The sequence below is a fragment of the Benincasa hispida genome, chromosome 9 (assembly GCF_009727055.1).
Source record: "Benincasa hispida cultivar B227 chromosome 9, ASM972705v1, whole genome shotgun sequence".
Lineage (NCBI taxonomy): Eukaryota > Viridiplantae > Streptophyta > Magnoliopsida > Cucurbitales > Cucurbitaceae > Benincasa > Benincasa hispida.
The window spans coordinates 91,264,765-91,330,835 of NC_052357.1; the positions used below are offsets into that span (position 1 = coordinate 91,264,765).

General features: G+C 32.3%; 2 protein-coding genes across 7 annotated transcripts; both read right to left on the reverse strand.

Moving 5' to 3' along the window:
• Nucleotides 1-30,327: 30,327 nt before the first annotated feature.
• On the reverse strand, nt 30,328-40,012 carry LOC120085871 (uncharacterized oxidoreductase At1g06690, chloroplastic-like). Of its 3 annotated transcripts, none has more exons than XM_039042114.1 (10): nt 39,601-39,817; nt 38,736-38,827; nt 38,601-38,641; nt 38,063-38,227; nt 37,954-37,976; nt 37,759-37,830; nt 37,488-37,655; nt 37,112-37,194; nt 36,974-37,036; nt 30,425-30,610 (listed from the first exon to the last, which is right to left on the reverse strand). In XM_039042114.1, the coding sequence occupies exons 1-10, from the start codon at nt 39,815-39,817 to the stop codon at nt 30,425-30,427; spliced, it is 1,110 nt and encodes a 369-aa protein (XP_038898042.1). The 3 variants fall into 3 exon arrangements, with proteins under 3 accessions (XP_038898041.1, XP_038898042.1, XP_038898043.1); XM_039042115.1 differs by having other exon boundaries at nt 30,488-30,606; nt 39,601-40,012; XM_039042113.1 differs by having other exon boundaries at nt 30,328-30,610; nt 36,974-37,194.
• Nucleotides 40,013-41,609: 1,597 nt separating this feature from the next.
• On the reverse strand, nt 41,610-51,737 carry LOC120086727 (uncharacterized oxidoreductase At1g06690, chloroplastic-like). 4 transcript variants are annotated; one of them, XM_039043511.1, is made up of 10 exons: nt 51,438-51,737; nt 47,037-47,128; nt 46,553-46,593; nt 46,124-46,288; nt 46,015-46,037; nt 45,862-45,933; nt 45,260-45,427; nt 45,031-45,113; nt 44,875-44,937; nt 41,610-41,902 (listed from the first exon to the last, which is right to left on the reverse strand). In XM_039043511.1, the coding sequence occupies exons 1-10, from the start codon at nt 51,667-51,669 to the stop codon at nt 41,717-41,719; spliced, it is 1,125 nt and encodes a 374-aa protein (XP_038899439.1). In that variant the 5' UTR covers nt 51,670-51,737; the 3' UTR covers nt 41,610-41,716. The 4 variants fall into 4 exon arrangements, with proteins under 4 accessions (XP_038899439.1, XP_038899438.1, XP_038899440.1 ...); XM_039043510.1 differs by having other exon boundaries at nt 47,037-47,140; XM_039043512.1 differs by lacking the exon at nt 41,610-41,902 and adding an exon at nt 43,230-43,428 and having other exon boundaries at nt 47,037-47,140.
• Between the last annotated feature and the right edge of the window lie 14,334 nt (nt 51,738-66,071).

The window sequence follows — 66,071 nt, forward strand, 5'->3', positions numbered from 1 at the left end:
AATCCTTGCATAATGTTGTTTATTTCTCACGTGGCAAGTTTGGACATACAACTTATTCTTGTGACTTGTCTAAATCCAATGCCTTAAATGTCTATGCAAAAATGAAATGGATTCCCAAGTTTGTCAATGCTAACCATCTAGGACCCAAACAAGTGTGGGTACCAAAGAATCAAACTTGAACATTTGTGTTTGTAGGTTTGTTTGAAAGCCTCTAAGAAAAACAAGTGGTACTTGGATAGTGGTTGCTCGAGGCACACGGGAGACCCATCCAAGTTTGTCTCTCTCTCCAAAAAGGATGGAGGTCTTGTAATATTTGGTGACAACAAAAAAGGTAACATAATTGGTAAAGGTAGTATAGGTAATGAGTGAGCCTAGAGTCTTGCTAGTTAAGCTTGCATAGCCCGGAAAGGTTTCATAAGATCCTTATCCCGTTTTTCCCCTACATTGGTTTAGTTATCGACCTCGAACATACCAACTTGCATAAATAGGGCAACACTAAGACGAGGGTACTTAAACTCACACACACAAAACATAAAGGGAATTTCTTTTACCTATAGGGCTAGCTTTCACACCCTACCACAGGGAACCTATCACTCTTTTCTCGTGGGCCTTAACTAGACATGGCGGAGGTAGCTCTTTTCACCTCTATCCATGCATACACTTTTTTTTCTTTTTTCTTTTTTTTTTTGTAGGCACACCGGTTATGCCTCATTTTTTTTTTTATTTCTTTTTAGAATTGCAACTAATTTTCTTTTTCTTTATTTATTCTCTCTCTCTCTCTTTTTAATTCACAGTAGGCTTTATTTATCCACTTTGTCTAGTTTTGCTCTAAAACAAGCATAGTTACTCCTAAGTCCAAATTGCTTTAAATTAACTCCGTTCTTCACCAAATGATTAATTCTACCTCTTGGTTACTCGATACCTACAATATAGGGAAATAAACACATAAATTCACTAACGAACCCGAATTAAGCTAGGAATAATAGCTCTTTTTGAGAGCTAATAATGAGGCCAGTCAGGTTAGCTTCATCTTGGAATCTTTGCTTGAAAGTTTCCTATAGTTCTGTAGCAATATTGTTATGAACAGGATTGACTACAACCTGACCACTTTGCTCAATGAGCTATAGACTTTCCAGTCCTTGATGAAAAGTAAGGAATAAAAGGGAGAGGTAAATGTTGTCTTGTCCTCTAAGAAGTTCTATAGAGGATTGTCCTCTGGAACTAAGTCTATGCCTTCTTCTTCCAACATCAAAAAGTGTAAGAAGAAGAAAGCTGGAAAGGGGAAGCTAACTCACCAGCTGTTGTTTAGAAAGGCAAGAAAGCTAAGGCTGCAAAGGGAATCTGTTTGCATTGCAACCATGAGGGACACTGGAAGAGGACTTGTCCCAAGTACTTGGCAGAAAAGAAGAAGGTCAAGCAAGGTAAATATGATTTACTTATATTGGAGACTTGTTTAGTGGAGTATGATGATTCGATCTGGATAATTGATTTAGGCACCACTAACCATGTTTGTTCTTTATTATAGGGAATTAGTTCCTGACGGAAACTGATAGCTGGGGAGATGACGATGTGTGTTGGAACTGAACACATCATCCCATCTGTGGCGGTGGGAAGACTCCGAATTACTTTACAGAATAGATATATTTTGTTAGAAAATATATTTGTTGTTCCTAAATTAACGATGAACTTAATTTTTGTAAAGTGTTTATTGGAACATAATTATACCATTTTCTTTTATGTAAATAAAGCGTTCATTTGCAAAAATGTATCAATATTTGTTCTGCTAAGCTGGAAGATAATTTATATGTGCTAAGACCGTTAGCAATTAAAGTCCTCCTGAACACTGAAATATTTAAAACTGCAATAACTCAGAATAAAAGACTTAAAATTTCTCCTTAAAAAATGCCCGTCTTTTGCACCTAAGGTTAGGACACACCAATCACAATAAGATTGAGAGATTGGTTAAGAATGGACTTCTAAACGAGTTAGAAGAAAATTCTTTACTTGTGTATGAGTCATACCTTGGAGTCAAAATGACTAAAAGATCTTTTACTGGAAAAGGTCATAGGGCCAAAGAACCCTTAGAACTTGTACATTCAAACCTCTATGGTTCGATGAATGTTAGAGCAAGAGGAGAGTTTGAATATTGCATCATTTTTACAGATGATTATTCAAGATATGGGTATGTTTATTTAATGCAACAAAAGTTTGAAGTTTTTGAAAATTTCAAAGAGTTTATGGCCGAAGTTGAAAATGCATTAAATAAAACAATTAAGACATTTTGATCTGATTGAGGTGGAAAGTTTTTTTTATCTTACATTCCATAACTATTTGATTGAACATGAAATAGTATCCCGACTCTCAGCACCTGGTACATCTCAGCAGAATGATGTATCAGAAAGGAGAAATCAAATCCTATTGGATATGGTAAGGAGAAATCGAATCCTATTGGATATGGTTCGATCTATGATGAGTTATGCTTCCTTACTTGACTCATTTTGTAGTTATGTAGTACAGATTACAACTTATATTTTGAACTGTGTTCCATCTAAGGGTTTTACAAGAACACCTTTGGAATTATGGAATGGCAATTCAGAATTTGAGGTTGCCCAACACATATGCTTGAGGTAAATCCTGAAAAATTGGAATCTCGTTCAAAATTGTGTCTTTTTGTAGGCTACCTCAAAGGAACGAGAGGTGGTTACTTCTTCGATCCTAAAGAAAACAAAGTGTTTATATCGACAAATACTTGAAGAAGACCACATAAGGGAGCACAAGCCCCGAAGTAAGATTGTGTTAAATGAAATTTCCAAATAAACTATTGAATCTTCAACAAGAGTTGTTGAAGAACCCAACACCTCAACAAGAGTTGTTGTAGTTGGATCATCTAGTAGGTTAAATCCACCTCAAGTGTTGAGGGAGCTTCGACGTAATGGGAATGTTGCAAACCCATCTATCCGTTATATGAGTTTAACATAAATCCTAACTATGGTAGCTGACGGAGATGTTGAGGATCCATTGTCTTACAAGAAGGCAATGGAGGATGTTGACAAAGATGAGTGGATCAAAGTTATGAATCTCGAAATGGAGTTTATGTACTTCAATTCTGTTTGGGATCTTGTAGATCAACCTGATGTGGTAAAACCTATAAGTTGTAAATGGATCTACAAGAGAAAACGGGGTATGACGGGAAGGTGCAAACCTTCAAGGCTAGACTTGTGGCAAAGGGTTATACCCAAGTTGAGAGAGTCTACTATGAGGAGACTTTCTCACATGTTGCCATGTTGAAGTCTATCTGGATCCTCCTGTCCATTGCCTCATATTATGACTATGAGATTTGGCAAATGGATGTCAAAATTGCTTTTTTGAATGACAATTTTGAGGAGACCATTTATATAGAGCAGCCTGAGGGATTCATAGCCCAAGGTCAATAGCAAAAGGTTTGCAAGCTTAATTAATCCATCTATGGATTGAATCAAGCTTCTCGATCTTGGAATATAAAATTTGATATTGCGATCAAATCTTATGACTTTGATCAAAATATTAATGAGCCTTGTGTTCACAAGAGAATTATCAACAATTCAGTAGTCTTTCTAGTGTTGTGTGTAGATGATATTCAAACCACATTTAATTTAGACCATTGGATTTTGGAAAAGAAAAATCAATGATGGAGATTTTAAACTAAACTAACCGTTAGATACAAATAAAATATAATATTAAATTCTTTTTCTTTTGAAATTCTTTTTCTTTTTAAAATCAATCCAAAAATAAAAAAACATACCATGTGTCAAAAACTAGCCATTAGACACAAACTTAAAAAATAATATTAAATTCATTTTTTTAAAATTCATTTCTTTTTTTTAATTCATTTTCTTTTTTTTTATTTAACAAAACATTTTTTTTTTACAAAATCAATTTCTTTTAATTCTCTTTTCTTTCAATAAAAACTAAGATTCACCAATTGCAAGCCCCATATGTCACTTACCCTATAGCTCGAAGTGGTTTTCTTTAATTAGTCCAATTTGATGATTAATTTGCCACGTCACCATCTCGGGTATCTTCTTCATCCGAACTCCAATTTGAGTGATTCAAGATGTTTTTTTGGGAATGATGTAGGTTTACTAACTGAAATTAAGAATTGGCTAGCGATCCAATTCCAAATGAAAGATTTGGGAGAGACATAGTTTGTTCTGGACATTCAGATCTTTAGAGATCGAAAGAACAAAAAGCTAGCCTTGTCTCAGGCGTCATATATTGATAAGATGCTTGTCAAATTTTTTTATGCAGAACTCCAAAAAGGATTTACTCCCTTTCAAACATGGAGTTATATTGTTCAAGGAACAATATCCTAAAACACCTCAAGAGGTTGAAGAAATGAGACAAATCCCCTTATGCATCGACTGTCGGTAGCCTGATGTATGTGATGTTATGTACTAGACCTGACATTTGCTATGCAGTAGGGACAGTCAATAGATATCAGTCTAATCCAGGATTTGATCACTGGACTGCCGTTAAGAACATCCTCAAGTATTTATGGAGAACGAGGGACTAAATGCTCGTGTATGGTTCTAAGAATTTGATCTTTACAGGATACACAGACTCTGATTTCCAGACTGATAGGGATTCAAGGAAATCCACATCAGGATCAATGTTCACTCTTAACAAAGGAGCAGTAGCCTGAAGGATCACCAAGCAGGAGTGCATTACTGACTCTACCATGGAGGTTGAGTATGTAGCGACTTGTGAAGCTGCTAAGGAAGCTTTGTGGCTTAGAAAATTTCTTATTGATCTGGAAGTGGTTCCAAACATGTCAAAGCCCATCATCCTTTATTGTGATAATAGTGGTATTGTGGCTAATTCCCGAGAGCCTCGAAGTCACAAGCGTGGGAAGCATATAGAGCAGAAGTATCATCTCATTCGAGAGATTGTACATTAAGGGGACGTGATTGTCACGAAAATTGATTTGGAGCACAATATTGCTGATCCGTTTACAAAGGTCCTCACAGCTAAGGTGTTTGAGGGTCACCTGCAGAGTATGGGTCTACGAGACAGGTCACATTTAGACTAGAGCTAGTGGGAGATTTTGTACTGGGCGCATGTTATACCCTAGTTTATTGCTTTGTATACTTGTATATTAGTATGACTTTTATATTGTACATCCCACTAGCTTTAGGACAAGTGGAAAATTGTTGGGGTTGATGCTCTAAATCTCATAGGGTTTTATAGTTTGTAATTGTATTGTACAAATATTTTATTTATTTAATAAAATATGAGATATTTTATTTGACATTTAATAGTAATAAACTCATAAACCAATAAACTAACACCTAAGTTTTCATCTGTAGCTTACACATGTATGTAGAGACATACAAGTGGATCATGTTTAAGTGATAACCTAAATGGTCTATAGTAGATGGATAGGGCTAGATACCTTATCTTGGTGACACTACGAATATAACCCGCTTTGTAGATGTTGCAATTGTTGTAAAGTGCTACAAATGATCTAATTTTGATCATCATATGAAGACATGTGAGCGGGGGTATTCTATAGAAAAAAGTTTGTATAAGACTGAACCACAAAATGACTAGTCTCATTATATAACGCCATTCATAATAGAGACTTACATTTCACCAAGATGACCATAGGTGACATAACTTGAATCTTGAGTGAGTTGTGAACTCCTGCCTATGAGGGCGGTCCTTTAATTTGTATGGGTGAGAGCGGCCAGATCGCGGACTCAATAACCCTACCATTTTGGGGATTTGTCTGATTAGGGAGCTAGGAACATAGCTACATAAAACGGAATTCACTTATTCTCCGACGTTGGAGTAAGTAAATAAATTGCTCTCTAAGGTTTGATTCGGGGGCCTTGAACAATGTGGCACCACACCCCGAGAAGGGTTCGGTCATAGTTGGACTATGACTTATTGTTCATTAGAGGGATCAATGGTACTTAAGGAGTTAGATGTAACTACAAGGGCAAAACAATACTTTTGGCCTAGTTGTACTTACGAGCAATTTTTGAAGGATCAACGCACTGGAGTTTAATTAATTATTCAAGTACCATTGGAGCTTCAAGCTACAGGTCCATGGGGTCCTCTCTGTAGCTCAACGGGGATTAAATGAGAATCAATTTTGGATTAATTTGAATTGTTGAAATTAATTTAGGGAATTAATTATATATGATATAATTAATATAATGGATTTGATACATTATAATATATAGTTTATTTAAGAGGAAATAAATATTTGAATGTGATTCAAATATTAATTATGTGAATTGGATTCATATAAGTAATTTGAATATAAATGGGTTTATATTAATTATCATGTATTAATGAGAAAATGAAAACTATAGGTTATATTGTATTTGATACAATATTAAACTATATGTTATATTGTGATATAATATATAGTTTAATATATGATAAGGTGGTTATCATATATTAATTAATTTATTAAATAATTAGTTGAATTATTTTATTAATTTAGTTTTATTTTTAAATTAATGTTTGGAAATTAATTTATGGGAGGGGATTATAACTCTCTCTCCTTTTTCTTTCTAATGGAAGAACGTGAGGGTTAGTCTTTTCACGTCTTCATCTTCTTCACAGAAGACTAAAAAAAATGGAGTTCTCTGTTTTTTTTTTCCAGACTCCTTTGCCTCCCAAATTTCATCTCCCTCACTCTCAAAAAATTCTAAGAGCCCAACAACTCCTTGGATTCTCATTCCAGAAATACAAAAGACTCCAATTGGTCTAACTATCTTGGATCGAGGGTTTCAAGTTCGTTGCAGTACGTGAAGAAATTTGTTCTTCAAAGGTAAGGGTTTCTAAACCCTATTCTTCTTTTTCCTTTCTTTGAATTGCATGCTGTAAATTATTTTTTTATGCATATTTTCTTTTGTGAAATTTTGTTCCTGTAAAATAAAATTTGGGACTGATTCCACTTTTCCGCTTAGGGCCTTAACATGTTTCTTCAAAATTAATACAAATACAAAATTAAAATTCTACGAAACAAGTTTCTCTGAAAACTTTGTGTGAACAGTGTGTTTGGTTTAACTTTTCAACTATTTAATTTAGAAAATAAGGTGTTTTGGAAAAAATTGAAGTGTTTGACAACTACGTAAAATAAACTTTGAAATACTTTCGAAGTATATTTTAAATTGTTTTTATCAGAAGAGATTAAATAAAAATAACTTTTTAGAAAAAAAACATTTTTTTTCTCTAGTTAATCCAAATAGACCTTTAATATGTTGAAGTTAAGAAATGTATGTTTGTGGTACAAATTGTTTAGTATGGAATTAGTAAATATTAGAGGGAGGGAGAGAGAGAAAGAGGGAAAGATAAAGTTTCTCGATAAATATGCAAATAATGTTGAAATTGGTAGAATTAACACGACTTATCTTCAAGTGTTTTGGACAAATTGCAAAAACCACCCTTGAAATATGGTGGGTGATTGTAATTATACTCTAAAACTTATAAGTTTAAAATTGAACCCTAAACTTACTAAAGTGTAGAAATTTGACCCATAAACATTTAATTTGAATAATTAAACAATAAATTAGTTGCATAATTGTTAAAATTGGATTCATCATGTTTCTTGACATCTCCAACATCTATGGCCCATTGACCATCCCAATCCAAACATTAGATGAAGAAAATTTGCTTTTTTTAAACAAGAAGACACCCAAATTTCCATGTGGGTTTTTTTTCACCAAAAACTTTATTGAACGAACAAATTAACAAGAAAATCGCACAAGCATCCACAAGAACCATAAATAAGGATAACCAGCTCCTGTAATCCTGGAATGTTTTGAAATGGGTATGATTCTACTAAGAGTTTGAAGGCTGATGTTCGATCTAAAGTCAAAACCATGGCATAATCAGACTCGGAAGGCTTTGTTTGATAATTATTTGGATTATTTTTGTTTTTTGTTTCGAGAAATTAAGCAACACTCCCATTTTTTTAAAGGACTCATTTGGTAACCATTTTATTTTTTATTTTGAAACTTAAACTTATTTTTTCCTGTTTCTTACTATGATTTTCATATTTCTTAAGTATAATGGTTGAATTCTTAGCCAAATTCTAAAAATAAAAACAAGTTTATAAAAGCTACTTTTTTAGTTTTTCAAAATTTTGCTACGTTTTTTAAATCATTGGTAAAAATAAATGAAGAAATTTAGAGGTGAAATAGTGTTTGTAGCCTTAATTTTCAAAAATAAAAAACGAAAAATCAAATTGTTACTAAATAGAATCTAAAAGTTTTATTTTTATTTTTAAAATTTAACTAAGAATTCAACTACTGTACTTAAGAAATCTATATCTTAGACCCTGTTTCGTAACCATTTGGTTTTTTGTTTTTGTTTTTTAAAATTATACCTATTTTATCCATATTTCTTACAAAAATTTGTATTTTTCTTAAGCATAATGGTTGAATTCTTAGCCAAATTCCAAAAATGAAAATAACTTTTTAAAACTACTTTTTTTAATTTTCAAAATTTGGCTTAGTTTTTTAGACCATTAGTGAAAAGTAAATAACAAAAACGGGGTCTTTTTAATTATAAAAAATATTTACATTTTATAGCAAAAAGTTCCAAAAGTACAAAGCACTTTTGAAACATTTTGTTATAAAATGTAAATATTTTTTGGGTTTTTTTATTTATAAAAATTTTCTTACCAAAAAGAGAAATTTAGATGTAAAAGTAGTGTTTATAAGTTTAATTTTAAAATAAAAAACAAAAAATAAAATGATTATGAAAAAGTGTCTTAAATTTCCTAAGATAAGCCGAAGGAAGGGAAATTTACATTTTCTTTCTTTTGGAAAAAAAAGGGGAAATTTAGATTGGAAGAAGGAAATGGTTTTGAATGTTTTTGGAATTGGTGATAACTTAAAAGAGAAGAGGCTGGTCACAATGTAATCCGTTTGGAATCTAATTTTAATTAATTAGAAGTTTAAATTTTAAAATTAAATGTTTTAGGGGTCAAATTTTCATCCATTTGCAAGTTTTGAGGTCAATTTTACTGATGGTATAAGTTTGATAGTTTAATTTTGATTATTAAGATCTCATTGTGTAACCATTTCATTTTTTAAAATTAAACCTATTTTTTCTAAATTTCTTACAATTATTTTCATGAATTCTTGGATAAATTTCAAAAACGAAATAAAATTTTAAAAACTACAATTTTAGTTTTTAAAATTTAATTTGACTTTTGAAAATATTGGTAGTAAGTAGATAACTAAAGCAAGGAATTTAAAGATAAAATGGTATTTATAGGCTTAATTTTAGAAAACTAAAAAAAAAAAATCAAATAGTTGTCAAATCGGGCTTAAATGTTTGGGTTTCAATTTCTACAATTATGTAAGTTCGAAGGTCTAATTTTCACATTTATATAAGTTTGAGAATTCAATTTTTACGATTGAAAATTTGAGAGTGTAACTACCCCTTCTATTACTTAACACTAAAGAGTCAACTCAAACATATTTAGTCAACATGAGCATAATTCATTTGTTGAGGGTTCCTAACGCAAGGTTCAAAGTGTACCGGCGGACCCCAAGTCCATAGGATATTGAGAGGAGGGATAAGGGAACGCGTCTCCCAAAAGAGAAATGTCAACATCTCGAAGTTTGGGCTGATTAGAAAAACCAATGAATATATACCAATCAAGAAATAATAGAGTCAGACTCGGTCTAACACCCTGCAACCTCGAGTCCCATAAACATCTCTGACACCAATGACGTTACATATAACTAGAGGCATGTGTTAGAGGAAGGACCTATAAATCGTCTTATTCAACCATCCTAATAAGAGCGTAAGTAATCTCCAAAGGAGATACTAAACCTTACTTCTTTTGTGCTCAGATGAATAAAACACTCATTGTACTAACTTAAGCATCTAAATGCAGCTTGATACCACACTGATGTGAAGATCTTTTACGCAGGTCAACTTGGTGTATATGGAGAGTAGACCGGGGAGAAGCAGGTTAGAGGTCAAATCCATGAGAGGCTTGCAATGAAGCCCAATACAAACAAAATCTGAGCTTCAATACATTGTATTATCAATCTTAAAGTCTAGGTTCAATCCTCAATCTTACCTTTAAGTTGTAAAATTCTATTCTCTAAAAAAAAAATAAAAAAATAAAAAAAAAAAAAAAAAAAAAATTGCCAAGATAGCATGATTCAACTACATAATTGTATTTGGAGAATATGTTTGTAAAAAGTGGGAATATTAAAGAGAGAAAAAAAAACCCTTTGTAAAAAAAGTGGGAAAAATTATCTTTTTGGTCCTCAAGTTTTGGAGAATATGTTTGTTTGGTCCTTGAATTTTAAAAATGTATATTTTTAGTCTCATGTTTATACGAATAAACCATTTGGTCCCTGAGTTTTCAAAATATACCTTTTAATCCCTCAATTTTTAAAATAAGTTTAAAAAGTCCCCCAAATAACTTTATACTATTATTTTGAATAATTATATTACATTTTAAGTTAGAAGAGTAATTTTTAATAATCACATCCTTTCTAAAACTATTTTTTTTTAATTTTAAATAACATATAATATTTTTAAAAATCAAACAAAAATACTTCAAGGACCTTTTAAACCTATTTTTATAAATTTGGGGAGTAAAAATATATATTTTGAAAATTTATGAACTAAATAGACCTATTTTTATAAACTTAGGGACTAAAATATACATTTTTAAAACTCATGGACTAAATATACATATTCTTCAAAATTTGAAAACTATAAAAATAATTTTTCTAAAAAGGTGGTAAATAGAATATTGAATAAAAAAAATAGTAAGTTTCAATTATGGTTAGTGGCTTTATGCCCTTGACTTGAATAATAATTTTTTCCGCGTTTGTTTATTTATGTTGTTTTGTTCTTATTTTTTTAAGAATAGAAACAAACAAATGTTTGATTATTATTATTATTTTATCGGGTTATCAGTTTTTTAGATTAAAAAAAAAAAGACGGAAATGTGCTGGATAAGTATTTGGGAAAATTAAAAATATATTGTAGTTTTAAAAACAATTTAGAAAAATGGGGTACTTTTCAAACTATTTAGAAAATTATTTTTTTTAATAGGTCGAATTTTGAACCCTCGACCTTTTGATTATTATTTTTTTTAATAATTTAGACATTCGACCTTCTTCTTTCTTTTTTTTTTAAAAAAAAATTCATTTTATAAAAATAATTTCTAAAAATATTTTATTATTTTATTATTTTATTTAAACTCTAAAAAGAATAAATTAAAAAATAATATCTTATAAAAAAATAAAAAAGTTAAAATAAATATCAATTTTAATATAAAAATAATTACAAAAAATAAATGTGGTCCTACACAAGGCGGACATCATCGATTTCGAGTTGGTTGTCCGTTGTCGACTTTCGAACTTGAAGTTGCTTATGGGTTTGTTCTTGATGTTCTCTGGTACTTCTGCAGGCGCTTCAATAATAAATATTCATTAAATGCCTTCTCCACGACCCTGACAGTCCATGCACGTATGAAGACGAATGACCAGCCTCTTTTAAGTCATAATGACCTAAAATCAAAATGCTAGCATCAAACAATGCATCGGACTAACATAAATCAGTTTTGACTCCGCGTCTGCGATCATAGGAGGCAACTCTTCCAACATTATGGCAACCTCAATCAAACTCATCCTTTTCTCGAATAGGTCATCTACGTCTAGGAGCTGTGAGGAAAATAGAGTATATCGTACATAATAATGTATTTCCTCCATAAGCTTTGGTTGTCACTACGATATAGCAAAGAACTGTTTCGGACTTCGCAACCTCACGGAGTCTACTTTGTTCGATCTCTGTGAATTATAAAACCAATTAGATAATATTTTAAAATAAATTTAAATTAAAAATAATTAAAATAATATTCATTCAATTTAACCCATGACCACAGTTTGCTCTCGACGACTGACGTAGCGCCTTGTGATATTATTATACCAATGAATATATTTTCTTAAATGATCCCTGTCAAACCTGTTCAAGAGAAAACCCTCATTGTAATAGAACCTTGCATGATAGTGCCATTGCATGTGCAACTTTTTCGGACCAAATCTCCAGTCCTTAGTCAATATCATGTTACGTTCAGTAATTACAAGGCGATGGGAAATCCTGTGAAAACTCTAAAAATTGTCTCATCAACCCGTCAGGAAGTGTCCATTCACCAATGTGAAAACATATGAGAGGACTTCAATCAATCCTCCATATAGTCCTTCTCAATAGTGTTTTTGAAAACCATTCGTACAAAAAACTAGACAATGGTATGCATAATAATTTTGTACGGCTCCCCAAATAACCTAAAAACACCAAAAAATATTATATTAGAGAAATTAAAGACATACAATAAAAATTATATAAATAAGTCAATTAGGTTTCAGTGGTAATATACCTGAATCAGGTTTTGAAAGCAGATCAAACATGTATCTATTACTGGCTGACTACAATGTGTGCCTGTCCCAGTCATCAAATTTGTCTCTCCACCTAAATTTTTAAAATTGATAATTTAGAATCTAATTAATTAGATCAAGTGATATGAAATTAAATTGAATTAAACAACATACGAGAACCGAGGCTCGTCCAATTAACTAAGGCGTCATTTAAACATGGTTGAGCTGTGGAGCCATCTTGGAAAATCACTCCCAAAAGCTCCATAGTTGCAAAGTATGAAAGACCCAACTAATCTCTCGAACCTCAGGTCTGTTGCTTTGCATAGTTGTTCTATATAACCATGCCAAATATGCTCCAACCCTACGAATACCGCCCCACATTATGGAGGGTTAGCTAAATAGTGGGCAGGAACATCAAGTGAAACAAAATGATTGAATTTTATCTGAAAAACAGACTTCCACCCATCATTTGTAGTATATATGCTCGCGCATATCTTATGACGGTTTCCTCGTTTGCATCATCTGTGAGCTCACGAAATTGTGTTCCTAACCATATCAAACTTAACCTCGATCCTTTAATCTTGTCGGCAGGTGGGGTCGCACCGAGGTACAGTTGACAAACTTGTGACCAATCATCGTACATCACTCCAGTGACCGGCTCACCGTCAACAGATAACCCCAACAACTCTACTATATCTTGTAATGTGATAGTGCACTCTCTAACAGACAGATGAAATGTATGCGTCTCAGGCCTCCATCTCTCGACCAAGGCTGTGATCAGATGCCAGTCCAACCGAATAAATCCCAATCTGACAACCCATAGAATCCAGATGTGCGCAGTAGCGATAGTATTTGAGGGTGAAGCGGGATAGTGCACTGAAGAACTGCCTCTCAACGCCTGCAAGATATTTCTCCAGTAGTACGATCTCACCATACAACAGATGATCGATGAATGGACTGGTCGTACAAAACATCAGGATCAACAGGTCTTGGGTTTAAAGCCATGATCTGAAAGGAAAAAAATAATTATGTCTCAATTAAAAAAATATTTGTTTCTCAATTAGAAGTATAATGTACAACTTAATTAACTTAATTAAATAATGTATAACTTAATTAAAAGAATAATGTACAACGTAATTAAAAGAATAATGTACAACTTTATAAATTATAATAAAAAATTGAATATACAATAAAAGTATCTACACTTAATTAAATAAACATGATAAAAGAATTATTTATTTCTCAATTAAAAGAATAATATATAACTTTATAGATTACAATAAAAAAAAATTGAATATACAATAAATTATTATAAAAAAATTGAATATACAATAAATTATAATAAAAAAATTGAATATACAATAAAATGAATATTTAATAAAAAAAATATTTATTTTTCAATCCCTAACTATCTGGAGCCCGTCTTAGTAATGAAGGACACTTCCTTCGATTATGGCCTAACTGATTACAAAATCCACATCGTTGTTGAGTGGCTGGTTCTGTCCAATCTATCTCGTTGTGATAATGTGAACTTTTCGGTCTACTAGGTTTTCTCAACAACGATGGATCAGGATGTAAGACGGGCATATTATGGTGCATGATCCAGTAATCTTCATGCAGTACAGGTTGAAATTGAGGAGAGTAACATTCAACATACGTTAACAATTTATAGTAGTCCTCAATAAAGTCTTCGTAGTTCAAGTTAAAATGTGAGCAAACGGCCATAAAATGCGAGCATGGAATGCCGAATGCTTGCCACTTGTTACCGCTCAGACCTGTTTAGCCTCAATATTTGAACGTTTCCTCCTTTGGCATTGAGATTATGACGTCCGGTCTTCACATAAAACACACTTTTATACCGATTGTATGATTGTACTTCATGTTTACTAGATCTTCAGCCCATGTATTTATTTTCTCGTGTGCGTACTTGGATTTTTACTTTATTTTCTCGTGTGCATACCTGGATTTTTACTCCATTTATTATTATAAAATATGTCTGAAATAAATTGTTAAGAACATATATATATATATAAAATAATATTACCGGGTGTATTTATCTTAACGCTCCAATTCATCCCTTATTTCTTCTCTTCTTTTCTTGAAATAATTCACGCATTTGAAGAATGTTATCTGAGCAAGAGCATTTATAGGCAACATTCGAGCTTCTTTGAGGACTCCATTTATGATAGATTTGTCGTCACCACCCTTATCTGAATCCTCCATCATGTGCTTGAGTCCATTACTCTAAATTAATGTTGTAAAAAAAACTCAGATAGCTCCGATTTATTCCTTTGATATCTTCAATTGCTTTTATTGAACTTTTGAATTTGAAACTTACACCCGACACGATAAACATAATTTTTCAATGAATTAATTTTATACTTTTTATTGAAGTTGCTGACGATATGTCGTAAGCAGAAACGATGGTGACATTTCGGTCCCGTCCAACCATTTGCTGGATTGTTCATTGCTGCGATTATACCAGTATGTTGATTTGAAATTAAACTTACCTCTTCGTGTATTACAATTTCTCTCAGGTGTTTCAGGAACCATCCCCATGAGTCTGCGGACTCTTCATTAACAACAGCAAACGCAAGTGGAAGAAGATGGTCGTTCGAGTCAACTGATGTAGCAATCAACAATTTTCCTCTATATTTGCCGTAGAAGTGTGTACCATCTATCTGAATTATAGGCCGAAATTTATTAAAAGCTTCTATACAAGGACCAAATGCCCAAAATACAGAAGTTAGGATAACATGACCTTCAGTAAGCATTTCTTTAACTCTCCACTCTACACGTGTTCCGGGTTTGGTCTGCTTAACCATATATAACCACCTGGGTAACAATTTGTAAGACTCATCCCAATCACCGAACACTTTAGCAAACGCTTTTCTTTTGCCCTCCCATACCCTATGGTAAGGAACATGATAGCCAAACTTTGATTTGATGTCGGACTGCAGTTGTGCCACATTGATAGATGGTTTTTCTCTAACGGCATCACAGAACTCTATGCAATCATTGATGAATCCAATTGCACATGACTTTGACTTAGTTCTGAATAAAAACATGTATGCTGTTCATCGTACTTAGTGATCTCGAACAAGCCATGCGATTTTTTCTTTATTGCACGAAGTCTCCACTTGCAACCTTCCTCCCACTTCTTATACTGAATTATCCAAATCGTCGGTGTAGATTCAATAACCTCATATGGTGCGTGACATTTTATTGCAAAACATTTAACCACGTGTTGTAGCATTTCCTTGTCTTGACAAATCATCTCTTTATACAATTGAGTATTGTCAACGTCCACAGGGGCTACAATTGGGTCATGTTCTTGAATGCTATCCAGTACATTCATATCCAAATCGTTGTATGTATCTGAAAGCATCTCATGTTCACGACCATCGAAATCCAACTCTTCAAATTCATCATCCGTTTCAGTTCTGAAGTCTCTGTACAGGTTGTTAGCTGCCATATCTTCATTATCACATCGCGATGCAACTGACTCAGGATCAGGATCAATACATTGAGTTGGATCTTCAAACTGGTTAAATGATGTATTCGAGTTTATATCCACCTCTATCCTATTTACATTTACATACAAATACACTAAATTCGGCAGTGGCATTAGCATTGAAAACATCAAGTTCATAGCTTGTGCATTCGAAATAGGGAATGGCATAAACCTTGAGCTGATGGTTCTATATTAGGATGTCTATATATTATTTCTATCTGATTTGTTCTCATATCTACACTAAGTAACATCCCAACCATTTCAATGAATTGTTTAAATATAATTCCACTGTTCACATTTATACTAAAACTCCCACTTGGTGGTTAGTCATATTCAACTTCATCAATACCATCAATCATATTACCATTTGTAAACAACAAAAATCTCAAGCATTTGCCGGTCATTTTCTAAAAAAAAAAAAAAAAAAAAAAAAACAAAAAGACAAACATCAACTTTATTAAAAAAAATAGCTAAACCTTTAATAAAATCACAATAATTTTACTTTTATAAGAAGTATATTTAAAAAAAATCACAATAATTTTGAATTAACTAAAAATTATTAAAACTTCTTAATATAAACATGAACTTTTTAAGTTTTATGAATATCAACTTTTTAAACATAACAATAAATTAAAACTTTTTATAACTATTTTAAACATAACAATAAAATTAAACTTTTTATTAACTATTTTTAAAATATAACAACAAATTAAACTTTTTCAAATTTCAATGAGGTAAACTTTTAAAACTAGTTTTTCAAATTTAATACAAAAATAAAAAATTTAAATTAAATTAAACTTTTCAAACTATTTTAAACTATATTTTCAAATAAATACTAAAAAAATATCAAATATCATAAAAAAATTATATTAAAAAAATCACAATAACTTATCACGAATTAATTTTGTATTAAACTATAAATATCAACTTTTTAAACATAACAATAAACTAAATATTTAACACTATAAACATCAAAGTTAATAATAAAGAAATCTAAATATCATATGAATAAACTAAACTTTTCAAACTATACTAAACTTTTTAAACTATACTAAAACTGTTAACTATCACAATAATTTTGTATTAAACTAATAAATATCAACTTTTAAACATAACAATAAACTAAACATTTTAACCACTATAAACATCAAAGTTAATACTAAAGAAATCAAATATCATAAGAATAAACTAAACTTTTCATATATCACAAGTTCAACTCACAGATTCGACGGTAGTTCTCTTTTTTTCTTCAAAGTGACAACTTTCACCTTTTTTCCTGTTATTTGTATATCTGATAACAACTAAAAAAAAATTAAAAAAAAAAATTAGAATCTATAAAAAATAATAATATAAGAACAAAGATAAAAATTTATAATTATTCTTAAAAAATAAAATTTAATGGAAAGTAACGTACCAATATAGTTTGTGATCAAGGGTTGTGTGAATAACAATTTGTATTAAACGAAATACAAGAGAGAAATAGAAATGGAGAAAGCAGTGAGTTAAAAAATGGGAGGAGAGGGATATTAAGAAGAAGAGAAATGGAAACGGAAAGCAAATGGGAGGAGAAGGGAGATGAGATTTGTTACAGCAAGGGCAGTGAGCAATTAGTAGAGGAAGAAGCAGATGATTTCAAGACAGTGAGCAAGAGATGATTTCGAAGGCAAGCAGTGAGCAAGAAATGATTTTTCAAAGGTAGTGATGGCAGTGAACAAGGGAATGGGAAAGAAATTGGGGTTTAAAAACACATAGGTGTCGAGTATTCAACACGCGACCCACGGGTTGCAAAATAAAGGTGGTGGTTGAGGGCAGGCAGGCAGGCATTGATTAAAGCTGCGGATTCCGTTGGTCTAACAACGGCCAAAGCAATTGTCAGGCGTCGGCCGTGTGGTGGGCGGTGTGGGAGCAGAGCGGGAGCCGGTGTGGGGCGGCAGAGGGTGGCAGCAATGGGACGGGTCATGGCGCTTGTCGAGGGTTGAACTTTCGACTTATGTAGGTCGAAAGTTCAACCTACGATAAATCTCCATGCAAACAGTTTCTCCACTTTCTTCGAGTTCTCAACCTTCGACCTCCATCTTCGTCGAATTCTCAACCTTCGACTTCTAGCCTTGAATAGACAAAACAACCATATTTCTCTAATTAGTTTCAAAACCACCCTATTTTCCTAATAACTTTTCAAAACTACAATGTTATAATAAAAGATCTTAAGTATTTCATATTTTCCATTTTTTATTGAGAAATTCTTATAAATAGAAAAATTCAAAAAAATATTTACCCTCATAAAATTCTTAAATTGCTTTGTACTTTTAGAACTTTTTATTATAAAGTGTAAATATTTTTAAATATTTTTTATATTTAAAAAGGTCTTTTTTTTTATTTTTACTAGTTAAAGAACACATGCATTAAATCTTTATAATGGAAATTATAAAATGGATATATTTTAAAGTTAAATAATAAATATAAAATATAAAGCAATGAAAGAGATAATAACTAAAATATTATATACGGTTTATTGGTTTACATTCATATGTGATAGTTGACAAAATGATTCAACAAATATAAATATCAAGAAAAGAGTGTCAACCTATAACTATGTTATTATGTTACTAACTCAACTAATTAAGTCTATGTTTGGAAGTAATTTTGGCATGACCAATATCACTTTTTTTTTTTATTTCTTTTTTAGATAGACCAAGATCACTTTTGTCATCGCTAAAATCACTTCACTCTAAAATAATTATGCTTGACAAATAAACAAAATTATTTTAGAAAAATAAAAATCATTTAATGGATTTTAAGAGTAAAAAAAATGGCGATTTTGGAATTTGATTGGCCGAAAATCAGCAACATAGCATAATAAATATTAATTTTTCAAATAAAAGTTCAAATCATGATTTTTCCTCAATTTTTCACGATTTTTCCTTGATTTTTCTCTAATATCAATAACTAGTAATTCAAAATCACTTCATATATGAAAGTCATAGGGCTGTTTTTAAATATAGAAAAATAAATCAAAATATGACAAAATATGACAAAAATTTAGAAGTATCAATAATAGACGCTGATAGACACTATCAATGATATTGATATACATTGATAGAAGTTTATTCTATTAACTTTTATCCTTGATAATTCGAAAAATTTGCTATATCTTGTAAATATTTTTAATAGTTTTACCATTTTAAATAATTTCCTAAAGCCATGTCATACTAACTACATTAAAATATATAACATTTCCTGTTGAATAAAATATTTTTTTTACCATAAAGAAAAAGTTAGAAAAATGATAAACCTTATGTAATGATTTTCTTTTCACAATAAAATCTTGAATAAACACCTAATGATTTAAAACAAGCATACAAAAAAAATGAAACTTGCATACTCAACTTAAATATCTCCAAATTCGAATTTAGTAGTAAAAATAAAATATTTGATTTGTCAAATTAAAGAAACGGACACAAAATAATACACAAATAAAAGAAAATAGTTTTCGAACTTCCAACCCAAACAAATGTATGTATCAAAATAAAATGAATTTGTAAAATTATTGGTTATTTCAAAATAAACTAAGAAACAAATCTAGACACATCTTGATGACAAACAATATTAGAAAAATAGATGACACTATCTTATTTAATAACACATTTTTCACAATCGATCTTAAAAAAAAAAAAAACTTGAGGATTAAAAATAAATGTATATCAAAATGAGATGGAACTATTTAGATATAAAACATAATAAATATATTAATATTATAGAGATGAGACACAATACTAAAAAAAAGAAAGAAAGAGAAAGAGAGAGCTTATTTAATAATCTTTAAAAACAAATCTTTTTTAAAGATTATCTAACGGATTTAAACAAAAATATATAAATTAGAAAAAATCTTATTAAAAATCTATATTTCAATTTGCATATCAAGGTGAATTGTTCATCATTTACTTTTAGAAAAAGAAAAAAAAATGTCACTCTTTCCTTTCTCCTATCTTTGTGAAAATTAACTATTTTTTCTCGATATAAATGAATTAATTTTTAAATGAAAACTTGAAAAGCAATACAAAATATAAACAATCCTCTAGTCGTAATATATTTAGCAACTTTATAAATAAACTTTTAATCATTGTATGTCCGGTAGAATTTCACTTAGCTTTCAATTCTCTCGTACCCATTATTAAATTTAAAAATATATATATATAGATAGATCTCATATATATAAATGATATCTTTGATGATACTTTTTTCTTTGTCAAACGTGCATAGATTGATTTGTAAATTGTCCTCCTTAAATAAGAGTTTAGGGTACATTTCAAAGTTATTCTCAAGAGATACTTGAGTAAGAACTGAAAAGGTGTGTTTTGATTCCCTGTTTTGCTCCATTTAATATATACTAGTTAGAAGACACGTGCAATGCACGTGACTAAAAATTTCCATGACATAAAGTTTGAAGATATAATTTAAATTTTGATTAAATATTCATTGAAATTGAATTGTTAAATATTTTGAATTTTAAAAAAGAGTGTCCAAAACTATATATTCTTATTTCAAGTTAATTTACAATAAATAAATATATAAAAATTAATGGAAGAATCAAATTAAAATATATAATGATGTAATCATAATGAAATTTGTGAAATAAAATTGATAAAAAAATGACATAATAACATAAATTATTACTTTAATTATAGGATAATTCTTTAGTGGTTGATTTTTGGACTAAAGAAAAAAAAGGAAGAAAATAATATGCTTTCTAAGAATTATATACCTCGATTTTTAAGGAAAATAAATTATGGGATAATTCTTTAGTGGTTGATTTTTGGAATGAAAAAAATAGAGAAAATAGTATATTTCATAAAAATTATATGCCTCAATTTTTTAAAGAAAATAAATTTAATAAATTAGACATTAATAAAGAAAAATCTTTTTGTAAACAACATATGTATGAATCTCCATATTAGAATTTTTTCGATAATATGAAATTTTTTTTGTAAATTTAGTATTGTTTTCTTATTATTATGATTCAATATCCCAAATCATTTTTTATTTTAAAAAAAGAAAACTACAACAATTCTTCTTTTAGCAAAATAGTGCTTTTAACAATTTTTTAGAACTACTATGGATTTACTATTGGTATTATAATTTTTTTTTAATTTGTTGATACATGATTTTGATGAGTCATTTTTTAGTATGCCAACAAGGTATGAATATTTGAAAATAAATCTAAAACCTTGAGGAAAATGCTTTTGTTTTTCTGAAAAAAAAACTACTTTCATATTTTAATTTATTTATTCTTAAAACATAAATCTTATAGAGCTTTTTAACATGTAAATACAGAATTATGTACCTTGATTATTTTAAAGAAAATAAATTTAATAAATTAGACATTAAATAAAAGAAAATCTCTTTGTAAACAATATATGTATGAATTCTCATATTAGAATATTTTTCAATAATATAAATTTTCTTTTTTTTGTAAATTTAGTAAAATTAATATTCTAACATGTAAATACAAAATTATATACCTTGATTATTTAAATAAAATAAATTAATAAATTAGACATTAAATAACGGAAAATCTCTTTGTAAACAACATATGTATGAATCTTCATATGATTTTTTTTTTTTTTTTTTTTTGTAAATTTAGTAAAATTAATGTTGTTTTTTCTTATTATTAGGATCCAAAATAGCAAATCATTTTTTTTTAAAAAAAGAAAACTATAATAAATCTTCTTTTTAAGATTTTGTTTAGAGCTACTATGATATTACAATTTTTTTTAATATGTTATACATGATTTTTGTTGACCAAGAGGGAAAAAACAATCTTCTAAAGCTTTTTAGCATGTAAATACAGAAATAATTTTTAAGTTTAATATTTCTTGAAAAAAAAATTATGCATTTAAATGAAAATGACAAACCAAAACTTCAAACAACTAAATCAAACAGATCAATTAAATAAAATTTAAAATTTTGAACTAATAAAAAAATGATAAAGTAAATCTATTGAACTAAAATATTTATGACGATGGTTTTGGAATTAAGAGTGAGAAGAATGTATGGTGCACATAGGAAATATACAATAACAATAATAGGGAAATAAATTTAAAAAATTGGTATCTACACATAAACAAAGAAATCATAATCACAAATGATTCAATTTCAAGTCACAAAAAAACAGACTACCCGGAAGTGTGTAAACAATTCATCATGGTCGGTTGAAGACAAAAGCAAGACCAACGTCACAAATTTGATGCTTCACCGTTTGAAGGAAAAGTCAAGAACTACTTACGTTGTAGATATTTAAGGGTTACCAATATTAATCAAACTTCCAAAAAATGTACGGTAAAAAAATCATAACCACCAAATGTAAAGGTAAAAGAGTTAATAAAATACAAATGTAACAATGAAAGGATGAGACTAAATAGAATCAAATTAAAGTAAGTGATAACTAACCCTAAGAAATAGTAGACAATAATTTAAAATTGAAGGATAATTTGGAAATGTAAAAATTCTTCATTATCTCCCCTTCTAATATAGTAGAGAAGAGATAGAGGAAGATAGATAGTTATTCAATGTACAAGGATAATTAATGGGCATACTAAAAAGATGATTATTTGGCTCGCTATTGTTATTTCAAAGATTTAGTTGTTTTTTAAAATAGATTTGTATAGGTTTTATATGTTAAAAGCACACCCAACAAATTAAATTATTGAAAAGAAAAAGAATATCTTGTCATTATCAAAATTTTAAAACAATTTTGATATTGTTTATATTGTGTAAAATAGATATTTCTTAAAAGAAGGTAAAATAGATTCTTAATTTATAATTTGTAAAGTAAAACATTAAACATATTTTTCTTTTCCAAAGAACCTCGTAATTCTAGTTTCACATTTATATCTCTCTAATTTTCTCAACTCCTCTCTCTCTTCCTTAGCTAATTTTCTCATGTTTGATATATCTCCATCTTTTTCATTTTTTTCTCCATCGTTACTCACCAACTTTTTCTATCTTCTTCACGTTAACTGCATTTGTAAAATTAGATAAAATAAATCTGATCGATGATATCTATGAATTAGATAATTTTTATTAGAGTGGGTCATCGTATCTAAATAGATTGCAAATAGATAAAAAAAATAATTAAAGAATGTAAACTCATAGCAATTAGAAACAAATTATAAATTCAAAAGAACAAAAATTGAGTAAAACAAATCATATAATCTAAGAAATCATGGAGAGAAAGAAAAGGCGCATTATTGAAAAACGAAAAGATAGAATTTAAAATCAAGAATTATAAAATTAAAATTAAAAGAATCAAATTAATTCATATATGATATTCTCTAAAATTTCTAATTTCTCTGACCATATCCATTATTCACTAAAAAATCTTTTATATTAAACGATCAAAATCCATTTTGCTCTCTGGTTTCAATTTTTCATTTCAAGCAAAATGTCTCAACCTTAGAATAATGTTTATTCGAGGTACTTATTTTGCTTCTTATTTTGTTGAATGATTTCACTTTGTTGTAAAATTTTACTTGATCCTCACTTTGGAAATGAACAAATAACTAATTAGGTTGTAAAATACTCGTTACAATTTATTTAGCAAGTATTTTTCATTCAAATTTAATCTTCATATCAAATATTCTATTTTTTCTTCTTCTAATGGAACAACATCTTGAAAGCAAACCATTCACTTCGGAACTTTCAACACAATTTAGGGGTGAAAACAAATTTATAAATAGAGAAAGAAAGAAAAATGATAGCAACAGTACCTCTTCATTAACTTGGTAAAATGTTTTCCTTTGAAAAACAAAAAAATGTTAGTCTCTATTATTATTATTATTATTTTAAAGATTTGCTTCTCAATGTTTAGCCGAATTTTAAAATTTGTTATGATAATGAATGCATTGATCATGGATTTCTTTATTTTTATAAGCATATCAAATATTCACACTTACAATGGAAGAATTATGTCTCATCATCAAATTCAAATAGTCATATCCCTTTAACATCAATAGGCACATGAGAACTAATTACTAGATGAGTCAAAGAGCCACCTAATTAAGGACGAGAAGAGAATTTTTAAAATATGTAAGGGTAAAAAAGGAAGGAGATAATTCTCCCGTTGTGGCCCATTTGAATATAGTATAGATTTTTAGTAAAAAGAAACCTTCTATTTTTAAAATGTACTTTTGTAACTGTCTTCTATAAAAGTTAAAAAATGATGCAAGAATGATGTTTCTCAAAATAAACAAATAAATGATGTAATGATAATTAAAAAAAAAAAAAAAAAAAAAAAACCCTTATAATCACACGTGAAGTAGTTATGAGATATATTTATATATTTTATCCTTTGAAAGCTGAAATTTAAAAATAAAAATAAAAAATTGTATAGAATTAATTCGTTAAAAACTTTTAGTTTTAATCTTGGACCAATTTAACATTTTTATTATTATTTCAAAATTTTTTAATTTTATTTTTGACAATATGTGGAGTGGAGAAATTGAACATCTGACTTCAGAGTTGATAATACAAAGCATTATGTCAGTTGAGTTATGTTCATTTTGACAATTTTCGAACTATTTAATTCATTCCTTATTAATATTAGTTTCACATTTTGACTTTATTTCCGTTATTTATTTATTTTTTATATTCATTTAATGCAGGATACTTCAAATTAACATTTTCTTCATTTTAGTAGATTTCGTTTATATACTATAGTTTATTTTATGGTGTGTTTACAAATATACTGACAAATATACTGAAGAACATAAATGATATTGCATATATTGTTGATATATAAGAAGATATATTATACAAGTTGTCTTGTTCATGCACATATCAAATATACCCTAGTTTATTTCTAGAAATTCAAATACAAATTGAATATATTGTGTTGTATAGATAAAATATATCTCGTTTTCTTCATCGGTGCTTCTTGCCCCAATTTCTTTTCTTTTGTTAACGAGAGAAACAATTTTTGAATTTTTAGAGAAACTTTCCTTATTTGTGTAGATTTTGAAAATATGACTATTTTGGAAATTTCATAACGGTTAGAAACTTCCCTTACACGTATTATTATTATTATTAAAAAAATTGAATGGTAAGGAGGGTTGAAAAGTAAACTAAGCTCGACTTTTGTGTAAAACTGAGCTCCATTACATCGAAGAAGGTAGGCGGAAATATTTTCCCCAACTTACAAAGTATGACTATGATGATTGCTTGTAGTCTATTCAAATTACTTACACGTATTGTTTTTGCACATAAGTTGCAAAAGAATGCACATAATTCAATAATAGCAGTTGATACGTTCTTCGGTAGGTATGCTCGAATACCAATAGGGAGTAGTCTATGAAATAATACATGTCAGTCGTGTGTTTTCAGCCCTGATATTTTTTTTATCTTTGTCATTCACATATCGTGATATGTTAGACACGAATCCATCAGGAAATTTCACTGATTTCAAATACTTACAAAACGAAATTCATTCACTATTAGTTAATGTGTACGCTGCATGTGGTTTTCAAATATGTTATCGACCTATATCAAGTATAGGTCCTTTCTTATCTTCAAATATTGTAAGTCTAATCAAGCGTTCGTTGTATCATTTGTCTTTCCTTCAATATTTAACAATGTGCCCATCAAATTTTAGCATATGTTTTTTCCAATATGCATTACATCCAATTTATGTTGTAACAATAGTTTGGACCAATATGAAAGTTGGAAAAAAAATATTTTTCTTAGTCCAGTATAGAATTCGTTTTTTTTTTTTTTTTTTATCTTGCTTTGATGGATGTTTTCTAGGCACATAAAAGTTCAACATATTTATTTGTTGTAAGATTTCTTCTCCATTCATTACGACTGGAGGAGATTTATGTTCAACTTTTCCATCATGTTGCCTACTTCAGCGCCAACTATAATTTCTGGAAGATAACGTCGATGTCCCATAAATAATATTTTCCCTCTTATCCTGAAGGACGAATTATCTTCTTTGTATATGGGACATGCTTGATAACTTTTTGTACTCCACCCAGATAGGTCACCATACACAGGGAAGTCACTAATAGTCCATAATAAGGTAGCATATAGTTGAAAAAACTCACCAGTAACAGAATCATAAGTTCGCACACCAATTGTCCATAACTCTTTTAACTCTTCAATCAACGGCTGCAAGTAAACGTCAATTTCCTTTCCCGGAGATTTTGGACCAAGTATGAGCAAAGACATGAAAAATTTTGTTTCCTTCATGCATTTTCAAGGGGGCAAATTATAAGGGATTATCACCACAGGCCACATACTATAAGAAGTACTCATATTTTCAAACAGATTGAATCCATCTGAAGCTAATCTCAAACGAACATTTCGGGGATCTAAAGCGAAATGAGAAAATTCACGATCAAAATGTTTCCACCCTTCTGCATCAGCTAGATGTCACAATACATCTTCCGTTTCAACTCGCTTATCTTTATGCCATCTCATGTCAGATTCACCTTCTTTTGATGCATACAATCGTTTTAATCTCGATATCAATGGAAAATAATGTAATACCTTATGTGGTATTTTCTTACCTTTTCCATCTTTAACTTTGTACCGAGACTCACCACAAACAGGGCATTCTTGCAAATTTGCAAATTCTTTCCGATACAATACACAATCATATTTGCATGGATGAATAGACTCATAACCTAGGCCTAAATCATGCAATTTTTGCTTAGCTTCATAAATGGAAGTAGGTATAGTAGTGCCAGTTGGAAACGCTGCTTTTAACAATTCCAGCAACATGTCAAACGATTTGTTATTTCAACCGTTGAGAACTTTGATATGCATCAACTTCACTAAAAAGTTCAAGGACGAAAATTGCGAATAACCAGGGTATAGTTCATTACGTGCTTCGGTCATTAAATCCTCGAATAAGTTCGTGGTATCTTCTTCTTGACCATTAGAGTACATTTCATTATCAACGAACTGTAGATTGTTTATAAGATTCAACATCTCATTTTCTTCGATAACATTACCCTTTATACTGTCTATTTCAACATTGTGTATTGAATGAGTTGTATAACTTGCAAAACCTCTAGATAAATTTACTGGTTCTCCATGATATACTTATTCATAGTATGAGGGAGATATTCCATATGTTAATAGATGTCGTTACACGATATCTAATTTTTCCCAAATTGAATTCACACAATTCTTGCATGGGCATCTTATTCGTTCGGAATTATTAACATGAAACTTCGCCACATCTAAAAACTGGGATACTTCTTCTCTATACTCTAGTGATAACTTATTCCTTATTTTAATCCATTCTTTATTCGATCTTAAAAATAAATCTTTTCTGACCAACTTGTAATCCAAAATGTATTATAGGACAAAGTACAAAGCCATTATTAAGCATGAATTTTGATTAATTTAATAAACAATTTCAAGATCGTTCGGAGAATTTAAAATTTTAAATAACCTCTAATAGGTGATTTGACTTGTGTATATACAACATCCGTGGAATATAATTTATATCAAATATAATCCATTTTCTCATAGGTATACCACTTGTCAACTACCTCACAATATTCAAGTCAAATAATAAACCTCATACTCTAGGCAAAATTAACTAAGCATTAATTCAACCACCTCAACACCCATTTCCACCCAAATAATGACATTGTGATCTCCAATAAAACACTTTATATGCCCTTAATTCATTAATTATTCCTACCCTTTAAGCTTTCCAAATCTCTAAACACTCCGTCTATGTCCTCTTTCTCATGAAAGATATATACACCCCCATTCCCTATGACCCTTGTACTCTAAGTTAAACTTGTTGTGATCAAAACGCATCATAACATTTTCCATTCAATTTCAAAGTTCAACAATGCACCATAATTTTTCCTCCAACCACTAGTGTTGCCTCTATCAACTACCTCCCACCATATTCAAATTCCCAAAACAATCAAATCAAACTTTCAATCATAATATGTATATTCAATAACAATAATAATAACAAAATTAATGTGTATATTCAAAACAATAACCAAACAAATATTAGATTTTGATTTTGATTATGCCACCAAAACAATGAAAGCAAACTTTCAATCACAATATGTATATTCAAGAACTAAAACTTGTTTTCTTGCTATTTTTTTTTATCTTGTATTTTCCAAAAAACAAAGATGAGAGAAATATTTTAAGAGAGAAAATTTTCAAATTAGCTTTTAGGGATCTTCTATCAACGACGAACAACGATGGCGAACGATGGGAGAGACAAACGATCAGGAGTGGTGAACAATGGGAGTGGCGATCGACTGCTAGGGTTTCATATGGGGAAGAAGAAAGGCAGTCGATTTGCCTTCTACCCAATCTGGGTTTTTTTTACCAAATCTTCTTATGGCTATCGAGGGCCATTGAGAGATCCGTCGGGAGTTCCAGGAACTCTCGATGAATAAATAACCCGTCAGGAGTTATAGTAACTCTCGACGGGTAATGTCCTACTGTTGGGAGATTGGAACTATCTCTCGACGAATAGTATACGTTGTCGAAAGTTCTTCATAACTCCCCACGAGTCCCTTATGTCGTCAGGAGAGACCCTATCTCCCAACGACTGATCTCCCGACGACAGATGTAAGTGTCGAGAGACCCTCTTTTTCTTGTAGTGTAATAACTCATTAGACTATTCATGTAGAAATAGAAAAGTTTAGACAATTATATAATTGTGCTCTTTATTTAAGCTATATGTATCAAAACACCCTGATAAAAAGTCGTAAGTGTTAACAAACTCTAGCTTTTACTTATTTTATTTTTTTAATTTATAATTTAGCAATATCTAAAGTGGGGATTCTAATCTATATCCTATTGGTCAATGACGCATTTTACATCTAAGTTGAGTTATACTCATATTGATAACAAACTTTAAATTTAGGGCTTGTTTTGAGTTACACTCATGTTGATAACAAACTCTAGACTTAGGGCTTGTTTGGATTGTTTAGAGAAAAAGAATATCTCTAAAAAAATGTAATTTTTATTAATTTTTTTATAAAAACTGTTTAAAGTGCACTATGAAAATGTCTAAATTATTTTGGAGTGGTTGCAAAAAAAAAATTATTTTTTTTTTCAAAATGACTTTTCTTTAAAATCAATCACTTGAAAAGTTAAATTAAACACACCCTTAATTTTTATTCCATTTTAATCCATAAACTTTTAATGTGTTTATTTTAATCCTTGTATATTCAAGAAACTATTATTTTGTTATTATCTTTATTTTGTACCTAACAAATTAATGACAGACTATTAGTACTTATAACATCAATCTTTAAGCATGATTTCAATCTACTTTAATTCTAGAATTAAAAAAATATATTAAAGCAAAATGCACTTTTTGTCTCCCCACGTTTAGATTTGATTTTGATGTGTATTTAGTACTTAGTTTCAAAAAATATATTTTGATTTGTAAAACAATTTTAAATGATTTCTGATTCTATCGGATGAAATGTCAATTATTTTTTATTACTTGAAAAATCATTTGAAAAAAATAAAATTAAAAGTATTGAATCATTTAACCCTAAATCTTCCCGGTTGCTTTTACTTTCAACAAACGATTTCTCGCCATCGCTGTCCATTTAATGTAGTTGGTTGTTCCAATTAATGTCACAGAAAAATTTTATAGCAAAAAACAAAAAATGATTCTTTTTTAAAGCTTGAAAACTAAAATTGATATCTTAGAATATAAGAATCAAAATGAAACAAACTTAAAAGTTCATAGATCAAAATAAATATCTTAGTGATAAATGATATATAATTAAATCTACCTAGACCTATCTGGATCAATTGATGATTTAAGATGGTATTAGAGTAAGTTGATTCATGATCAAGGTCTTGCATTTCAACCCTTGCACTTTTGGGCCAATTGGTCATTATTATTTCCTCACTATTTAATATTGATTTTCACTTATTGAGCTTTCTTCATATTTCAAACCCACGAAGGAGGAAAGTATTAGATGATATATAATTAAATCTACCTTCACCCATTATCCTAAGCTTTTGAGTCGTTCGATGATTTATGATTTAGAAATCCAATGACCAAAATAAAAAAGCTTAAAAGTTTGGAGACCAAAATCCTATTTAACACTTTGGTTTTACCAGTAAATTGACTTTGACATATGATATTAATAGTAAAACTCCTTGTAAGAAATTTTTTCATCACAAAACTTTGTTTTCTCGTCTGTTTTCCCATATTAGGACTGGTGGGAAGAAAATACCACAATTTTAAGAAATTAAAAAAAAAAATGCATGCTATCAATATGAAAAATAAGATATTTTTCCCCTTTGAAAAAGAAAGCAAGATAAACCACTTAAATGTGTTCTGATTGGCTACCACAAACAAAAATCATTTAAAAAAAATGAGAGATGAGAAGAAGAAGCACAACCCAACTAAACATCTTGCAAGAAAAGTGGAAAGTTGTGAAATAAAACTAAATTCCAGTACAAATTTTCATATCTATTCATCAATAATTTAGAGCTTCTCAACAGGGAAACCAATAACAGGCTTGATTTCTGATGCCAAGGAGCGAAGTTCATAGATTTCTTCATTGGATATTCTCCAACCTAATGCACCTGCAAATTCAATAGCTTGTTCTGCATTTTTTGCTCCCGGGATTGGCACAACGTTTTCTTGTGCTATTAACCAGTTCAACACTACCTGATCAGAAAGAGCATTTCAATTCTCACCAAGATTCAACATTGTCATGATAAGTGGGGGATTACGAAAACATATAAATTCTAAGTAGAGAAGAAGAAATCAACTAGAATGAAAATCCATTTTCCCCATGTAACTTGATTTTTCAGACTCTAAACTCCGCATGGCGAACTTTCCAGTTGTGTCATAAAGAATACGAATCACTCAGATTTGACAAACACGAATGAAGAAGGACAAGCTACATGCATATGCGTATATAGAAGAAACAAAATCTATAGTGGCTGGCTTGTGTTAATGGATGTGTGAGTGCTGTTTGTTTTTTCTTACAAGAAATAGAAGTTCAATAGAGATTTGATTTTGATGTTAGATTTGGTACAGATTTCAAATATGCATAATCAAAGAATTGCATGCTGCAATTCTTTAGAGGAAGACGATAGAATTGGTTTCTTCCACATTTCAAACTGCTTCCTCGTAGGACCCAAACAGTATAACAACCCACTAAGATCTCTTCCAAAACAATCAACTAAATAATTGTTCTCCAAAACACGACAAATATATCACCAAATAATCACCAAACAATCAACCAACAATAGACAGCAATAAACCACAAAATTGTAGAAGACTAAAAGTAAAGAGCGCACATGAATTATACGTGGAAAACCCCTTCGATGTGAAGAGAAAACCATGGGACTTATGAGAAGTCCACCTTTATCAACTTCTCATATTATGATAAAATTGAGGGAAAAAGAACTCAAATCAGTCATATAAAGGTTCACTACCCACCAATGCTTTCATACATAAAAGATCAATACTTGAGAGATAAAAAGAATGAAAATCACCCAATTTTACAGGTTCTGTTTGGCAGAAATTATGGAAACTAGAGCTCCAAACAACGATCCAACCGTTCAAAACGAGACTCTATGTGTCCCTAACAGGCTGACCAAATTTCAGCACGATCCAACAGTTCAAACTCTGACAATTGACAAATTTGTGGAAGCTGTCGCTATAAAACCGAATTGTTATTTTTCTCTCTGACTTTTTTTTACCTTTTTTCACTCTCTTTTTTCTTAGGTCATCTCCATATCACATAAAAGAAAACCTAAGGCTTTCAAGATGGGCCAACCTAAAAATTAGGCCCAATTGGGCTCAGAAAACACAAGTTCAAAATAAAGTCTTACTTGTGTAACAAGTGGGCTCACCCACAACAATCTCCCCCTCCAACCCAACATGGGGAAGACTCAATCACATCCATGATCACTTGAACCTCATCCCAGCAAGCTTACTACAAAGCTCAATCTTGCTTCCAGGAACTACCTTAGTTAACAATCTGCACTGTTCTTGACGGTGTGAATTTTCTTCAGATTCAATCTCTTCTCTTCAATTACATCTCGTAGCCAATGATATCTAATGTCAATGTGTTTAGTACAAGCATGATGCATTGAATTCTTGCTCAAATCCATAGCACTTTGACTATCAAAAAATATTACATACTCATCTTGCTTCAAACCCAACTCTTGAAGGAACCTTTTAAGCCATAATATCTCCTTGCTTGCTTCTACTACTGCAATATACTCTACCTCAGTTGTGGACAATGCTACGCATTTTTGTAGCTTGGATTACCATAAGATGGCTCCTCTTGAAAATGTACACACATAACCTGCGATAGACTTTCTGTTATCAAGATCACCTGCCATGTCTACATCAGTATAGTCTTCAAGCATAGGTTTGCCAGCTCCATAACACAAGCTCAATTTGGAGGTGCCTCACAAATATCTGAAGATCCACTTCACTGCTTCCCAGTGAGTCTTACCTGGGTTGGATAGAAAACGACTCACTGGACTGACTGCATGTATAATATCAGGTCTAGTACACACCATAGCATACATCAAAGAACCAACAACAGAAGAATAAGAAACGGGTGACATAACTTCTTTCTCTTTCTCTGTTGTAGGATAAGCTCTCTTACCTAACTGAAAGTGAGTTGCTAGCGGTGTACTAATAGGCTTAACATGCTTCATATTGAACCTTTCCATCACCCGTTCAATATACTTCTTCTGGGATAACCACAATTTCCCAGCTTTCCTATCGCGAGCAATCTCCATACCTAAGATTTGCTTTGCAGGCCCCAAATCTTTCATGTCAAATGACTTGGACAAGTCTTTCTTCAAATTTTGAGTCATATCTATATCTTGTCCAACTATCAACATATCATCTACATATAAAAGAAGAATGATGAAGTTGCCTGCAGGGAACTTTCTAAGATACACACAAGAATCAGCTATAGTTCGTTTATAATCATTGCTTATCATAAACAAATCAGATTTTTTGTACCACTGCCTTGGTGCCTATTTAAGCCCATAAACACTCTTTTTCAACTTGCAAACAAGTTATCTTTCCCCTTTTCTTCAATTCTTCAGGTTGTTCCATGTAGATCTCTTCATGCAAGTCACTATGTAAAAATGCGGTTTTTACATCAAGTTGCTTTATCTCAAAATCAAGACTTGCTGCTAATCCCAACACTGTTTTGATAGACGTCATTTTGACCACTGGAGAGAAGATCTCATCAAAGTCAATGCTCTTTTTCTGGGTGCATCTCTTAACCACTAATCTGACTTTGTACCTCACTATCTTCTCATCATCATTCTTGTACTTGAAAACCCATCTGTTTTTCAATACTTTCTTGCCCTTTGGAGGCTTCACCAACTCATAGGTTCCATTCTTTTCTAGGGAATTTATCTTCTCCTTCATTGCATCGAGCCACTAGTCTTTTTTATCATGAGACAAAACTTTTTGATAGTTCTTTGGCTCTCCATCTTCACTAACTAAAATGAACTTTGAGCTTGGATACCTTGTTGAAGGTTTACGCACTCTAGTGGGCTTTCGAGCCTGAGTATCCTCCGCTTTGGGAATAGATTGCTCCCTCTGCTCATGAATTTCTTCATCAGATGAAGACTCATCAAGATCATCATCATCAACATGATCTGGTACATTACCATCAGGTTGTATCTCACCAACATCATCATGTACATCATCAACATTCTCATTTGTCGATTAAATAACAGAAAGAGTATAAGTAGAATCATTAGTAGTATCCATACACAACCTAGAGTAGAAGTGTACCTTGTACTAAGAAGATATGCACCTTTCTTGTGCTCGAAGAATCTACATCTCTGCTTTTCACTATCTTCTCCTTTTCTGGATCGTACAGCCTATAACCATACTTTTCATCCCTATACCCAACAAAAACACATGGATTGGTCTTCGAATCCAACTTTGATATTTGTTCCTTAGGCACATGCATGTATGCCTTGCTGCCGAAGACTCTGAAATACAAATAAATGGGATCATGTCCCTTCCATGCTCTCTCTGGAATGTCTAAACCAAGTGGAATTGATGGAGATTGATTAATCAAATACACGGCACATTGCACTGCTTCACCTCAAAATGTCTTAGGAAGATCAGACATTCTAAGCATACTCCTCACTTTCTCCACAATGGTCATGTTCATCCTCTCAACAACTCCATTGTGTTGTGGTGTGTCAGGCTCTATCTTCTCATGTATAATGTCATTTTGTGAACTATAATACTTAAACTTATTCGAAGTATATTCACCACCATTGTTAGATAGAAGATACTTCAATTTTCTTTCGGTCTCCCTTTCTACCATTACATGAAACTTCCTAAAAATCTTGAACACTTGGCCTTTTGTCTTCAACATATATATCCAAGTTCTTCGAGTAGCATCATCAATAAAAATGACAAAATATTTATTGCCACCATGTGACTCCACCTCAATAGGCCCACAAATATCATAATGTATTAACTCCATTTTTCCTTGCCTTCTGGTGGACTTCCTAGAAAAAGAAAATTCTATGTTGCTTGCCTGTCAAGCAATGATCACAAGGGTCAAGAGAAAATGTTTTATCAACAGGGATAAGAGATTTACCTGTCAACAATTTAATCCCCTTATCACTCATATGCCCTAGCCTTTGATCTAGCCTTCGATGCCACAAATTTGGAGAATTTTTTTATTCTACTACATTCAACTCAGAAGAACATATGCTCAAGTTTGTTTTATACAAAGAGCAACACAACTCATCTTGAGCAACTATTATTAAACCCTTACACCATTTCCACTTACCATCATAAAAGGTATGTCGAAATCCTACTTAATCAAGGACATTTGTATACAACAAGTTAAGACGTAAATTAGGAATATGGCGCACATTCTTTAATGTAAGTGTGCACTCAACACTTGTCTTCACACGAATATCACCTAATCCAACTATGCTAGTTGAGCTCTCATTTCCCATCTTCACACTACCAAAATCACAAGATTGATAGTTCATGAAATACTCTCTTTTGGGAACACAATGGTATGAAGTACTTGAATCTACCACCCACCCTGTGTTTGAATTCTCTACATGATGACACTCACTGGTTGCACAAATCAAGGTGATAACATTATCACTCTAAGAAATAATTGATGCAGTAATTTTATCATCCTCCTCTTTTTGTGAGTCTTGCTTCTTACTTTGTTCTTTTTTCTAATGATAGCAAAACTTTCTTATATGGCCAGGCTTGTTACAGTAATGACATGTCCTAGTCTCTTTGTCTCTAAACTTGAACCTCCCTTTTGAGTTACCACGATCTTTAGGTCCCTTATTCTGGTTTCTTCCACGATTCTTAGCAACAAAAGCATGTGAATTATCAACTCCTATCTCCTTTCTTCTTATCTCTTCATTGAACATGCTTTGTTTGATAACATCCAAAGACAAAACACCTTCTGGAGCAGAGTTACTAATAGTCACAACCAACGTTTCCCTACTATCCAACAAAGAACTCAACAAGAACAAAGCCTGCAATTCATCATCAAAATCAATATTCATAGTAGTTAGCTTATTAATAATATCCTAAAGTCACTTAAATGCTCAGAAATAGAATTCCCGCCTTTCAATTTCAAATTAACAAGTTGTTTGATTAAAGAAGCTTTGTTATGTGCGGTTTTCCTTTCATAAAGACCTAATTTCTTCCACAACTCGTGTGGGTCCGACTCTTTAGACACATGGTTGAAAATGCTAATATCAACCCACTACCTAATAGTCGCTAAAGTTTTCTCTTTAACTTTTCCCAATCTTTTTCTTCCATTTTATCTGGTTTTGCAGGTTTAGAAATTGTGTTATCTGCTATTGTGGTTGTTTCAATTGAATCAAACAAATTTTTACAATATAATAAATCCTCCATTATTAGTCTCCAAATGGAATAATTGGTTGATGTCCATTTTATCATTGAACTACCTCCACCGTTACTAGTAGACTCCATAACAATGATTAAATTAAAACTCGTTCTGATACCAACTGATAGAACCCAAACAATATAATAACCATCCACTAGAATCTCTTCTAAAACAATCAACCAAATAATTGTTCTCCAATACACCACAAATAAATCACCAAACGATTAACCAACAATGGACAGCAATAAACCACAAAATTCTAGAAGACTAAAAGCAAAGAGCACACACAAATTATATGTGGAAAACCCCTTCAATGTGAAGAGTAAAAACCACGGGACTTGTGAGGAGTCCACCCTTGTCAACTTCTCTTATTATGATAAAATTGAGGGAAAAAGAACCCAAATCAGTCATACAAATGTTCATTACCCATCAATGCTTTCATACATAAAAGATCAACACTTGAGAGATAAAAAAATGAAAATCACCCAATTTTACAGGTTCTGTTCAGCAGTGATTACGGACAAACCAGAGCTCCAAACAACGATCCAACCGTTCAAAACAAGACTCTATGTGTCCCGAACAGGCTGACCAAATTTCAGCACGATCAATCGGTTCAAACTCTAGAGATCAACAACTTTGTGAAAGCTGTCGCTAAAAAACCGGACTGCTGTCTTTCTCTCTGATTTTTTTTTTTTTTCTTCATTTTCACTATCTGTTTTCTTAGGTCATCTCTATATCATATCAAAGAAAATCTACGACTTTCAAGATGGGCCAACCTAAAAATTAGGCCAATTGGACTCAGAAAACACAAGTTTAAAATAAAACCTTGTTTGTACAACAAGTGGGCTAGACACCCACACCACTTCCGACCTAGTAATTAATTTTCACATTGAGGATTCTAACTTGAAGTAACTAATGGCTCAAATTTCATTAACTGGAACACTGTTAAATATGTAAAATGATGCAAAACAAGCAAATGCAACGTATTTCAACATGAAACCGAGAGGAATAGAAAAGGAAGAAGAGGAAACAATCATCAGCAACCAAAACTGATCTCAAACGAACGTTCAAAATAAGAGCCAAAGACATGAACTTTAAAATTTTAACTCAAGGAAAGTAAAGGCACTAACCTGTGTGGGTGTTTTATTGTAGTTTTGTCCTATGTTGCGTATCCGGTTCAGAAGAGGTTGGAGCTGCATATTAAACAAATGCTTAAGAAATAGAGTGAAACATATTATGGATTTCTTCAAACTTTCAAGCATCTCAACCTTCGTTAAAAACTCTGGAGTATAGATTCGGCCTCGAGGACCAGTTGGAGGATTTGCAGGAGTGTACTTTCCCGTGAGAACGCCTGCACAAATTTACATAACATGTTATTCAATCTCCCCACTGAGAGTATCAATCTCAGAGAAGGAAGATGGAAAAAACAAACAAACAGCCAATTAATTTATTTTAAAGTTTCCATTGTAGCATTTGATGTAAAAGCATATCCCAGAACTTAAAATTTCATAGAGAAATGTATGCAATATGGAAGATTATTTCCTTTCAGCCAGATGCATAAATTGACAAGAATAAGGTTAAGTCAAGTCAGCTCAAAGTAGCAAGAGAATCATATGATATACGAAACAACCTGGACGGACTTACCTTGAGCAATAGGCGAATAAGCAATTAAGGTGATTCCAAGTTCGTCACAGGCAGCCTTCACACCGTTTTCTTCTGGTAATCTGTAGATGAGGCTATAATTCACCTGGTTTGAAGCTAGTGGAATACCTCTTTTCTTGAGCTTCTTATGAGCTTCTCGAAGTCGCTTCTCTGGAAAACCGTACAGAGTGTTTAATTTCAGGCATAAGGAAAAACCACTGAAGACTGCAATGTTGGCACTATCAGTTATTGGAAAGACAGACTTAGAACCTACCGCTGTAATTTGAAACACCAACAGCCTTCACAAGTCCCTGCTCAACAGCATCTCCAAGACCATCAATATACCCTGAAAAAGGATTTCTTAATGAACTAAGCTTCTTCTTAATCTGAATGACGACATAAAACATATGACCCCACAATCTTTACGGAGTCAAATGTTCAGAAAATTCAAGCTTCAGGTGTGAAGAACCTTCATTTCCCCATATTCCAGGCCTGAGAGCCAAAACCAATGAGTTAGGAACTATCTAGTCAAAGCTACTACTAAAAGAAGGTCATTAGAAGAGTCAACAAGTGCAGACCAATGAAGTTGATATAGGTCGACCGATGCAAGACCAAGGCGAGAGAGGGAATCCTTAAGGGCGCATATGACACTTTGACGACCAAACCTCCACGGCAAAGCAGCAAATTTTGTAGCAACTGCAACTTCTACTCCCGGATCCACTGCCTTCTTTTCTTTAATAAATCTGCAACAAGATTGGGAACTGGAAGTCTTAGAAGAATAACGATGAGTCTATATAAGTATAGTCATGTGCAGGGAGGGGTAAATAGGGGAAGTACAAGGGAGTTAGTTAGAAGAGGGAGAAAGTATATTTCATCATCTAAAAGCAATAGGTGAAGGGAGAGATCTCATTTTGAGACGTCATTAGTGAGAAGCATGAGGCCCTTCCAATGGCCTAGGCTGGAACATAAGCTGGGGTAGCTCGTATCAGCATTTCCTACCTTTTTCATTCGGATACTATTCTGGTTGGCTAGAAAATAATTTGAACACAATTTGTAATCGTGTTTAACATGTATAAAGTGGTTGTTTTTAAGACATTAAATCATATTCAAATGTACCTTCCTAGAAGAGTTTCTGAACTTATAGCACCTAAAGCATACTGTCAAAGAATAAGATTATTGCACTTCAATTAGCAAAGATCTTCTATGGAACGTAAAGACAGTAAGTGAACATAATATTGTATAATATCCCACCGAGGAGCCATATACTTCAGCAGTATCAATGAAGGTAATGCCGCGGTCAACGCTGGCATTAAACGCAGCCTTAGCAGCCTTCATCATCCTATCTGAATCACCCCAAAAAGAGCCATCAAACATGAATATACTCTACAACTATTGATAACATTAATTTTCATATAAAAAAAAAACTATTGAAAACATTAATTCAATCAAAATTAGGAAAAAAAAAACAATAAATAAACTGCTAACGAGTTGTTCAATAGTGATCTAAAGACTTTACAGAAACATTTTATGGAACTGATGTTCAGATCACTGGGAAGAAACTTATCCAAATGAGCTGTTCCATGAGGTTTATCCTTGGAAGGACTTTGAAGCACTTCTTCGAGCAGGAGTGCTAATTAAGTGTTCCTCTAAAAAAATATTTTAAAGAGATTTCAGGCATGTTTGAGTGATTTTGAACAGATATTCAAAATCATCCCAAACGTGCATCCAAATCATTTTTAATGTTTGGTTTTACACTTTTAAATGCGATTTTCATATATCAAAATTGTTTTTGAATTATATGATGCATGTTTAGGAATGAATATGAACATAACAAAAATGACTTCAACAATTTCAAAATCACTATTACTTCATGCACTAAGAAATATCTTGAAATACATTAGCTAAAAGTGGTTTTATTATTTCAAAAGTGAAGCCCAAAATACTTTTCACCACTCCAAAATCATGTCAAACTCATTTCTAGTCTTATCCTACAAATTTTAGGAAATAAGCAGCTCAAATGTTCATATACCATCAAACAACTGGCTCCTACTTTAGTGAAGAAACGAACAATCAATCTCAAAAGCAATAATCCCATATTCCAGTTTTCGAATCTTACCATTCCATCCAAAGTTATTCCAATAGCTGTTATCTCCCCAAGCCCAAGCTCCAATTCCAAGCCTACTGACTTTCAGTTCAGAACCACCCAATTTCACCTTATCTTCCTGTGATGTCAATGTGCCATAATCCTCAGAAGCCACAGCCCTAACTCTGTAAACTCTACTGCGATTCATTGGAGGAATTGATAAACAGACGGAACTTAAATGCACCGCCATAGCTCAGGCAGCGCAAAGCACAAAGAGAACTCAATAGAAGCTTTGAGAGAACCAATTAATGGCGGAAGTAACTCAGAATTCGACGTAAAAGCTGCCGATTCACAGAAGAAATTCGAGCCTAATATCAAATGAAGGAAAGTGGTTGGCCCAAAACCACTTGGTTTCTGTTGAAAAGCATTGAAATGGGTATTTGTCATTTCAAATTTGGTTAGATGACGAATTTTCTCTTCGTTTTGTGGCTTTAATCGTTCCGTGTTATTTTACATTTCTTTTCGGTAACGTTTGCGCACCCCAGGCTTTTTTTTTTTTTTTTTTTTTTTTCAGAAAAATTATTTTTACAAGTTTTTTAAAAAGATGTTAGTTTGGTAAGGTGATATTTTTCTTTTTTCTTCCCGGTAAAATTATATTTATAGCTCTCGAGATTTTAAGAATGTACGATTATACGATAGTTTATACCTTTTATTTTTTCTAATTTAAAATATTATATAATTATTTAAAATTATAATAGATTACTATAGGGACTTTTTAGAGGACGTTTAGGACGATGAATTAATTAGTATAGTTGGGTTATAATAGTTTATATTTTGAGTGTAGATTATTTTAATTTGGATTATAGTAGTATATTTTTAGGTGTAAACAATTTTAGTTGGAGAAGGAAATAATAAACACTCTACTCTCTAACAAAGAATAAAAAAATGATGAAGGTAAAATGGTAAAAACGATAGTAAATGGGGATTTTGATATAGTGTTGGTATTTACTGTAGCAATAGTGGTTATTATAGTCTTAAATAGTTCTTGTGCCAAACACACCCTTAGTTTATTTATAATTAATATAATATATATATATATATATATATATATATATATATATATTAGTGAATGTTCGAGCCAGTTTACATGCACCTCGATTAATTTTATCACATATTAAACCTACAACATCTGAATGTTAAGGAGACTCGTAAGATATTGAATTCATAGGTGACCATTGAATCCACGACATCTTAGCCTTTTATTAAGGTCATGCCCCTATTTACCACTAAGCCAATTCATGATAATTTATAATTAGAATTTAGTCTATTTATTTTGATAAAACTCTCATCAATAGTTTCTATGTCCAAAAAGTAGACTCATCAATAATAGGGTCCTTACTCAGTTTCTTTTTGTTAATTATATATACTCTAATTTTTAACCTCTCATATCTTTAGTAAGAAATTTTCAATAATGAGGTTTAAGAAAATTTTATTCTATAAAATCTAGGAGTGAACGTGATAGATCGAAAAACTGAGTCAACCAAATCAATTGGTTGATTAGAGAAGGAAAGGGGTCAGTTGATGTCAATTTGAAAAAATTTCAAAATTAAGAAAAAAATTTAAAGAATAAAACTAACCAAACCAGCGGATCGACGGACCGACGGTTACTCCTCAACGGTCGAGATCGTTTTGAATATTTATTAAATCGACCATAGTCGATTCAATGGCGGTTTGATCGAGAAACCGACTCCGATAGACTGATGCTCACCCCTAATGTAATCAAGATGGAAACAAAATAACAGGGGAATAATTTCTCCTATGGAACTCAATTACTGCCAATTATTCTCTACAAGAATTCTTCGGTATGTGAACATCTATACTTACTAGAGAAAATTTCTAGTACTACGAGAATATCATACTCTCTTTGTTCATACTATGAACCTACGATTAATATAAATAAGTCTCACCTTATTTTTAAAAGCATGTTGATATACGTAGAAGACATATAGAATGTGAAAAATAGTGAGGAATAGTAATGCAAATGCTACTAAAAAGGAGGAAAAAGCTATATTATAATGTAGTTCAGTAGTAGTTTCTTATGTGTCGATTTGATACACATTTTGGTTTCCTTGGGTTATGAATCCATAATTTAGAGTATCTCAAAAGGAAGACCAAAAACAGGTTGAAGTTTTGAAGCCAAGGAGCGAAGTTCATTTATTTCTTCGTTGGAGATTCTCCAACCCAATGCACCTACAAATTCAATAGCTTGTTCTGCATTTTTGGCTCCCGGGATCGGCACCACGTTTTCTTGTGCTATCAACCAGTTCAACACTACCTGATCAAAATAAAATATACACAAATAGAAAATAAAGAATATTACAATTGTGTATTTTATTGAACTATTTACCGTACCTTAGTGAATGGAAGAATAAATAATAGATATAAAAAATACAGGAAACAAAGATGGTTGAAAAGGAAAAACTCAACAAAAGTCCACAGATTACCTAATTGACACCAACTAGTAAAATCTCCTCCTTGTGCTTTACGACCCCATAGTAACAACAAAGAGTGGGCTAAACTATTAGCAGGAGTCAAGGTTAAGAAGTTGCACCATTCTAAATAGGAACTTGCCAATCCATGGGTATACCATGAAGTTACAAAGGTTGTACCTGTAAACCAACTTCCGATGGCAAAATATCACTCAAAGATCCAGATGTCCCCATGGGAATCCCCACCTCTGGGAAATTTTCCTCTATTTAATTTGGTTGTTTTGTTTTTTAAAATATTGAACTTAAATTGTTACGTTGAAAATGTTTTAATTATATAGTTAAGCTTCAAACTAATCTTTTTTTATGATTAATTCCATATGAAAATTTTAAATTAAAAAAAGTTTACTATATATAAAGATTGTTTTCAAATATAGTAAACTGAACTAAAATATTTATAAATATAGCAAAATGTCACAATCTATAAACTGTTTTTTATCACTAATAGATTGTGGCATTTCGCTATATTCAAAAATATTTTTGGCCGATTTTTATCTAAAACAATTTCCCTATATATAATCTAAATTTAACATTTAATTCAAACATATTCATTTTTTATACTAATTCAAACATATTCATTATCTTGACTATTAAATAATAAAACCTGAAATTTAAATATAATGTTCATATAATAATAAAAAAAACATAACATTAAATTGTTAGTTATAATGTATTAAAATAGGATAACAGGAATCCTCCTGTTTAACTTATGGAGTATTTATTCCCCCACTTTACTTTTTTCTTGAGTTTAAAAAGAGATCCAATCTCTGATCTTTTCGTCAAGAGTACATGATGAAAAACTTGTGAATCACAAGTGATTGAGTTATATGATTTACATTCTTGCTCATCGAGGTGTTTTTTTTTTCTTTTAAGGAAATTTTTTAATTTGTCAACATGAGTGTAGCTCAACTGTCACAATATTTGTAATATTGACTTCAAAGTCATACCCCTTTCCCCTTTTTTGGGGTCAAAAATCCCCATTTTTTATTTTTATTATTTAAATTTAACTAAATTTAGTATTTACATTAAAATTGTAAATATTATGTAAGAAATTAGTATTATTATTACATATNATATATAATAATTAAAATTAAAAAAAAAAACAATATCTAAAAAGCTACAGTTGTAGTGTGTGTATGTATACATATATATATATCAACAATTAAAAAAATTCAGGGTGGGGGCGGGGATCGGGTTCGAGGTCGGGGATCCCCTCCCGTTCCTGCCCTGTCCCCAACCGAGGACCTGATTTAAATCTCTGGTTTGACCCCGTACCCGGTCAAACCGATTTCTCCGCCCTGATTGAGTTGTGGACCTGCGGGGAATTTTGTCATCCCTACAGTTATGGATATGAAACATGGATATGATACGACACTTACACGGCGACACGTTATTTTTCTTAAATTTAGGACATGGGCACAACAAGGACACATTTATTAAAATATATATTTTTTTAAATATATCATTTCTAAACAAGTTGGACGTCTTTCACTCTCAAATTATATTATTTTTGTCATATATGTATTGACTTAGTATATGTAAGAAATGTTTGATGCATGTCTACCAAATGTTAGTCCTATTTTGGTTTTGTACAACTAATGTCTAACATGAAAAAATTGTATGGATGGTCCCTATTTAGGGGATCACTCGAAATTTGGCCTCACTTTAAAAAATGCTCGAAATTTGGATTTCTGCTTACGTTAGCCGCGTGTGAAAGTACTGTTTTAACCCCAAAATGAGACCAGACGCAACCCTAATTTCTCGCTCTTTCCACTCGTTCCTTCACTCGTTTCTTTTATTCCTTCATCTCGTTTCTCTCACTCCTTCATCTCGTTCCTCAATTCACGTTGCTCTCCTTCATTTTTTTCTTGATTCTTTTCCCCTTCTTTTGAATTCTTCCTTTTGCTTCTTCCTCTCGCTTCTTCCTCTCGTTTCTTGGTCTCACTCTCGATTCTTTCTCTCATTCTGATTCACGCTCCAACTTACATCTTTGATTCAAGAAGAAGAAGACGACGTCAACATAAATAGAAAAAATCATCGAAAAAGGAGAGCAACTGAAGAAACAAGGGTGGGAAGGAAATCTTGCAGGAAAAATGAAAAAAAAAGTGACATAAACATAAATTGCCGAAAAAGAAAAAAAAATGAAAAACGTTGGACAAACAAATGGCATCATAAATAGAAGAAATCACCTAAAGAAAAAAAAAAGAAGAAAGGTAGGAAAACGGAAAAAAAATCTATAAAAGAGGGAGGGAAGAAGGAAGAAGGAAGAAGGTTTAGAGTGGTAAATTCATAGGGTGATGATCAAATTAAAAAGTGAGGCCAAATTTTGAGATGATCCCTAAATCGGTACCAAATTTTTATCTAACACATCTATGACACTAATAAGTGTTTGATTCGTGTCCAACAAGTGTCAAGGTGTCCAAGTGTCCAATACGTGTCATACACAGATGGAAGCCAAACTAAGGTGTTCGTACTACTTAGCTCATAACTAAAAAACATCAATTATATGAATCATTTAACTCCTTGCACCATGAGTCCCATAACTAAACAATTTCACTCGTTACACCAAATATCTCCTTATATACCTCTTTCTTTTCCTAATCAATATGAAAATGCATAGAAAAGAAAAGAAAAGAAGAGAGAACACACATCAGCAAAAATAAGTAAACAAACAAATAAATAAACCAACATATTTGCAAGTTAAAGACGTTAAAAAAGTTGAACTTAATATTATAAACTATGTAAATTAAAGTATACTGACTTGCGTGGGGGATTTATTGTACTTCTCTCCTATGTCTCTTATCCGATTCAACAAAGGTTGAAGCTGCACATATAAAATAAAAGCTTTAGCCAGAAATAATAGAAAATGTCTTGTTTTATTTTATTTCGTTCTTCGTGGCTTTTCAAGAGTTTTAACCTTTGTTACAAACTCTGAAGAGTAAATTAGGGATCGAGGGCCAATTGGAGGATTTGTTGCTGTATACTTTCCCGTTAGAACGCCTGCAATGTTTTTATAAGAAACCCAGCTTTCATTAAGAAAAATATCAAAACCACCTGTTGCAATTTATCTGCAAAATTTGGATGCAACTCAACTCAGGATAATGCATGCAAAATATTTTTCTATGCATAATCCTAAGTGGACTCACCTTGAGCTAAAGGTGCATAAGCAATTAAGGTGACTCCAAGTTCATCACAAGCGTCCTTCACACCGTTTTCTTCTGGTGCTCTATATATGAGGCTGTAATTCACTTGGTTTGAAGCTAGTGGAATACCTCTTTTCTTGAGTTTCTCATAAGCATCTCGAAGTCGCTTCTCTACATCGTGGAAATAAAATGAAAGAAAACACAAGGTATAAGCAATTAAGGTGATCCTCAGTTCATCATACGCAGTCTTCACTCCATTCTCTTTTCATGCTCTATATATATGACGCTACAATTCACTCCTTTTTTTTCTTTTCTTTTTAAGATACCGAGCTTTCACGAATAAAAAAAAAAGCCTAAAAAGGGAGTCCCAATACTAATCATATGAAGACTTCAATTGAAAAGAATCAAACGAAACTCGTAACTACAAAAAGGTCGGGTAACATACAGATGAATGGTACAAGGGAGGCACTTAATTAGGTATAAAAATTTAGACATGGCATGACACGGACATGTTATATGCATGTTTAACACATTTGTTACATTAATGAGTGTCCCTATCGAACTAACCAAACCAAAGTGTCCGTATCTATTAGATTAGAACATACCATTGTAATTTGAAACACCAACAGCCTTCACAAGTCCCTGCTCAACAGCATCTCCAAGACCATCAATATACTCTGAAAAGGGATTTCTTAAAGAATTTAGGCCTCTTTTAATCTGAATAATGGACAGATATAAAATCTTCACAAAAAATTAACCTTCATTTCCCCATATTCCAGGCCTGAAATTCAAAATCAATGAGTCGAGTCACAATGTATCTACACAAGTTAGAAAAGAACACAAGAGAAGAGTTTAAGAAGCACAGACCAATGAAGTTGATACAGGTCAACTGATTCGAGACCGAGACGATAGAGCGAATCCTTGAGAACACTTATGACGCTCTGACGACCGAGCCTCCACGGCAAGACAGCAAATTTGGTAGCAACTGTAACCTCAAATCCAGGATCCTTACCCTTCTTTTCCTTAATGAATCTAATGCAAAACTTGGAAGTGTTTTTACAAAGATTTCCAGCAACTGGTTGCTACTATTCTCGTTTCTCATTTTTCAAAAACGAGTTTCAAATATGTGTCCATATTTTGGAAACAAACTCAAGCTTCTTTTTCAATTTTTTTTAAGCGTACAAAGTGGTTATCAACCATAGCTCTTTCTTTTTTATTAAAGAACTAGAAACGAGAAACGAGCAATCAGAAACAAAAAACGACATCAAAAGAAGCTCTTAGTGCTTCAAATTGTACCTTCCTACAAGAGTTTCTGAATTTATAGCACCTAATGTGTACTGCAAAAGGAAAAAGGTTACTGGATCCAATTAGCAAAGGTCTTTTTTTTTGTAATATAACAATGAGGTTTAAATATTATTTCACTTCATATACTTTTGATTTTAGTTCCTTTTAATCTCTATACTTTAAAAATGTTCATTATAATCTTTATACTTTCAATTTTGGTTCATTTTGCTTCATATATTTTCAAAATGTTCATTTTGGTTATTGTACTTTTAAAAAGTAATCATTTTGGTCCCTTCATTATTTTCAGTTTTACTTGATTTTTAAGAAGATCAAAATGGTCACTTTTTTAAAGTTATCAAAATGAACAAACAATGAAAATATAAGGACCAAAATAAACTAAAATTAAACGTGTAGGGATCAAATTGAACATTTAAAAAATATAGGGATCAAAATGAACTAAAACCAAAAGTATCAAACGAAAATAAATATATCTTACTGGGGCGCCATAAATTTCAGCAGTATCAATGAAGGTAATGCCATGGTCAATACTAGCATTAAATGCAGCTTTAGCAGCCTTCAGCTTCCTATCTGATGCCACACCTCAAAAAGAAAACTCTCAAAATAATCCATTTACAAACCACTAATTAAACGTCAATTCGAACATAATTTAGTGGATAAGACATTTCCGACCACAATGGTTGAACTCAAATAATCATTAAATACAAACAAACAACTAGACTCACTACTCGTGAAGAAAAATTAAGTTGAATATAGGTTTTTAGTTTCAGGTATTTTCTTTTATTATTACTTGTTCTCTTTTGTTTACAAATTTTCAATTTAGTCCCTTGCATTTCATTATACTATTTGCATTAGCAAATATTAAATTTAGTTAATGAAGTTAAGTTGACTTGAAAAAAAAAATTAGAAAGAAGAAAAATGTTAAGACATTTATTTTTAGTATAATAAATACAGAGTATGAAAATTAGAATCACTTACCTTAAAAAAAAATTATCTGTCAACTATAATTGAGTTAAATAAGAGTTAAATTGAAATTCAATTCAGATTATGGAGAAAAGATTGAAACAAAACTCGTAGTCTCATATTATAAAGACTAAATTGAAACTTTTAAAATTATGAGGACTAAATTTGGTAATTTAACCACATGTGAAACTTTTTTTTACCATAGTTACTAAATTGAAAACAAAGATTAAATTATTAACTATAAGGTTGGTTTCGTTTATAACCCAAACTTTGAAAAATTTCATTTTAACCCACAGAACTATGGGGTTAGTTTCACGTATACCTCAAAATTTTGAAAAGTTTCATTTTGAACCTTTGAAGAAGTTTAATTTTCTTTTTAAACAAACTCCAGAAGGTTTTTCGTTTATTTATGGACAGAAAAATTTGTGTTTGCTTATGTGTTGCTTAAGTGAACAAACCTAAACACATACAAGAAATAAACATGGGGTTAGGTTAAAAAATAACAAAAAATTGGAAACATGAAGTTGAAAGGAAGAAGACAAACTACATGTATGATTCACACATACGCCACATGTCTTTAATTTTCTTCCATATATATGTGTGAACAAACTACAAGTATGGTTCACAGATACGCCATGTATCTTTAATTTTCTTCCATATATGTGTTTCAATTTGTTCACATAAGCAGATACGGACCTTTTTGTTTATATAGGTTGTTTTGAAACAACTTTCAAACTTCAAGAATTAAAATGAATTTTTTCAAAATTCGAAATATAATTGAAACTATCTCTATAATCTATGGGTATCTTTGATAATTTAACCAAAAACAAGTCAATCCTAAAGACTAAAACATATACAATATATAGAGAGAACGACGTCATTATGGGGTGGATGGAACCATCGTTTTTTGGAATGACATCTAATTAGCATCCTTTGTACTAAATTTGTTGGATTTTGTCAAAATATTAGAAGAGCATTTGCCCCACATATGAAAGGTTTAAAAAAGTGATGGTCTCCGAGCATTAAAAAAGGTGTTGAGTTGAGATATGATGTCTGGATGTTTTTGGAGTTCATTTTAGAGTTTATATGTCTGTGTTTGAGGTGCAAAATTGAGTTAAATTGAGTTCATATGTCTAGGGTATCTGATGCAGTTTTTTGAACTTTAAATAATTTGCTTTTATGATTACTATTTTTGTTTTGAAATATTTTTATTTAATAATTTTACCAATCTTTGTGTTGAGTAAAATATGGATTGCTATTTTTGTTCTTTTCATTTTTAAAGCTTTTATGTCTTTCTTTATTTCTTTTATTGGGATAATGAACAACAATTAACATACTACATTTCTTCCAAGAATATAGTTAAATAAAATGGGAAAAGAGAAATAAAAACTTTTGATTCCTAATTTTTTCCACGAATTTCATCATCATCATCATCATCTTCTTCTTCCCATTGTTGTTTTATATTTTTACTTTGTCATGAATTTTCCAATTGAATCTCCCTCATCATCTTAGCAGCCAATGGAATGTCACCACATTTCTTCAACAATTGCACTTTCAATTCCTCCAAATTTGGAGGTTCATCATAGAACAAATCTCTATTTTTCACTATATCTTGCTAGAAAAAATTCTTCATTTTACGGTTCTTTTATGTGTTACATACTACATACATACTTTTCCAAACATTATTAACACTCATTTGATATGTGAATTCAATTACATAGAAATATATTTTACAAATTTTTACGTACAAATATTGCACTTATGGTAGACAAAATACTATTATTTATATAATCAACAACTCTATAATATACTTTAACATTCATCGATCTTATAACAGTAGAAAGTGGTTTTTGAAGTTGATAGTTAAAAATGGTTTTTTGCTGGAATTTATAGTTGAAGGTGGTTGTCAAAGCCTAAAGTTGGCCGCATGAAAGTGTTACTAGAGTTGGTCGCTAGAGTTTATCGTTAAAGGTGGTTTTCAGAGTCTGAAGTTGGTCGTGCGAAAGTGGTCGTCGAAGTTGATCATCAAAGATAATTTTCGTTAAAGTTTGTAGTCGAAGGTGGTTGTCAGGCTCGAAGTTGGTCGCATAAAGATGGTATTGGAATTAGTTGCTAGAGTTTTTGTTGTTAAAGGAGCTTATCGAAACAGAAGTTGGTTGTTGGAGTTGCTCGCTCGAAGGTGCCTATCGAAGGTGATTTTCGTCAGAGTTTGTAGTCAGAGGTGGTTTTCGGAGTCTACGAAGGTAGTTGTCGAAATTGGTCATCGAAATTTGTTGCTGAAGCCCAAAATTGGTTGTCGAAGTTGGTTGTTGAAGTTGGGTCACCGGAGTTGTGATTGGAGGTGGTTGCCGGAGCTCGAATTGGTCGTCGGATGTGGTTGTCAGAGCTCGAGTATGGCAGCAATAGTCATCGATAGTGGCCGATGAGTGGAGCCATTGAAAATATTAAAAGAAGGGAGAGTTGAGACCAACTCAACCCCACCAATATTTAAAATTTGGGGGTCAAACATTGAATTAGTATATTATACTAACTCAACTTAACTCATATTGGTGAGCCAAATACCCCATATGTCTTTAGTTTCAAATCATCTTAATTAGCTCAGTTGTATGAGTGGTATATTGCTTTGAGAGCACTCTTGTAATTTGGGATTGGGGAGAGATTTTTGTGGAATTGTAATAATTTTTCACATAGTGGAATTTTGGTTGTGGTTTTTTCTCTTGTTTGGAGTTTTATTGCTTTCTTTCAATTTCCGTGTTTGTTTGTTTTGGCTTATTTCAATGATAGGAATGAGAGGTTTTTTCCAACAAAGTTAGGATCAAATTGGCAACTAAAATTACACATATGTACTCCATAATCCGGTTATTTTCCATAATATTCTATTTTTTTAGATTTTTATATAAATGGCCCTATTCAGTGGCCTAAGACTAGGTTGGCATTGCATTACCTGTGTCAAAAAGCCATTTGGAAAAAATCTTCACCATTTTTTTTGGATAAAACATATTTAAATTAAGTCGGTTACAATCACTTTTAAAAACACACTAATTTCATGCACCTTGCAATATCCTAGTACCTTTTAGATTCTCCTAAAGCACGTAGAATTTTTAATTAATTATTTAGTTTTCAACTTTATACTTTAAAAAGAAGATTTATTTTATATATTTATCCATTTCTCACCTAATCAAATCTATTTTCTATTTTTCATGAGGTAAATGCATCATTTTTTTTAAAAAAAACCAAATTGATTTTTTTAAATAAAGCTATTTTCCTTAACATTTAAAAATTAATTTATAACAAAAAAAATTTATTACACTGACAATTATTTAAAATTTTGAATTACAATTTTAGTTATTAAATCTAAAATAAGATGTTTTTGTATTTATTTACCAAACACTGTAACCTACTTTTTCAAGTTAAACTAAAATTTACCCAGCACTATTTTAGTTCTTTTCACAGCTGATTTTTCTAAAAGAACAACTACTATCTATTATTTTAAAAGCTATCGCAATTCCAAACGAGACCTAAATGAAATTTGGGTCGACAGTTTAAAAATAAATGAATTTTAGTCTTTTTTCTTGCATCTACACGACTGAAATTACTACTTCGACTCTCTATCTTGTCCTGATTTTTTGAATGACCACCAATCCCACTCCCACCACTCTCGCTTCTCGACTCTTAAGATCAGTGATCATTCAAAAAATCAAAATGAGATCAAGAGTCAAAGAGTGAGAAGCAAGAATTGAGAGCAAGGATCAAACGTTAATTATCAAAGCAATAATTTCACGGGTACTAACATATATAAAAGGTCAAAATTCATTTGTTTTTGAACTTACTCAAATTCTAACCCCACTTCGAAAACAAAAATGGTCATCCGTACAAGAATGTCAAAACATAATTTGGAGGGATTAGCAAAACTTACCATCCCATTGAAAGCAATTATTCCAATTCCAGTAGATGTTATCTCCCCAAGACCAAGCTCCAATTCCAAGCCTACTGACCTTCACTTCAGAGCCCCCCAACTTCACTTTCTCTTCCAATTTGCCGTACTCCTCGGAATTAGCTGCCGCTACTGCCCTTCGCCTCACTCTCGAAACTCCGCCGCGGCCATTTATTGAAAAGAAGCAGCCGCCGTAATGGAAGAGCACCGCCATGGCTACGGCGGCGCTACCGCAAGGTTTAAAAGACCATAAAAAAAATATATATCAGCTTGAGCTTCTTGAAGAAAGAATTATTTCTTATATATATTCTGTTTTCGATTTTATTTTATTTTTTTTAATATTTGATTGAGACGAGTGGAAAATACAAAAAACGTGGAGGAAGGAGAATGGTTGGCCCGAAAAAGTAGAAGAATATAGAAGATTAATTTAAGACACAAAAATGTTTTGTGGCACTAATTAATGGGAAATATTTGTCATTTATTATTATTTTTTTATCACAAAAACCTTTCTCGTCATGAATTTTTAAAAGATAAGTTTAAAGGTTTATGCAATAATTCTTAAATCACAAAAACCTTTTGTTATGTGGTTTTAAAAATACCCTTTGTTTTAGTTTTTTTCCCTTTCTTATAAACATTGACTAATAATCTTTTATGTTATTGTAGTGTGATTGGTTGATATTATTACAAGATTGTAATATGGTTGACTGATTTTGTACAATATGTCAAAGACATTGTTACATGTCGTGCAACAAATTCTGCAGAATATCTTTTCTATATATGTCTGCGTGATTTTACAGATTTCCATGTCTGCCTTCCTCATTTTCCTGTAGAGAAAATTTATTTACTCCTAAAAAATATTCTCAAAGGTAGTCTTATTTATATTGTACTCTTATTCAATTTAGGATTAGCCGCCTTATTATAAAAGTGTGTATTGAGAGTTTTGATCTTAAGGTATATTTAAACCTTAACCTCCAAGTATTGTTATTGAAAATCTTTTTGTTTGTCGTTGAGAGTTTTGATTTGGCAGCCATTGTAGAACTCGGGAGGATTTTGTTTGATAGTGTATTTGGGGAGCCTAAGTAAGTTAAAAATTATGAAAATTCATATTTAGGGGAGCTTAAAAATGGTGAATATAAGGGGATCTCACTCTTAGGGGGAGCCTAAACATGTTGTATTGAGGGGATCTCATACAAAGCTTGAAGAAGCATTATTGTAGAAGTAAGGGGAGCTCAAACTTAAGGGGAACCTAAGTTGAAACTGAAGAGGAAGCTATATGTGATTTATCGAAGAGGGAGCCTATCAGATAAGTACTTTAGTTGTAATTGCTAAACTTTGTACATAGTGAAATTTCGTTCCACCGGACACAGAACACCCTAAACATAGGTGATTTTGCACCAAACTGGGGTATAAATCTTTGTGTCATTATTTGTTTGTTTGCTTTTGTGTTGGCCACTTGTCATACATATTGTTGTGACATTGTATTTGACATTGTATTATGTGTTAGATCTATACTCTATTTTTCATTTGGTAACAAAGCGGGTTAACTTTTGTTCATTGAGTATTCAATGGAATCGATCAGAGAAGGTGGATCAACTAATCGTTCCCCTGTGCTTGATGGAACTAACTATTCCTATTAGAAAGCAAGGATGATAGCTTTCCTTAAGTTCATTGATAGTAAGACTTGGAAGGTAGTTGTCACTGGATGGATACATCCTCAAATTGCTGACAGAGATGACAAGGTCTCTCTTAAGCCTGAAAAGGACTAGACTGAAGTTGAGATGTGGCCTCCCTTGGAAATTCTCGTGCTCTAAATGTTATTTTCAATAAAGTTGACAAGAACATTTTTCAACTTATCAATACACGTGTTTCTGCTAAAGAAATGTGAGAGATCTTTGTTGTAGCGCATGAAGGGACATCTAAGGCGAAGATGTCAAGACTGCAGCTCTTAACTACCAAATTTGAATCTTTGAAGATACTTGATGATGAAACTATTGCATAGTTTAACATACATCTTCTGGACAATGCCAATGAATCTTTTGCCCTCAGAGAGAAAATTTCAGAGGAGAAGCTTCTTCAAAAAGTTTTGCACTGCTTATTTAAAAGATTTGATATGAAGGTCACAGCTATTGAAGAGGCCCATGGTATTGCCAACATGAAAGTTGATGAACTGTTTGGATTCTTTCGAACATTTGAAATGTCCCTTGAAGATAAACTTGAGAAGAAGTCCAAGGGAATTGTATTATAATCCTCTATGAGAAATGAAAGTTCTAAGATCAAGAACAAAGAAATTGATCAAAATTTAGCTGAATCAATTTCCCTTATGGCAAATCAGTTTGGCAAAACTCTTAGATGATGAGATAAACATTCAGTATCACGTGAAAACTATGTGTCCTGTCAAAGACATTAGTAATGTCAGTAATAACCTTGATTCAAAACTCTCAAAAGTTCCTACAAAAAGGATATAAAGTGACAAAAAAAAAAAAAAAAAGCCAGTAGTAATCAAGGTGTCAAAGGAAAAAAATTTAGATGTCGAGGATGTAAGGGGTTTGGAAACTTTCAAATTGAATGTCCAAAATTTTTGAAAAGATAGAATAAAGGATATTCTGCTACCCTATCAGATGATGAAACTGAGTCAAATAGTGACTCTAATGAAGGAATTCGAGCTATTATGGGAAGCCTTTCTCTTGAACGTTCTAATATGATCGATCCTTCTAATGAATGTATTTCTTTAGCAGGAAAGGGAACAGAACAAACTATAGTTACCTCTGAAAACTTATCTTTTGTAGAAGTCCATCAACCGTGGATAGAGGACTCTAAATCCTTAACAATTCAAAAGGAGAGAATTGAAAAATTAATTGATGATAATCATTGTCTGTTAAGCACTATTTATGAACTGAAGAAAGAATTGAAGGCATCAAAAGTTGAACTTGAATCGATGTCAGTCTATTCGTATGTTGAACTCTAGTATTAATGATCTCAACAAAATATTTGAAGGATTTAAATCCTAAGTGGAAGCGAGTGATTGCCGTTGTGTCAGTGAATTCATTTTGGAAAGAAACTCAAAACAGAGATATTATAGAATAAGGATAAACATAAACATTGTTTAAGAATGCTTTCTAAAAACACAAAGAGGAAAGGAATAATGACTTATCCACCATTGATGAAAATCCCTTCTTCGCATTCTCCTCTCCCAAAAGATCAAGAACACTACTTTCCTCATGAACAGAACAAGATCAAATCTTCAACATAGGACGCCACCACCAAAGTCTTCCTTGCTATTCTCAAGATAAGAATTAAGGAGTTGTGGACTCTTCTTTGAATTTTGGTGAGGGAAAGAGATTTCTTTGAGAGGAAAAAGAATGTAGGAAAAAAATTCTTAGTCAGTTTCACCGATTTTGTGTTATAAGAGAGTGAGGGAAGTTATTTAAAATAACTCCCTTCAGCACGTAGAACAACCCCTTACACGTAGGGAGTTATTCTACATTTAGTTATATAAATTTAATATAATTAAATTAGAACTTTATATTATATCATATATAGTATAATCTTCTCATGTTTCAATCATGTTCAAACTATATTATCTTATATAACCTATAACTTCAATATGAATCATATTTATATCAATTTTAAGTTATAGTTTTATATGAATCTCATTCATATAATTAATATTTGAATCATATTCAAATATTTTTCTCTCTCATAAAACTAAATATTATAAAATATCTATATACATTATATTAAATGCATATTATACAATTAATTCCCTCGAATTAATTTGAACAATTCAAAATAATCCAAAATTAATTAATTTTTATTTGACTCTTATTGAGCAGCAAGGAGACCTTATGGACCTATAGATTAGAAGCTCCAATGATAAGAGGTTAATTAATTAAACTCTTTAATTAAATTAATCATCATTCCTTAACTGTCAGTCATAACATTAAAGACCGATAGCTACACTATTCGCACTATAGATATATTTCTGTGTCAATGGATATAACCAATCAACAGTAAGTTGACCCTTCATAAATTGTTGGTAAATACAACTAAGTAAAATTACCGTTTTACTCTTATAGTTACATCTAACTCCTTAAGTGCCACTGATCCCTCTAATGAACAATTAGTTATAGTCTAATTATATACTGGACCCCTCTCTAGCTAGTGAGATGGTGAGACACTGTTAGATTTTATGTCCTAAAACTCGTGGTTTTTAAACGATAAACTTATTCTGTTATCAACATAGATGTTATTGAGGTTTATTCAATAAAGTTGTTATTGAATGTATGAATTGTTCAATTCGTTTTAGAAAGAACCTAAATCCAATAAACTAAGATCTATGGTTATTACATGAGTACTTGAACTTTATGTGGAGATATAAGAGTGGATCAAGTTCGAGTAGATAGCCAAAACGGTCTATAGTATACGGATAAGATTATTGATCTTATCTTGGGGACACTATTGAATGCGACCCACTTTATAGTTGTTACAATTATTGTAAAGTGCTACAAATGATGTGATCCCGAATCGTTCATGTGGAAACATGCAAGTAGGGCATCCTATGCAAAAAGTTTGTATAAGACCAAACCAAGAAATAAGTCACTTTTACTTTATAACACTGTTTTCTATTTAAGACTGATAATTTCAAAGCAATGACCTAAGTAACTTGACCTTAATTCTGAACTAACTACGAACTCCTGTTTATTCGGGATTATCCATAGATTTGCATGGGTGAGGGTTGACTCATCAGCATCGGCTCAATAAGCCCCCCATTTCAGGGGTAAGACTGGATAAATAGCTGAGACATAAAGTCCAAGACGAAACTCACCCCTACTCATTTTTAGAGATAATAGAGAGGTCGTTCCCTTAAGTGCTGACTCAGGTCTTGAACAAGGGGCTCCACCCTCTCATTGGCCCAAGAGGGATACAGTTTGGTGATTGGATCACAAACTAATTGTTCGTTAGAGGATTAGTGAGACTTACGGAACGAGACGTAATCTCAGGGGTAAAACAACTTTTGACCCAACCGTTATTACGAACAACATGTGAAGGGTTGACTTACTGATTATGATTATATCAGATGAAAAAAATATATCTATAGTGAGAGGAACACAACTGTTGGGCTTTAATGGAGTGATCTGGTAGTTAATGAATGTTGGTTAATTGGGTTAAAGAGTTTAGCCCGTTAATCTCGGATCATTGGAGCCCATGATCTGTAGTTCCATGATGTCACACCCCTTCCTAAATTACCCTCTTAATCTGAAAGAAGAGGTGACGACAATAGTTACCAATCTTTTTGTTGGCACTTACTACCTACTAACCTGCTAAATCTATCTAAGAAACCCTAAATCAACCAACATACATTTACTGGATAACTAATTAACAGACATACATCGACGGGGTTTCATGGTAACCATCATATATAAGACATATGTACATACAAGATCCTATGGGCCCTTACTAGCTAAACTAGTCTCTGTATGAACAAAACATGTGTATGAATATTTTACAGAACAAACACCTAGTCTTTTCCAAATTAGAGTTTTTGAGTGGGAAAGCAACAATAGAGTTATCTTTTGGGGCTACCTGGAAAGGAAAACATTTAAAAATGGGGTGAGCTACTAGCCTAGTGAGTGACTAATAAAACATAAACAACATGCTATAAAACTGATAATTGCCAAGCAAAATCATACTTAAAACTTTCATCATAACATAGCTTAAAACATAGCTTTACATAATTATTGTGTTGAGAGAGAACCCTTTTGTTCAATCTCTCAATGTTAAACCTTAGTTGGTGTGGAGTCTTCTCAACACAACCAACATCAGATCTACCTACGTGCACGTGATAATCACTAAATACCGTCAAGCGGAGTCTTCTCAACACAACCAACATCAAATCTATCTACATACACATGATAATCACTAAATACCGTCATACTTTAGGTACTACGACCCAGATACCTTCTTAGAGTCCTTCAGTATCGGCCCGTTACTAAACATTCCCAGATATCTTCTCAAAGTCCTTCAGTATCAATTTGAAATAATAATCATCATAGAGCTCATATACTTAACATATTTATCACATAGCTTAAAAACTACTAATGCATGCTACTTGAGCATAAGGACTTGAATTTTTGAAATCATGCTTTTATAAAACATTAGCTAGGCATGCGTTAAAAACTAATTTACTGAACAAGTATGTTTGAAAAAATACTAATCATGAACATAAGCTTTTAGCATTGAAATCATAAGCTTCCAACGCATACTTTATGTAAACAAGCACCTTATTACTTTAAAACATGCTTTTGAAACTTTATTTAAACTAGCTTGCATTAATCAACTACTCTAAACTTACTTTGCTTGGGAAAACATACTTTAACATAAGCTAGCATGAGTAAAACCTTGAGTAACACATAAATTTTACTAAACATTTAGAAAACATTTGTTGTCACTCACTGTCTTGGCGTTATTCCTAGGATTGATAGGCTTCTCCTATTGGTGTTAACCCTGTGGACATAAATATCATGTTTAGCTACTAGCATAGATCTCTTTGTAAGATTAACTTATATACACAAGCTCACATTCAATCTTTATATAATATCCCTTCATCCCAACGCATACCTTAGGCGTCCAACACTTAGAAATTTCTTTGGACTTTAAGTCTTAGTTATGCGGCCAACTTGCTTCACCAACTCATATACCATGCCTTAACGCATATCCTTGGTGCTCCAAACAACCACACACCAACACATACTTTGCTCAGTTTTACGCTCACGGATTTAGCACATGCTCGCCTATTGCATAGCCTAACACATGCTTGCACTTAGCCAACATTGCACGTGCGTCAACCTCTTGAGCTGCCTGCTCGTTCCTCCCAAGTAGCTGCCTTCTTATTCAAAATTTCCAGACTCAACTTTAAGCTCAAATAACTTATTTTCCAGATCTTATCATGGAAAATTTTCTTCTACAAACGTTTTGTCTTAACTAGCTTACTTTAAAGTTTGAGCTTAGAATTCTTCGTGGTTTCTCCAGAATCCTTCAATCTTTACCATTGTCCTAGATTCACTTGAGAGCCTGACCTACTTGTAAAATCTTTAAATTTCAGCTTGATTTCTATAGAGACTTCTTCTGGTTATCCTAGGTCATCAATTAGACTCATAAAGATTTCAAATGGCTATAGAATCCCCTGATAGCACGAGTGTATCGCTCAAACCAAGCTTCTGAAGCTGGCCATCCTTTTTATATAACAGACTACATGATTTCTTTAAACTCGAAGCTGTCACCTCATCCCTTAAGTGGGATTAACTCATCTTATCATGACAGCTGGCTGTCTTAAACCATGATTTAACCGAGTGTCTTCCCTTAATCATCAAAGCATGGCTCTTGTCAATGGTACTCATCAACACAAGTCCTATTATCTTCACCATCGCATGCTACCCCTTCTTGGCCGCATGCCTTCTGTCCAATGCCATCCTTCTTTGTCGTGGCCTTGCTTTGAGCATCGCATAGCCTTAACCAATGCATAACCAACTTCATCGAACTACCCCTTGGGCTCTAGCCAACTTCAATACATATCATCGAGTAGCGCATGCCTCATGTGCCTTGCCAAACACTATTAACGCATACTCAAGCACACTCACAGCCTCCCAATGCCTAAGGCCTTCATGTCGCGCCCCCGCCTACCACTTGACGCATGTTCTGGCACATTTCCACTTTTCCTCGCATGGGCTCGTGGCCAGCGTGCAGTCTTCATAGCTTGCACACTAATCAGCAGCACGCCCAGCCTCAACGCCTAGGTAGCCTCGCTCATGTCGTGCGCTCAATGCCTTAACAGCCTAATGCCCACACACATTTGCCTTGCCGCATGCAACAATAACATCTCAAGGACTTGATCACCACATGCTTCTTACTAGCGCATGGCAAGCTCTCGGCCAACCATTAGCCTTGTGGCCTGCCCTCAATTTCCACAACCTTGGCTGTCGCACACCATACGCTTCATGCGCCCATGTTTCACAAGCCTCATCGCAAGGCTACACTTGGCTTCTACACTTAGCCAAATTTCTACTTGCTAAGCCAAACACCTTACTACTTGAGATCTCATTTCTCAATACTCAAGACTTTTCCTTTCTTATTTAATATTTTCATGCCCTTCCCTACAAACATAACATTAATTCATGCTTAACATACTTAACATATTAATGAACATACTTAAGTAGGGAAAATAGGTCAGGGTTTGCACATGAGGTCCCCCTACTAGCTCATAAATGGACTAAACCTTAGAATAGTGTGATGAGAGAATTTGAAATATTCAAATTTGTTTCAAGATAATTATTAATTATATATGATATAATTAATGTTTAATTATCGAAATAAACGAATTAGAGAAGTGAAAATATTTAAACATGATTTAAATATTAATTACATGAATATGGATTCATGTTTGGAATAGGTGTTTTATTAATTTAATATTTGATATTAAATTAGTTTAATTAATTAAATTTTTTAATTATGTATTCAATATTTTTTGTAAGTAATGAAGCGTTCAATTCAAAAAATGGGGTATATATTTGTTCTGCCAAATTAGAAACACTTGTATGTGTTAAAGACTGTTGGGGACGATAACCTAAACTCTCATGTCCTGTAGTTTGTAAACACAGTTTTGAATGAATGCTTGTGATGTATAATATATGATATTTTCTTCACTTATTGTCTATGAGCATTGGATGTTTTATTTGCTTTACCACAAACTAATAAACTAAAATTTCTAGTTGTCATTATGTATTTGTATGGATCATGTCTTAAGTGATAACCAAAATGGTCTGTAGTATATGGATATGGGGGGAAACCTTATCCTGGCAACGCTACAGATGCAGCCCGCTTTGTAGAATAGTTACAAGTGTTGTGACTTGCTACAGATGGTTTGATCCTGATCATTCATGTGAGGACATGCGAGCGAGGGCGTCCTATACAAAGAGAGTGTATAAGACCTGACCACGAAGTGTTAACATCTCGTTATATAACGTCATTCATGATAGAGACTTCACTTCACTAGGATGACCATAAGTAACATGACCTCAATCTTGAGTGAATTGGAAACTACTGCCTTTGAGGGCGGTCCTTTGATTTGCATGGGTACGAGTGGCCTGATCGCCGACCCAGACCTACCACTTTAAGGTTTCGTCTGATTTGGGAGCTGGGAACTCAGCTACACAATATGCAATTCACTCCTTTTCCAAAGCAGGGGTAGGTAGATAGATTGCTCCCTTAAGGGCTGATCTTGGGGCTTGAACAATGTGGCGCCACATACTTTCTCATAGTCCCAGAGGTGTCCACACATAGTAGGACTATGTTGTATTGTTCATTAGAGGGATCAGTGGTACTTAGAAGTTATATGTAACTATAGGGACAGAACGGTAAATTGGCTCAGTTGTACTTACGAGCATCTGTGAAGAGTTATCGTATTGTTGTTTGGTTATATCTGATGGACACAGAAATATATATGTGGTAAGAAGAGTTCAGCTGTTGGTCTTTAGTGGAATTCCTGGCAGTTAACAGATGGTGGATCCCGTGGCTAAAGAGTTTAGTCAACTATTCACGTTCCGTTGGAGCTTCGAGCCATAGGTTCATAAGGTCCCCTTGGTAGCTCAATGGATTCAAGTTGAGAATCAGTTTTTAGGTCAGTTTGAAATGTTCAAATTGATAAGAGGGAGTTCAATTATATATGATATGATGAACTGGTTAATTATATATTATATGATTGACTTTATGTATGAGATACTATATTGGAGGAAAATGGATATAAATGTGATTTATATCTAATGGAGGAGAAAACACTATGGTTTATATGTGATATTAAACTATAGGTTAATGAACATAATATGATTATATTTATTATTTTTTAATTGGATAATATAGGATAATTGGGCCGGCGTTTTCTCCGTAACCGTGTGTTAGTGGGAAGTTTTATTCAGTTTTTTATAACTGAAGAATAAAATGAAAATCGTCTTCATTTTGCAAGAGATCGGTCATTTCGCTTAAGTAAAATGTATACTGCCTATTGCTTAGCAAACCGAGAGCCTACATGATAGCTCATCTCTCTAAATGATCGCATAAATTTTTCTAAACAATTTTCTAGCGCCCGAGTGATTATTAAACGATCGTCTATATGATCGCTGCCTATTTACTACACGATCATGTACTTTCTTCTAAACAATCAAGCATTGTCTATACGATAGACCCAGTCTTCTCCTACTTACTTGGTCATTGTATACGATCTTCTTTCCTCTATCCCTCTACCAAATTCCAACAGAGCCCACACTTTGGATTCTCACACCGAGAATACCAAGGGTTCTAAGTGGTGGTGTCATCCCTATTTTTTGTGTTCATGTGGAGGCTGTTCGTGAGTAGACGACCGGGTGTTTTGATGGGCGATTTCTTGGACGTTCCAGCGAGAGCGAGAGGAGCATTCCTTGTTCAAGAGAATGAGTTCTAAGGCGAAGAAGGGTTATTCAACTGGTACGTATTTCTTGTTCTCTTGTTTTTTAGTTTGAAAGCATGTCGGTAATTTGTAGTATATTGCATATCTATTTTGTTTGAATGTAAATGTGGAAATTCTGTCACAATGTATTTGGAACGATCCGTTTCCACTCAGAAATACTCTTTTATAAGAGTTCCTTCAATTGGTATCAAAGCCATGTTTTAATATTCCAAATTCATTGATGCAAAGAATTGCATTTACTTTCTTGGTGGGTAAAGCATGTCTACTCTCTATTTAATCATTAAATAGTTATGTGGATTGAAGGATTGTATTAGCAACAACGGAAGTAACAAGGATCGTTAAGCATTCTAATTCATTAATTTTGACAAAATATAAAGCATGCTCTTGCAGAAAAAAGTGGGTTTCATGACATACCTTTGTAGAACTTCTTCAAGGTTCAATCTTCAGCTGCAAACTTCTCCAAATCTTATTGCAGACCATCTCAAGATCTTCCCCACTATTTTCTTGGTGCTCTAGATTGAGTTGTCGGACTCAAAAAAAGCTTGAATCAAGAGATTTTTTAGAAGAGCTCACGGCAACAATCTTGTTGAAGAACCCCTTATTCACTACGAACTTTCAACTAAAATTCTATCGATTGCCTCTCCCAAAATCACTCCAATCTCTTCAACATATTGTAGACCATCAGGCAAGAAAGATAGCCGCATGGGTTGCAGCTCATGCTTGGAGTAAATGAAGAGGAGGAAATGGTGTTTGTGTGAGCAAGTAGAAGATATATGATGGAAAAACTTGTTTTTCCATTTATGCATGTTACCAACTTTTCAATTTCCATCAAAACCGATTTCAAAATCAATTTTGATTTTAAAACTGAAAATTTTATTAATTTTTTAACTTAATTTCATAATTTAATTTTTAAATGATACTAATTAATTTAATATTAAATATTAAATCAATTTTTACACATATCCATCTTCATATATTTAAATCATATTTATATATAAATTCTCCTATTCCGTTTAATTCTAAAATTAAACACGTAATTATATCTCATATAATTACTAATTCTCTTAATTCTAATTTGAACGTTTCAAAATAACTTATCACGCTACTCTAGAGCTAATCCATTTATGAGCTAGTAGGGGGACCTCGCGGACCTATATATCATGGACTCCAATGATCCAAATTAATTGGCTAAATTCATTAGACCAAATAAACCCCCATTCATTAATTAATGGGTCACTCCAGTAAAGCCCATAATTGCACTCCCCTCACTGTAGATATATTATATCTACACGATTTAACTATAATTAGTAAGTTGACCCTTCACAGGTTGTTCATAATAACGGCTAGTTCAGATATCTGTTTTACCCTGAGATTACTTATTGTTCCTCAAGTTCCTACTGATTCTCTAATGAACAACTGGTTTATGATCCAATCACTAAATCAAAACTTTTTCAGCCCAGTGAGAGGGAATGACCCCTTATTCAAGACCTGGATTCAGTACTTGAGAGAACAACCTTTCTCCTATCCCTAAATCTGGTAGGTGTAAATTCCATCTTGTACCCTAGTCCCCAGCTATCTATTCAATCTTACCCCTGAAATGGGAGGCTTATTGAGCCAGCACTGTTGAGCCAAACCTGACCTATGCAAATTTAAGGATAATCCCAAATAAACAGAAGTTCATAGTTAGCTCAAGATTAAGATCGAGTTACTTAGGTCATCTAAATGAAATAGTTAGTCTTATACAGTAAACAACGTTATAAAGTAAGAGTGACTTATTTCTTGGTCCGATCTTATGCAAATTCATTGCATAGGACACACCTACTCCTCATGTCATAATTGTTAGGGTATGCCCTAAAGTCTTGTCTCCTGTAGTTTGTAAACAGTTTGTACGAATGCTTGTGATGTATATATATGATATTTTACTTCACATCTTGATTTTGCTCAGTTGAATGTTTTATTTGCTTTACCACAAACCAATAAACCTAAATCCTTGGTTATCTTTATGTACCTTAAGCATGTATATGGTGACATACAAGTGGATCATGTCTTAAGGGATAACCAAAATGGTTTGTAGTATATGGATATAGGAGGGAAACCTTATCCTGGTAACGCTATGGATGCGGCCCACTTTGTGGAATAGTTACCAGTGTTCTAACTTGTCATAGATGGTCTAATCCTGATCATTCGTGTAGGGGACATGCGAGTAGGGGCGTCCTATACAAAGAGTTTGTATAAGACTTGACCACGAAGTATTAGCGTCTCGTTATATAACAACGTTCATGATAGAGACTTCATTTCACTAGGATGACCATAGGTAACATGACCTCAATCCTGAGTGAGTTGGGAACTCCTGCCATTGAGGGCAGTTCTTTGATTTACATGGATGCGAGTGGCCAGGTCGTCGACTCAAACCTACCACTTTGGGGATTCGTCTGATTTAAGAGTTGGGAACTCAACTTCACAAGATGGAATTCACTCCTTCCTTGATGCAGGGGTAAGTAGATAGATAGCTCCTAAGGGCTGATTCCAGGGCTTGAACGATGTGATTCCACACACTTTCTCTTGGCCTGAAAGGTGTTCACATAGAGTTGTATTGTTCATTAGAGGGATCAGTGGTACTTAAGAAGTTAGATGTAACTACAGGGGCAAAACAATAAATTGGCCCAGCTGTACTTACGAGCATTTGTGAAGGGTCATCGTACTCATGATTGATTATATTCGATGGACATAGAAATATATCTGTGGTAAGAAGAGTTCAGCTGTCGGTATTTAGTGGAATGCCTAGTAGTTAATGGATGGTGGATCTTGTGGCTAAAGAGTTTAGTCAGCTATTCATGTACCGTTGGAGCTTCGAGCCATAGGTCCATAAGGTCCCATTGGTAGCTTGGATAAAGTTGAGAATCAGTTTTTGGGTTAATTTGAAATGTTCAAATTGACAAGAGGGAGTTCGATTATATATGGTTAATTATATATGATATAATTGAATAAATGTATGAGATACATTATTTTGGAGGATATTGGATATAAATATGATTTATATCACATAGAGGGAAAAAAAAATACTATAGTAGATATATGATATCAAACTATAGGTTAAGAATATAATATGATTATATTAATTAATTAATTAATTAGGCGGTTATGAGATAATTGGCCTAATATTTCTCTGAAATCGTGCGAAAGTGGGAAGTTCGAATTCAATTCTTGGAACTGAAGAATAAAATGAAAATTGTTTTTATTTTTTCATACGCGAAAAAGCACGCAAGAAAAATCACTCACGATGTGAAAGTATACGATCGTTTAGCGTTGAGAGCCTATGTGATAGCACCCATCGTCCTAAACAATCGCACACCCGCATTGTACACAGAATTTGATGACTTTTAAATAAGCATGTGGACAAATATGGATAATAATGAATGTGAATCATACAAGCTCATGTTGTCATAAACTTGATGACTTGGAAAGATGGAGATGGAGTGTGGATGCTGTGTTATGCTTATTTACACTTTATGCGATACTACTTTTAGATATATGCATTGTTAACTAAATTCTTGTAGTATGCTATGCGTTGTCACAAGTTTCCTTGCGCTGAAACCAAGTATAATTCCAACGCAACTTTCTCGAAGTGATCCAAGGTTGAACACAGGGATTGTTGTCGTTAATGTGTTACATTTATGATACATGCGACCGGTGTTTTTACAATTAATAAAGAGTGAGTTTATACAGGAAAGTAAATTGCGGTAAAGTAAAATTGTGCAGATAAACTAAAGTTGCGTTAATAAAATAAAGTGAGATAAACCTAAGCTAACTTGATGCAAGATACAAGATACATGATATACATGATGCTGAGTTCAAGACTGACTATGAAGTTTATACAAAGGATCGTGGTATGCAATGGCAAGGCTTAATGGATGAATCAGAAAGAGAAAGAATAATTAGTACAAACATCGCAAGTTTGTTAATTGCGTTAAAGATACAACTAAGTTTCCGCTTTCCCTTGGCATACACCTCTTGGTGATCGGCCACGTTCCCATATCTCTATGGTGAAACAGGGATGAACGTGGTGAACACAAGGTTGCTTCCATCTCTGGAAGTACTTCTCGCTTTAGTGAACGCATTCT

Bases quoted from the DNA above. Each gene is read 5' to 3' on its own strand.
- LOC120085871 (XM_039042113.1), bottom strand. From the start codon at position 39,817: ATGGCGGTGCATTTAAGTTCCGTCTGTTTATCAATTCCTCCAATGAAT. The intron at 38,828-39,600 runs GTAAGATTCGAA...GGGGTGATTCAG, and splicing joins GAATAACTTTGGATGGAATG to ATAGGATGATGAAGGCTGCT. The intron at 30,611-36,973 runs GTTAGTGCCTTT...CTTTCTGATCAG, and splicing joins ACAATAAAACACCCACACAG to GTAGTGTTGAACTGGTTAAT.
- LOC120086727 (XM_039043510.1), bottom strand. From the start codon at position 51,669: ATGGCGGTGCTCTTCCATTACGGCGGCTGCTTCTTTTCAATAAATGGC. The intron at 47,141-51,437 runs GTAAGTTTTGCT...TTTCTTTTTGAG, and splicing joins TAATTGCTTTCAATGGGATG to GTGTGGCATCAGATAGGAAG. The intron at 45,428-45,861 runs GTATGTTCTAAT...TCCACGATGTAG, and splicing joins TGGTGTTTCAAATTACAATG to AGAAGCGACTTCGAGATGCT.